This window comes from Cryptomeria japonica, chromosome 11 (genome assembly GCF_030272615.1).
Source record: "Cryptomeria japonica chromosome 11, Sugi_1.0, whole genome shotgun sequence".
NCBI classification, from domain to species: domain Eukaryota; kingdom Viridiplantae; phylum Streptophyta; class Pinopsida; order Cupressales; family Cupressaceae; genus Cryptomeria; species Cryptomeria japonica.
In genome coordinates, this window is record NC_081415.1 from 698139085 (window position 1) to 698211173 (window position 72089).

The 72089-nt window shown below is 37.8% G+C and overlaps 1 protein-coding gene across 4 annotated transcripts; it reads right to left on the reverse strand.

Moving 5' to 3' along the window:
- Positions 1–999: 999 nt before the first annotated feature.
- On the reverse strand, positions 1000–57576 carry LOC131067154 (pentatricopeptide repeat-containing protein At1g05670, mitochondrial). 4 transcript variants are annotated; one of them, XM_058002097.2, is made up of 4 exons: positions 55088–57576; positions 3241–3645; positions 1678–1775; positions 1004–1513 (listed from the first exon to the last, which is right to left on the reverse strand). In XM_058002097.2, exon 1 carries the CDS (start codon positions 57374–57376, stop codon positions 55313–55315), a length of 2064 nt encoding a protein of 687 aa, XP_057858080.2. In that variant the 5' UTR covers positions 57377–57576; the 3' UTR covers positions 1004–1513; positions 1678–1775; positions 3241–3645; positions 55088–55312. The 4 variants fall into 4 exon arrangements, with proteins under 4 accessions (XP_057858079.2, XP_057858080.2, XP_057858081.2 ...); XM_058002096.2 differs by having other exon boundaries at positions 1000–1775; XM_058002098.2 differs by lacking the exons at positions 1004–1513; positions 1678–1775 and adding an exon at positions 2523–3092.
- Positions 57577–72089: the final 14513 nt, after the last annotated feature.

Below are 72089 nucleotides of genomic sequence, written 5' to 3' on the forward strand. Positions count from 1 at the left end.
CACATTTTCATGTCATTTTATATGTGCAATTTATTTTAGCAAGCTAATTTCATTTATTCAAAGAATGTCAAATAACCTCCATAGAAGGTCCTAGTTATAATCTTGTATGGGAAACAATTTGCTTTCCAATTATTAACGTGATTGAATGTTGCAACAATGCAAGATTTATATAGGGAATTTAGAAGAACCACCTAAAAGATGATTGAATGTTGCAACAATGAAAGTTTTAAATAGAGATTTCAGAAGAGCCACCCAACAAATGCCTTGGTAACCATCGATGTGAGATTTACTCACATTTTCATGCCATTTCACGTCTATTCTCTTGATCATATTTCCATGCAATTTTCATGTCTATTTTTATAATTACAAAATCTTTATTTATTTTAGCAAGCTGAATAGATTTGCAAATTTCATTTATTTGAATACAAAACATATATTGTTTTTCACCATTCTAGTACACCTCAAACCTATAGATTCATTTTCAATTGTGCTATTGAGCTAGCAAGTCGACCGCAGCATGGTGTTGTCAAGAGAAGTCTCTAATAGCATGAAACCCCTGTTTCTCCACAAAAAACCGTTGTTCTATAATGATGCATCTCCTTCCACCTGGGTCAACATGAATGCTGTATAATGCACTGGCAATCCCTATAGCCCCTATAAAAACATTATTTTCTTGAATCGTTGTGACATGGAAGGAACGGCCATGATATGCTGGGGAATTGCTGAGTTCAGCCTAGAATGCCCCATCGATACTTCTTTCACAAAGCAGAAACTTTTAAAAAATTTAAAAAGTTCGCAAACAAATGGGGAAATTTTTCAAACAATTATTTTCATGATATTTGACAGTATAATAATTAAATATTCACATTTATAATATTATGTGTATTTTGATGCGTCCCCCGAACTCAATTTTAAATGAATAACATTGAACATTTATTGTCCATTCTTTGACATTTAATGCCAATTTCTCTATGTTAATGGTGATGTTGAAAAAAAAAAGGATCCTAAAATATATTCATAATACATTTATAATATAGAAATCAATTATTCACGTCTACAATTTTGTACTCATGCCAATGTTTCCCTCAGTTTACGTATATTGAAGTCACTGTTGTTCAAGGTTCAAAATTCAATGTCGAATATTACAGTTTTTGGATTACCTTTTTAAGACTACTTGATGTTAAACTATCTGATTAGAAATTTGAAAAGTTATGTAATAGACTTTGGCAATTTAAATCATATATGATTACCCATCTCACACCGCTTCGAAATGCAGGTAAAAATTTGATGACCCAGAAGCCCGTGCCTATCCAGCATACTGGATGCACTTTTTATCAAAATAATTACAGGTTTGTTAAATACAATACACAATGCTTTCAATTTTACATGGTAATTATTTTGGTAAAAAGTTTATCCAGATTGCTGGATCGACATTGCCAGAAATGTGTACCCCCATCCCAAAGACTCGGAAACATAGCAAGTCAGCCTCAGAAGTGAAGGTGGCCCTGCAAAACTGGATCGACAACATTACAAGAATCTCATTGCAATACATGAGAATTTTGTAAGACGTTTTCGCAAAATGCCTATCTCTAAGTGATAGACTCCTAGTTAGCATTCACGTTAAAGATAATTGAAAGGAAGGCAAAATCATGACAAACTATCCATGCATCTGCATACCAGAGAATCTGAAAAAAAAATCCCATTTTGAGCAAAAGCAGCAGCTCATTGATTTCAATGTCAATGTAGCAGGTTACATCGCTTATTTGACAATACACCTGTAAGAAACCATTAGAAGTTACAAATTACGTGAAAAATCTTTATTTGAAAAAATGCAGCAAATCAAGAATCTGAGATCGACCGCAATCATACAATTCACAAGAAAAATTATTTGTCACTTTAAAGATTCAAGGAAGGCACATTCTACAGTGATTTGAATGTTAAAAAATAGGTCATGTATAAACACCCAGTAGCCAACACATACATATAGATCTAAATAGGTCTACGTTAAGAGAAATTAGCATTTGTCATAGGAACCCCAATATTAGATTTCCGAATCAGACGATTCAAGACTCAAAGATGCAACATTCTATACTGATTTGAATGCTCGTAAACCAAACTGGTGAGTTTGGAAGGTCAACATGTATAAAAACCCACATGACAACACATACATATAGATCTAAATAGGTCTACATTAAAAGAAATCAGCATTTGTCATAGAAACCGCAATAAAACATTGATGATACTTAATATTCAATCCTGAAATGCAATTTTACTTATTATGAAACAGAGTTAATGCATCTCAAAGAGTGTTAGATTCTTATCTAGTAGTATGTGAGTGCACACAAATAACTACACAATTTTAAGGCACACTGAAGAAAGTCCAGTGCAAGAACCAGGTTAAATTGGATATAGAGGCTACAACCATTTCAAAAAACTTTTTAAGAATATCTAGTGTTACATTAAGCATAACCAACAAAGCTAATTAGCACCTGTATTTGCACCTGCGTGACTTACATCAAATATTAATAAACGGAGAACTCAATTGCATTTTCTTGTCTTCAAGCAAATCTTGGATATGATATTCAAAGCATCTTTGCTCCATTTAAATCTTACAAATGATGCCAAAGGCATGTACTCTATCCCAAAGTAAGGCTAAGCCTCCTTTTCACTTCAATTTATGTTAATGCTTCTACTAATCACGACAGAAGCCGATGCCCAAGACTCCTCAGTTTGTTGCACCAATATGTCACAAGAAGGGAAATCCATGTTTTGACATTAGCATGTCCATCAAACATTGAATAAGTTATCGGCCTCTAAGCCACAGAACTGACTAGTCTTACACTTCCATTGCTTTTCCTTTATGCGTTAACGACCACTTTCCTATATTTGATATTTCTTCTCTCTTCTGTTAAGCCATCACTTTTTATTGAGAAAGTCATTTTCTATAATCAAACTTTTATGTTAAGGAATATTAACAGAGTCACATTAGCATGGCAAGAATGAAGGTTTCAAAGTTCCATTACAAATGATGGAACAAGTGCTGGAGGAAATAAAAAAGATATGCCTTTATGGTTTAGTGAAAAACAGACCATCTGTCCATAAGCCATGAGACAGAACATCAAAGAATCATGAATTGTGAATTTCGGAATACATTAAAAAAAGTTCCAAAATCGTAAAGAATCTATTCAATATCTTTAAATCAAAGTGACCTGAACATCATATATGGACAGCTACATTTACCTTCGAAATGACCACTGTACAGCTTTTTGCTGAAGCACGTGTCGCTTTATACCTTTAGGTTTGACATCTTGTTACCTTTAGATCCAAAGTGCCAGTTTAAAAAATCTTCCATTCCTTTGATACCCAAAAGTTTGACAGGATTAGCATCCCAGCGTTTCTAGATGACCTTCCATGAGAAAGGCAAATTCCATTCAAGTCAAATCCTTATTAAGAAAATACGATGTAGAGATTTGACCCGTTTTTTACAGATCCACTTGCAATTCTAAAGATGATCATTTTGTTGCCCAGAAAGAGATTTGATTATTTCCACCTTGTGATCGAAAAGTTGATATGAGCAAAAACCATGCCAAATTTCCCATAGTCAATATGAGCACATTGGTGATGTTCATTCCTTCCATGTATGGCCTGCATAAAACAAAGCAATTTAAAAATTGTTATAAACAATTAAAAGGTAAGAAATCTTCAACTGTAAGACTTTATTTTAGAGCTGATCATCATCACGTAAAAGCCATCATACTTAAAGGAAAATCCTGCCAGCACCTAGATATTGAGATAAGGTTGAAAATTATTGGAGTTTGACCTCAAATCAATAAATTTATCCAGCAAAATATCCAGAATATTTTAGATATTTCTATCCTATCCGTTCAAAATGCTTCCAAGTCCAATTATTAAAATAGTACCATTATGAAGGGAATCTACTGCAACAGGTATATACTTCAAAAAACAAAAGATATCTTGAAAATTTTCAAATATGGCAGACATTATATATGATGACCTGAAGATGGAAGGCATCTGGGCAGCAGGAGATGGGGATTGAAATTGAGATGACACGTTATCAAAAACATGGAACGCAGGTGCTTGGAGACAGCAAATTATAAATATATGATCTAACAGGCGCTTAGAGTTAGTGTTATACTATGTTACCGGTTCACCCATTTCTGGGGATGTACCCATACTGAACCAGTCTGGGTACAGGTCTCAGTTCAGGTCGCTCCTGGGTACACCCAGGGTACCCAAGACCATGGGTTCATGCCAGATATGTCTGAATTCTGGGAGCATCTATGACTGAACCAGCCCAGGTACAGTTCCCAGGTCAGGTCCCTTCTGGGTATGCCCAGGATTCATCTCAGATGCATCTCTGGGATAAACCCAAAGTCGCAGGGAGAACTCTGGGCATACCCAGGGCAAATCATTCAAAGAAACTCTTATGAAAAAAAGCATATTTTTAGGACCAAAAAGAAATGGTGTTAATAACTGTAGTTAAGCTCTGACAATTTTCTTCTCGGAGATGTTTTTTTTCTTAAATGCAATTAAGCTCTCTAAGTTTTCTTCTCATAAATGTCCACAAAAGCGTTTTGTCTATGCACAAACTTATTTTTAACATACGAATTCTGTGCATTATGACACATTTTTCCACCACATACTGATTTCAATCTTTCCCAGTTTGCACATTAGGCTCCAAATTCTACTACTCATTCAATGACAATGCCACTTGATATAAGCTGTTCGAGCACATAAAAATTTGACAATATACTTGAATGGCAACCATACTTAGGCCTCTATGCACTAAATACAACAGAAAACAGAACAGACACGACTGTACATACGGTTCTTCTATGGTTATTTATCTTTTCCTTAATACTTTTTATGCGCAGTTAACATATCTATTTCTCATTTTTTAATCCTTTGTAATCTCTGGGCACAGAGCAGTTCTTGTTTCTCAAATGTTCATTTGCCACTGATGGCTCGTTGTAACCTCTGAAGGCTGTATTTCTCTAACAGTATTTCCCTTCAATACACATATATTATTTTATGTTTATAAAATTATATTGTTTATACTAATTTTATGTTTCTTATTTTTAAAAAAAATACATTAAATTTATTGATTGTATATTTATATTTATATTATTTTTATACATATAAAACTTCCATGCCCAGACATAATAAGCCACCTCTTTTTTTCTCTTCTTTCTAGTACCATTTAGATTTGATTGGAAATTTTTCTGCTCAAATAATCAAATTTTCATGCAAAAAATAGAAAATACATACCTATTACTGTTTTTCTCCTCCTTTTCTTCAGCTTTTTTAACACTTGTCAACCAGTTATTAGCAATTACAGGAAAAAAACAATTTAACCTACATTCCATATGTAATATAAGAAAATTCTGTGAGAAATTTCCTGATTTTCAAGGAATGCTTCCACAAGACAGAGACAAGGAAATGTCATAATCTGAAGTAGGTGCGAAGATGTTTCTATATACCTCTCCAAATGGGGATACATTTCCAATAAGAGTGACGAGTATCAAGGGGTAAAAGTATGAGTTTGTGGATTCCATAGGACCGCACATATATACAACTTATCCGTGTAAAACAATCTCATTTTGCAACCTTGCAAATGCATCGCTCATCAGCTATTACATAGAAATACATTAAACTTGCTCAAAGAAAAAAAGTGGCAAAAAAGTGGCAAAATGGATAGCCTTGGACTATTTAAGGTATTTTACCACCCTGGCTGAATCTGAATGTGAACGACTGAATAGATCTACCAGTTTCACCAATGTCCAGGCTATAACAGGAAAAGGCATCTAGATAAACACCACTGCTTTGAGTTGTAATAAATTGTTTCCGATGTGATTTCAAACTTGGTTTTAAGGTGCATGGAAGAATTCCTCTTCAAGATTTTGGTAATTGTGTTTGTTGACCTCCAGATGTATGGGACAAAAAACTACAAGTCTTGTGAAACTCCTCCTAGATTTTCTAGCCAGTATAGTCATCCCTTTTTAGAAGCTCAGATGTCTCCTTTCTTGCTCAATATGTTAGTTGTTCAAAAGTCTCAAGCTACCAGCTAGAGTTTAAAGAAAACCATTTTGATGGGCAGTGATGGGTATCAGCTTGGGAGTATAGGTATGCATGTCCTTAACTTTTCAACCTGTTGAACCATCACACCTTTTAAAAACATAGAGAAAAGGTAAATCACTGATAACTGTTATTCTCCATCTGCATTGTGAATCTTACATAATATGGCATGTTCTTACGGAATCACACTGTCACTCCCCTGTGTCCAATTTAAATTTGTATCATTGAGAAATATTTTCCACCATTTGGTTTTAGCCTTGGGGGAAAAGAATCAATGGCATTCTCAAAATATACCAGAGTTCCCAAACTCGCCGCGAGTCAAGCGAGTTCGCCAAGTTGGTGAATCGAGCCAAGCTCGGCGAGTTTTGCTGACTCGAGACTCGGACTCGGCGAGTTTTGACCATAACTCGCCTGACTCACGAGCCAAGCGAGTTATGGCAAAACTCGCCGAGTCCAAGCTCCAAGACTCGGCCACGACAGGTCAATGTTTTGACTTGTTTGACAAGTTAGTCTCTCCGTCAGGATTCATATATGGAATATAACATTTAAGTATAAGTTATACTTTAAGTCATATTCCATATATATTGTCAGGATGTTTGAGAGTGGTTTCGGACCTCCATGAGTTATAATGCAGAATCTAGTTTTTGGAGGATCCTTCAAATTTCCAGACAGTCAAATTTCAGGCCATTTCAAGATCAGGATGACATTCCAAACTTTTAAGGCGAGTTCACTCTGACCTTGATGTAAGGGACGGGACCTAGGAGGACACTATGCATTCAACCAAGGTTTGATTTAGCAACTTGAAGCGTGACCAGATAGTACACAAAAACCCTAGGAATGATCTACATAACCCCTAATCACTCAAATGACCTAAACTCCTTCACTCCACCTTGAGGAGATCCACCTGATTTGATGACCTTTAAGAAACTCAATCCCTTCAATGCAAAGGCTAAGACACTAAAACGACCAACAACAAAACTAAAAGAGCTAACCGTAGAAAGCAAAAAGTGGGGGTCTTCATTTGCAATGGGGTGATGTGTGAGTACCTCACAACAGTGATGTGTCTTAAAATTTTGAAAAAGGGGGTGAGTTGGGGACATTTCCTACCTGTCCCCACATCCCAAAAAATCCCCCCATGGGGCACAAGGTTATTTTTGGCAAGGGACATGTCTCTGAGGAGCATATTTTCAAACCCTTCTAGCCTCACAATTCCCCCTTCCATCCAACATATATATAGCCTAAAAACTAAGAGGTCCAAGAAAGACCAAGGTCAACTATAGTCCCAAGGTAAAACCTAAGTTCAACAAGCACACTATTTAATGCTACCATACACAAGCACTCCTTACAGTTTCCAAGTGAAGATGTTCATGATGTCTCATGTTGGTGCTCCCAAAATTTCAATTTGGCCAAAGAAAATACTAAACAAAAGCCCCAAACAAGTAGATACTCTACCAACATGCCTTTCATGGCATAACAAGCTAGCACACATTATAATTGGGCTTTATTCAATAATGGGTGCATGAAACAAGTTTTAAATTGTTAAAAATCTCTTAATTTCAAGGGTTTTTTTATTTTGCTGAGTCATTGCCGAGTCGTTGCCGAGTCATGAGTCGAGTCGGCCTTGCCGAGTCCGAGCCGAGTCCAAGTCTGGAAACTTTGAAATATACCGTAAACAAGTCTGCTACTAAGTATGACAGGTGAACCCATAGGAATACCATGTCTATTGATATATTGCATCAACAGCAGGTTGACCTGAGATGAATTTCAACCAATCTCTTGGTGCCCTTCTATGATTCTCCTTGTAATTGCAATAGCTTTGCTGATGGTGATCTTAGTGAATGGGGAGATAATAACAAAACCAACTAGAAATTCTTGATCACAACTTTGAGATGTCTAACATTAGACATGCTATCATATAAGTACTTTAGAATCCTTCACTGTTGGAAATGTAAAAATCATTGCCAGGGTTGATTGATACACCAAGCAGCAACCAACAGAGAAAGTTGGAAAGAGAAACTTAAATAACATAAACCAATATGGCATGTGGAATCTAAGAGAAACATTGAAAACCATTATCCGCAAATCAGCAACAGAATTGGCCCATACATCCATTGGGAACACAATGCATCATACCTTGTTTGCATGACCTCGAATGTGTAATTCAATCTTCCAAAATTATGTCACAATGAGTTGTACCTTCTACAACCAAGAGACTTTGTATGGCATGGGGTGTGTGACATGTTTTAAAGCAAATTTCTAAACCATCTCAATTGATGCCAAGTTGTTTGTGCTGCCTCCATCAATTATCAATTTGCAACACTTACCACCTACCTTGCACTTGGTGTGGAAGATGCTCTTCTTCAAACATGGTTTGTTTTCTTCTTTGGCTAGCTTGAGTAGAACTTTGTGCATCATCAAGTTTTTTTCATGCACTTTATTCTTCACTCTCCTCTTCAAGTTGTGCATCATGCACACTCTTCTTCAAATGACCTTGCTCTCACTTGGCTTCAGACATTCAAATGCCCTATGACATATTTGTCCATATATGAAGCAAGTCCTTTGAAGCCACAACCTCTTTCCCCTCTTCTTCTTTTGTGGCTTGAAGTCTTCACTCCCTTGGAGCTCCATGTAGAACTCCTTTTTGTACTCTTCTTTTCCTTTTGTGTTTATGTTTGTCTTAATTTTCCCTATTTTCTCTTTCTCCTACTACCCTTACCTCTTGCAATATGTTTTTACAAAACTTTTATGCTCTGAGCACAAGCTGATAGGTTTCTTTGACCAAAGGCACTCATAGCAAACATATATCATCCTCCAATGAGATGAACAACCCATCAATATACCCAAAGACTTTTTATGTGTCATCCTCTATGAGATCAACCTGAGTGTTAACTCGATAGAACTCTTTCATATACTCTTTTACGAATGTTTCCTTTTGGTGCAAATTTTTGACCTTGAACAAGTCCATCGTATTGTTTAGCAGCATAATCTTACCCTTAAACATCTTGACTATCTGTTCACAATCATATATCTCCCTTATCTATCTTGATGTGCTCACTTTGCACAAAGTCCCATAACAACACGACATGTCCCTTCATTTTTGTGCTTGCATACTTGACTGGATGGGGTCCTCAATTACTTCAAACTCAATATTTCTCCAACTTTATTATCTAGTTTATCAACTCCTGGATTCAAGTTTCTCGAATAAGTTGCTAGGTCAGACCTCAATTTGCTGTCAGCTATCTTCTGCAGTGATTTCTTCATCAAAATCACTGCCCATGGCTTCATGCACAGCAAAATCTTCCCTCTCATCCTCACTAATGTCTTCCATGATGACCTCTCCTCTTCTCTGTGTAGTCTCCATGAAATCAAGCCTTGCTTGAAGGGCTTTGATCATATTAGTAAGGTTTGCCTAGCATAGGCTTCTAGCTACTTTGCTGTTTTCTGCTCCTCTTCTTCCTTTGTGGGTAATAGCTCTTCTAATCCACTTCCAATGCAACACACAAATGTACTTTGTTATGGAGTTCATTAACTCTCACACAGAGGACTCAGTCCCACCTCTTATACCACTTGATGTAATTGACTAGCAAGTCAAATGAACAATTGATTAATAGTTTCCTAGAGTTACATAACGAAAACGCTAAATAAGGAAGAACAACAAAAAATCTGGAAAACGCCCACTCCAAAATGTATGGAACCCAGCTAATCTATGCTACAAAACTGGAAATATTCAGCCTATTTGCAGACTCTCAAATACAATATATCCCTTCGTTGTAAACGCAATAATGCTTATGACTACAGCTATGACTTTAACAACTCTTTTTAGGAGTCAATTAAATTCTATCCTAACCTTTGTGTTGTGACCTTTTCACACATCGCCCCATTACAGATTGGGACGCCCTTTTTTGCTTTCCGGTTGTGTTAGTTCCTAGGGTTAGGGTGGCAGTTTGGCATCAAATCTTGTGCTCCAAGTGTGAAGTTTGGCCTTTAGGATGTGATCAAGTTACTGTTGTCATTTTATGACACCCTTGGTCCATCAGTGAGAACCGATCGGAGATATGTTCCATGGACCAACGCTACCCAGTTGATCAAGGAAAAAAGCAGTGAAATCATGGTTTGAAGTGTTGTCTTGTTGGAAGTTCCTTGGCCCTCTCTTTCTCTAGCTCGAAACTTTGGAACCCCGAGGTTCCGTGTTTCTTTGCCTTAGCTTCTTTCTTTCCTGCTCCGGAACTTCGGAACTCCAAGTCTCCGAAGTTCCCTTCCTTCCCTTAGCTTTTCTTCTGTCTTCTACCCCGGAACTCCGGAACCCCTAGGTTCCGAAGTTCCTTAGTCTTCAACCCCGGAACTCCGAAACCCCCAGGTTTGGAAGTTCCTTAGTCTTCAACCCTCGGACCCAGGTTCCGAAGTTCCTTAGTCTTCAACCTCGAAACTCCGGAACCCCCAGGTTCCGAAGTTCCTTGTCCAACTACGGAGACCCCGGTCCCCGAAGTTCCCCAACTACGGAGACCCCGGTCTCCAAAGTTCCCCAAGTTCCTAAGTCTTCTACCCCGAAACTCCGGAACCCCCAGGTTCTAAAGTTCCTTAATCTTCAACCCCCGGAACTCCGGAACCCCAGGTTCCGAAGTTCCTTGTCCAACTACGAAGACCCCGGTCCACGGAGTTCCCCAACTACGGAGACCCTAGTCCCTGCAGTTCCCCAACTACGGAGACCCCGGTCTCCAAAGTTCCCCAAGTTCCTTAATCTTCTACCTCGGAACTCCGGAACCCCCAGGTTCCGAAGATCCTTGTCCAACTACGGAGACTCCGGTCCCCGAAGTTCCCCAACTACGGTGACCCCGGTCTCCGAAGTTTTCCAAACTACTTCCGACTTGCAACACTTCCGGATGGCGTGATCGACACTCAAGGCTTTAAATTCTCCGACAATTTGGTGACTTATGCAATTTTTTTGTCGAGCCACGGGGTGCATTTAATGTTTTTGGCAGGATTTCCATCAAGGGAGGTACAAGGCCATGCTTGGTGACTTATGTCATGCCTAACTTTGGAAGGTCAATCAATCTATCCTCCTGAGAATTGCCTTTGGAGGTATGGCTAGGTTGCTTGCATGTACAAGTCAGGTGCATGCACTTCCCTGCACTTCCAGACTGACATGCAGGGGTCATGATCACCATTGTAACCCATTTTTTCTATATAAAGGCTGTTAAGCCTCATTGTAAAGGGTTCTCTCCCTGCTGCCTGGAGTTTTCTTATGCTCTCCTCTTCTCTTGAAGACTTGTAATCTTTGCATTTCTGCAACTGTAAGATTGGCATTTAACCTTATGATTAATTGAAGAACACTATTCTTGCCTTCTTTTAACCTATGTATGTTGTGTATGCTTTCTTACCTTCATCATAGGTGCATGTTGTGGCTCTTTCTCTTCGTATATGTTGTGTTAACTGGTTTTCAGAGTGTGACTTGTGGGAATCCTTCTCCCCTCTTGGCATTCAATGGATTTTAACCTTCATCTATGCATTGGGGTTACTCATATAACTGAAAGTTGTGCATCTTCAGGGTGTTTCAGTTAATTACTTGTGTCATTTAGGTAGGGAGAGGAACTATCTCTTCTTGGTGCATCACCTCCCTTGTTTCAAGCAATTTCTCTCTTCTCTTTTCCTCTGCATGTTGTTAGGGTAGGCTTAGGAATTAGCTTTGAAATGTTGAGTTGGTTCAACACCTGCACCTATATAGAGAAGGAAGTCGGCCTTCTCCGAAGATTCAACCCCCTTTGCGCAAGGTCCCACACTTTGGGGTTGTTTCCATGTTTCACAAGGTTGCTGAGTTGATAGCTCAGCAAGGGTGCAAGCTTTTGTGATAACAATTACCAAGATCCCAGTTGTTAGTGTGATTAGGTCTTAGGGTTTGGGATGGTAAAATGTCAAAATTGCAAAGTTGCCAGGAGTTGTCAACATTGCAAAAAAGATGCTAGATTGCTAGGGTTGATTTCGTCTAAGTGTTAAGAGTCAGTCCCAATGAGTTAGCAGTGCCAGTGCACCTACGCAAGTATTGTACACCCAAGGTCACTAGATTATAGAAGCAAACCATCCGGAGTGATTAGGTTTGTGTAAGGTTAGTGTGTCTAGATGAGATCAAGCAACCCAACAACCATCAAGTTAGAGGAACGAATGGAATTGTCTGAGTGTATCATCTTGACACCTTGTGCAAGCATAGGTGTGTTTTGCGCCCTACATTGTGCAAGGATGCCCTTAATGTGCACTCAAGTTCATCATGCCATTGGCAAAACTCGAATGACACCGAATCTATCACTAAGTGAGGCTAATGCAAATAAAGTGGAACGACGCAATCATGAAGGTTTCATCATTCAAAATTTGACAAAGTATGGACCCAGGCGCATTGTGCATACACATATGCATTTTGCACCCTAGTTGTGCAAGACGGGGTAAAATGCACCTCAGGGTTTGTGCAAAAGAAGGTCAATTTTGTGCCCAAGCCAAGACTTGATCAACATTTGGTTTTGTGCATGCACAAGCTTATTTTGCACCTAATTACTAATTTTGTGCACATAGACACTCAAAATGCACCCTCCTTCTGCAAATGAGAAGGTAAAATGCACCCTAGCAAGCAACACTTTGTGCAAGACTACATGGATTTTGCGCCTTGATTGTGCACATGAAGGTGGAAAATGCACTCAAGTAAGCAAATTGTGCAAATGAACACCAATTTTGTGCTCCCCTTTGCACAATTGATCATAGAAAGTGCGCCCAAGCAAAGTGCGCCAAGGTTTGAAATCATAAGAAAGGCATGTCAAGTCGGCCATAGGAGAAGAAACGCCAAAAGATGGAAATGAAGCAACTTGTTTTACTCGTCAAAGTCAGTCTTGAATTTGAACAGACACTGCCCTTGACATTGGAGGCGCCTAAATAAGAATGGGTTGAGCATTCCATTTGCTCAACCATTCAAAACATCATATCAAACTCGATCATACCTGCAGATCCAGGTAAGGAAGGCGATTCAGTCAAGCATTTGAAAGTAACATTGAAGCAATTTAAGGAAAACATCAAGCAGCATTGAACCAAATTCGAACTTTTAGCGGATTTAAAAAATCGATTTATACCAGACCTGTAGCGATCCAAAATCAGACCATCAACACTGATCAAAACTCCATTGCAGACCTGATTTAGAGGCAAGATTATCATTTGCAGCTAATTTCAAGAAACCCTAGGATTAAATTTTGTTCCAAGTTAGATGTCTGAATTATTTATATCATTTTCATGTCTATCTGGTCTACCATGCACTGCAATTCAATCATTTTAGACTGATTTCCTGGCTGCAATTCAATTTTTTTAAGACAAAATTGGGTTTTTTTACCTTGTTTGGGGCATGTAGAAAGCTGAGAATGCTGTCAGGATTTAAGTTCAAGCTAGGGTTTCTTGTTGCATTTTTCAGATTTCATAACATGAGGGTTAATTAGGGTTTATCTTTTCACATTCGTTGCATCAATCTCATGGGCGTGTTGCATTTCAATTAAAACTTTAAGACATAAGGAGTTTGCAATCTGACTTTTCAACTTTTGCCATCATCCAATCATTAAATACTCCAAGCAATATCAATTTGGTAATTGGGAGTATTCCTGTCTTGCAGGTAGATATCGGGAGCAAAGACCAGAGGTAACAGAAGGCAGGTGCAAATAAGGAACGAGTTTAGAGGAGTACTCTTGGAATCCAAGCTCTCCTCCAAATGGCGAAAGGTTGGTGACACTAACCTTGGTCACATTGACATCAACGACTTTCGAGATCGAGTGTTCGAACAAGGGAAGTATAGTACTTCCAAGATAGCGAGAAAGTTGACAAGGAATGGCATCTCTCATGTTGCTGGCTTTCCTCCTGCAGTTCAATGTAGTGAGCTAATTGTGGAATGTGCCAAGCACTACAAAGACAATTCGTGGTACCTGATGGTAAAATGATAGCTTACCTCACCAAGACAGCAGTGATGCGTTCAATCTACCCAAATATGACTCCATGATTTACAAGAGCAAGTAGGATGCCTTAGCATTGTACGATAGCAAACCTGATAAATGCGCTGAGATTGTCAACAGTGAGTGGATCAAGCAACCTAGACATCACCATACGAGATTACCAAAGAGGCTTCTCAAATCTGATTTCAAGGAGGGATTTGGAAAATTGGTCACCCCAAGCTTCTTCGTATGAGCATTGGATGTGGTATTACATCAAAGAAGTTGCAAAAGGAGTCAAGATCATCAATTGGGCACAGTTAGTAAGTGACAACATGAATGAACAATTGAAAATGTAGAGCAAACGAAGACTTTTAATATGTAGTATATCTCCTCACAAAATATTGTAGATACAAAGGACTAACTTGTAATGCACCGGTTGGACCTAGTGAAGGACAAATGTTGCTATACGATGCCTATTCTCAATTACATTTGCACAGCATTGCTCACTACAAGAGGGTGAATGATGCCTTCACAATGCACATTGTGAAAACATTACAAAGAGGCATTCACATGAGATTGTCTAAGGAAGCTATGAATCTGATCAAGAGGTATGGTTCGTGGTACATCCAATTCCCCAAATTCACTTATCTAAGGATACAAGGATGTTCCTCATATGCATACCATCTTCCAAGGTATCCTACGGATAGGATGGTGCTGCTAGAGTTATCAAGACAATTGTTGGAGTATGATAAGATTCAAAAGAAAAATATGAAGGCAAGAACGAATTTCCCCATCATGGTAGGGAAGTCCATTGAGACATGTTCTACCTTACAAGCAGCACAAGGATCCGAAGAGGAGTTGCAGTATTACAATCTCAAGACAAACCCTACAAGAGATAACTTTGATCCTCACCACAACATCAAGACGGTAAACGAGAAGAAAATTCCATCATCTTATGCACATTGAAGATCATTGGGCCAATGCAATAGATGACTATGAGATAAGGAAGAGAATGTATTCAAGGTTATCACTCGACATGATCAGACTTACAATATTATTGTGTGCCTGATCAGCTAGACGAGGATGGTAGATTTATATTACAACATTTTGAAAAGGAGAAAGGTAGACCTCTTCCCTCATTAGATTGGCCTGTTTTGGAGACTACTCATCCTGAGATAATTGATCAGCCAGTGATAGATGACACTAAGAGATGGGTGATCCATCAAGTTGACAAGCTAAGAAAGAAAAGCATCCCTCTAACTTATGAATTGATGAACAACAAAGAATCATCATCTTCCTAATATGAATATTCCGAGGAATCCGAAGATGAAAGCATAGAAAATGAAATGAATACACAAAAAAAAGGGAATCACGACAACGAGAGATGTTCCCAAGAGTTCACAATCTCAAAGAAAGAATAAAAAAGCAGTGCATGATGAGCCAGTTCAGCAAAAGAAGCACAAATCAGCAACTACCCAATCTACCACCAGCACCTCTTCCGTGAGGGAAGTGGATCTCTTTGTGGATATGAAAGCAGCTTCGAAGGTAAGATATGAATCCCAGGAAGGAGATAGAGTTACTCTAAACTTGCAAGATAGAAGTATAAATGAATCAAATGAACCTATCCAGCAAGAGAATGTGGAAGTGAATTCACCGCCTCACAATGGAGATCCTACACACAATCAGCAAGCAAATACTATCGGAGACATGCTAGGGATAAACATAGACGTTCATGAGAAAGAGTTCCATGAAGAAACGATCTCAGCCTCAAAAGGAAATCAAGAGCAAGATGAATTGGAGGAAGATGATAAGCAATTAAGCCAAGCACTAGAATGACTAAGGGAAAGAATGAAGAAGCCTGTAGCAGTAATTGATGAAGTGAAAGATTTGGATACTGTCTTAGCCTGGGTAGGACAAGCAAAAGAAAAGAAGAAACCTTAGAAATATTCCAAAATCATAAATGAAAATTTTAGTTCCCGAGTGATGCAAGTGGCAACTCCGAGAGTTGACAAACCGAGAGAGGAGATTACAGCTGAAGATTATTATGTAAGAGAAATTGATCTAGGTCCTATCACTAAGAGTCAAGCAGATGATGAGCTACAGGCTTCAGTTTTGAACATTGAAGAGTAGTTGAGGAAGGAAAATGAAAAGAAAAGACAGTTGAGAAAGACAATAAGCAGTTAGTAGATTATATACAACGTTTGATGAAGCCACTCCAGCAAGTAGATGTAACGTTTGTTCCTCCTGAAATACTTTCCAAAGAATCAGATGAGAGCATTGAGGAGACAAGAGTGAAAGCTAAAACTACCAAAGGATGTATTACAGGTGCCTTTGATCAAGCGTGTTTACCATAGAGTTTGTGCAGACATATGATAGAGTCACAACATTCTTTTGCCAAATTCATGACATAATGGAATCATGGGAGGACTCCCAAATTATTCAAGACAAGACTATTCCCCGTTTGCGAGTATTGAAGGAAATTCCTAAGCAAACTTTGGAAGATGGAGAAGTGATGGAGGCAAAGGCAGTTTATGATTTTGGCTGATGGTATTGTGCCTTGATAACTAAGAAGGAAACTCTTGAAAAGGTGAAGGATGATTGTATCAAATTAGAAGAAATGCTTAAGGGGATTCAGGATCAGCTTCTTATGTCAATTAGAGAGGTATATGGGCAGGAGATACTTGATGATAATGGTTTAAATGTTGATAACTTGCAAAATAAAGTGAGAGGTAACTTCTTTCCAGCTACAGGCTTTTCGGCAACTCTCTTCAACAGTGTTTCTTCATTCATGGCTTTCATGGAAAATTTTGAAAGCAGGAGTTGGAATGGCAGAAGATCTTTGCTACATGTGCTAAGGGTTTGCATGTCATTGAGTTCAAGCTTGACATCATGCCAAGTGTATCCATGGAGGAGCTTGAAGTGGTCATGTCCAAGTTCATTGCATTTGCTCTCCAAGAGAGAGACAAAAGGAACATTTTCCTAGAGGAAAGTTTGTTGCAATCCTAGTTGGCATGGAATTTTACTATTTGTTCTCCTTCCTCGCATTTTGTGCCAAGGAAGGAGTTCATTTTCTTTTGGCTGGTTTTTTATGGTGATAATTTTTATTGGCTGGTTTTTTTAAGGTTACAACTAACCCTAATTAGGGTTTAGTTGTCTTAATCTTGGACATTGATTTTAGATCAATCTTGACCCTTTATTTGTATTTGGAGCTCTATGTAAGCTGCCTCTTTTCATTTGTAGATCATAAGAGATTTTGGAGAATTGTTGCTACATTGCTGCCAAATTAATCTAAGACATTGAAGCTTGGTGATTTTATATTCTATCTTGGAGTATTTGCATGGTTATCTATCTTCTCAAGTTAAAATTTAAATTTGCTTAAATACTTTAGATAAATGAAAGATCACTGTGCATAATTTATGGAGAAATTGTATATTCATACTACTGGTATTTGGCTGATTGTTAAGTACTTTGCATAGTCAACTGAACTCTTTATATAAGCTCAACTTCGATTGCTACTCACTCATTGACATGCATTATATTGATAGTGTCCATGTTGTTGGTGGTAATTTGAATATCATTTACTTACCTTAGAAGATCACACTAGCTTTGTGGAGTTGTTCTTTGCATGTCAAAGCAAAGCCTAATTAAGTTTCACCAAAATTGTCCGTTGTCCTTGCATTCCTAGGTTTAGTTTAGCATCCCTTAAACCTTTAATCTTTTTGCATTTTTTTATCAAACAATCATTAGTAGTGTTGCCATATTTTCACTTTGAGGGAAAAATGGTCTTGCATATTCCTTATTTACCACAAAGCTTTTGGGGAATTAAATGTCAAAAGAAAAGGGGTACATAATTGAGGTTTAATTGCCAAAAAAATTAGGAGTTTCAATATTGTTCCATTTATTCTCTTATTATTTTGACTTGGTCGAATGAGCAAAACAAAGCCAAAATTCTTCTGGCTTTTCCTAAAAGCTACATTCAGACCCTACACATGCTGTAAAGAAGGATGAATGACAAGTTCAAGCAGAAATGACGGCCATTCTTGTGTTAACAGCAGTCTTTGACAAGAGGACAGCGTGAATGCCTTCACAAAGCACAAAGGGGCAGTTTGTTTGGAGACTACAGTAGTTTGCATGAGAGAAAAGATCTGATGTTGGGAACTACACATATCATTAGTTAATGGCAGTTGTAATGCAGGAATGCAATCCTTGAGGGGAAAATCTTCTTTTACGTGAGTAAACACCAGTTTTGAAACTCAAAGAAACCCTGAAATCAATGAAGGAAGCTGCACCTTTCATTGAATGCAAGACAAGTGGATTTTCATTGAAGAACAGCTCATTAAAGCATGAGAAAAAGCAGCAGATGACAGAGGGTTTTATGAAGGGCAATAGATTGTCAAGTAAAGATCCACGTAGAGGTATGTTATATTTCTCAACCTACTCTGCATTAATTTTTACTATTGTCATTCAAGCAAGGTCTTTTAGTGAGAAATGACTTTGAACAATGAGAGTTTCTCTTCACTGTGATTAGTGGACTGCAATTTCTCTTCACTGTGATTAGTGGACATGAAAGCATAGATCAATGAAGAGTTCCTTTTTCCTTTCCATGCTTTTGTTATCTTAACCAAGGATGACACACTCGCCGAAAACTTGGTGAGTGACAAAAACTCGCCGAGTTTTTGGACCTAGCGAGTAGTAATGACTTCTACTCGCCAGGGAAACTCGTCGAGTTTTTGGCGAGATTTTGCCAAAAACTCGGTTAGTTTTAACCAAAAACTCGCCCGCATTCCCTTATCAGCCGAAAAAGGCATAAAATGCATTCATTTTTTGTTTTTCAATATGGTTTTGGGCTGAGAAGGGGGAAACTCACTTGGAAGGGCTTGCAAGGTGATTTGGAGTGATTATTGAGTGATTCCAAGTGGATTTGAAGGGGATTTGAAGGGAAAATCAGATTCCAAGTAAGTTTTTTTATTTTTCTCTATGCTTTTTTAAAACAATTTGTTTATTTTTTGTTGCATTTAGATTGATTACAAATGATTCCTAGGTAGTCTAAATCATTTCTAAGTTATTTACACAAGATTTAACACAAGTTTTGTTGAGTTTTCACAATTTTTTTGAAGAATCTAGTTTTCAAAAAAAATTCAAACCCTACTTTTAAAAAAAAAAAACTTCGAATGATGTCTAAATTTATTTAAACTAATGTAGATAGTTTACTTAGTGCTAAATTGTTTAACTAAAATGTTAAAAAAAAAATTCACTTTGTATGTGTACGTTAAGTAAACATTAATCATGGCAAGGGAGCAATGGCCACTAGATCCATGCCCATCTGGATATATAGGCACCCGTCCTAGAGGTGCTAGAGATGGGGCATGGAGGTATGCCTATGAGGGACCCGATCCTGGGTCAATTATATGCATAAAGTGTGAGAGAATACTTCATGGAGGCATCAACCGCCTCAAATACCACCTTGCAGGAATAGATAGGCATGATGCTAGAGCATGCCCTGGGACCAGTGAAGAAATAAAAAGACAAATGAATGCCCTACTTGCAGCTGGGGAAGAGAAGAAATTGCAAAGGGAGAGGGCAAAGCTAGCTATGAGATCAGCCATAGCTGAATCTCAAGGTGTTTCTATTGACCTTGAAGAGGAAGAAGAAGCACTTAAGGGCATAGTGGGCTCTCGGTGTGGCCCACGTATCCGCAAACCCACCATCACCTCGCCCATTGCTTCTGCTTCCTCTAGTAGAGTACCTGGCACTGTTCCACTTCCATCACAACGATCAGGGTCGATAGGTGATTATTTTGTGCCCAGGAACACACCTAGAGCACAACCATCATTAGAGGCCATTGAATGGAATAAGGAGGTACATGAGAAAACTGACATTGCAGTTGCTGATTTTTGGTACTTCAACAACATTGCATTCAATGTGGCGAAGAATGCTTATTGGCTGAATTTGGTGACTGCTATGACAGTTTTAGGAAAGGGGTACAAGGCCCCTTCTCGCAGGGATTTGAGTGGGAGGTTAGTAAATTACTACATAGTCCACTTGATTTCATTTTTAATTATTTTTTAGATTTCTTGTTTATTAAATCAAAATTGTGTACTAAGACCTGATTTCACTTTGCACTTACAGGTTGCTCACAAATGCAGTTGCTAGGGCAAGAGAAGTGATGGAGGATCAAAAAATTGAATGGGCAAATTATGGCTGCATCATTCTTTCTGATGGGTGGACAGATGGCAAGAACCACACCATCATCAATTTTTTGGTCGCTTGCAAAGACAATGTAGTGTTCTTGAAATCTGTCGATGCCTCCAGCAAGGTGAAAAATGCAGAAACATTGGCTGGAATGTTGGAGCATGTCATCATGGAGGTGGGGGTAGAGAATGTGGTGCAAATCATCACAAATAATGCAACAGCATATGTGTCAGCAGGTAGAATCCTTTTGAATTATCACCTTTAGGCATTAGCAAATTTTTCATTTGTTGTGGGCTTTGTTTTACTTGGTTGCATATTTCTTAAGAATAAATTCTTCTTTTGTAGGAAGAATCCTCCAAGAGAGGCACCCCACTCTTTTTTGGACACCTTGTGCAGCACATGTCGTTGACCTTCTTTTGGGGGACATAGGAAAACTTGAGTGGGTGACTCCAGTTGTGAAAGATGCAAGGAGGATCACCAAATATATTTACAATCACCCTTGGGTCCTAAATTTGATGAGACAACACACCCAAGGGAAAGATTTGGTGAGAGCTGGTGTCACAAGGTTTGCAACGATTTTCTTGACATTGCAAAGCATTCTTGCTGCATTGACTTCTTTGAAACAAATGTTTGTGAGTGGAGAATGGCTTAACTCACCTTATTCAAAGAAGCCTGAAGGAGAGGTTGTCGCATGCATAGTCTTCAACAGCCAATTTGCACAAAGGGCTGCAGAGATTGTGAAGGTTGTTACTTACTTCAAAACTTTAATTTTTAAATTTTAGTTATTCTTGATTCAAGTCTCTCATTACTAATTTGTAACTTCATTATTTAAATTTTGATCTTTTTGTACTTTGTATTTTTCAATTGTAGGTGTCAGTGCCCTTGGTTCGAGTTCTTCGCTTGGTGGATGGGGATAAAACCTCGATGGGATATCTTTATGAGGCCATGGATAGGGCCAAGGAGTCTATCAAAAATTACTACAAGGGGGATAGGCTCAAATTTGATCCCATTTGGGAAATTGTTGATAGGAGGTGGAACAATCAGCTCCACCAACCCATTCATGCAGCAGGGTACTTCCTCAACCCTCGTTTTAGGTTCGGGGGTTCTTACTCAGATTCGAATGGAGAAGTCATGGAGGGCCTCAGTACATGCATTGAGAGGATGGTACCTGATGTTGAGGAGAGAGACCTCATTGTGAGTGAGCTCCAAAATTATGAGGGAGGAAGGGGTAAGCTATTCTCTTCAGAGCTGGCTAGGAGAGGAAGAACCACTCAAACCCCAGGTATAACATTTGCCATTTGGATTTTGGGATCTAAAGACTAAAATGATTGATAAATTATGTTTTCTCTTTTCTCTTTGCTTTCTAACTTTTCCATTTTATTTATTTTGCAGATGGAAACACCCCACATCTCAAAAAATTTGCCCTCAGAGTCTTATGTCAGCCTTGCAGTCATATAATTGTGAGCGCAATTGGAGCTTGTTTGAAGCAATCCACATGAAGAAGAGGAGCAAGTTAGCACAGAAACGGCTCAATGACCTTGTCTACGTGCAATATAATATTCGATTGCGCGTAAAAAAGGTAGAGGAACTAGAAGGTGGTCCAATTGACTTGGATGATATAGATCCTTACAGTGATTGGACATCACAGGAGCAGCCTCCATTGTTTTTTGACACTGGCATCACTGATTTGGAGAGGTAGGCTATGGAGGAGGGGGGTGGATTTGGTTTCAAGCTGGATGACGTTGAGGAGGATGAGGATGAGGATGAGGATGAGGATTCATTGCCAGTGCCAGAGGCAGGTGGAGACATAGCTTCATCCAGGATGGAGGATGAGTCTCAATCAACCATATCGAGCGAGGAGGCACAAACACACCCAGTCCCACAACAGACTTATACGACTAGACAGTCTAGACCCTCTAGTTCTACCTCTCCCCACGTTTTTGCTAGAGCTGGGAAGAGGAAGTTGTAATTGTAATTTGTAATGATGTATTTACTTTTGTTTTTACAAAAACTATTTAGTAATTTACTATTTTGCTTCCAGGCTTCCAGGCTTCCAGCCATCAGCATTCCTCATGAGGATGTGATTTTGTAGACACTTTGCATTTAAATATATCTAGAATCAGCTTGTTTCTTTTGTGTTATCATTTATTGACTCATTGGATGCATCTTCTCATTAAATTTTGCAAAAAAATGCATTTTTTACTAAGTTTAAGCGTGTTTTTAAGTTGCCGAGTTTTTCGCCGAGTTTTTCCGAGTTTTCGCTGAGTTTTTTTCCCAGAGGCTTGGCGAGTCTAGCCGAGTCGCGAGTAGTTCAACTATGATCTTAACAATATAACGTTAAGGACAGGAATCATTCATCAAGAGGCATATAGTCATTGTTTAGGAGGAGTTTCTTTTTACTCTTTGATGAGTTATTTATGCTGTTTGTGAGACATCTTTCCACTAAATACAAGAGACCATTCACTATTATAAGAGTTTAGACTGCTTCATGAGATGTGTGTAAAGGCTAATGAACAGTTATCTTGTGATGAAGAGCAGCATCCTCTTAAAAAGACATTCATGGACTACCTTTAAGGTGAAAAAACAGTGACATTTCACTGAGTATTAGCAAGGTTAAGGTGTGTTCCTAAAAAACAGTCATGTGATAGGACTATGTTGCATTTAAAAGACAGTAAAAGCATTGATGGAAAGTGTTTCCTTGCATCATAAGTAGAGACAGTGATCTATAAAATGCAAGCAGTCATCTCATTCTATGGTTAGCAGCAGTCATCTTTAGCAAGAACAAAAACCAAATCAAAGACAGCCAAATCAGAGGTTTGTAGACATGAAAAAGCTCTTTGACAGTGCAAAAGCAATCCATGTACAGTCAAGATGTTGCAGACCTGAAACAGAGACATAGCAGTTAACAGAGATGGCAGCTTTGCAAACAATGAAGGCATTAAGGACAGTCCTAAGCAATATGATGCAGTGTATTTCAAATCATTCAGTCACAGTGCAGCAATTAGGACAGAAAATACAGTCCAAAGGAAGAAACAGTTCAGTGAAAAGTAAATACAATCAAAAGCATACAATAGCTACAGTGAGCTTATTGAAGAGATAAATTATTTCCATGTTGAGGGACACTAATATTTCGAAAGATTAAACAGTGTTTTCATATGGTAGAAGACAGAGTTTTAAGCTCAAAATAGTGATTCCTAAAGAATATAAACAGTGGTTTGTGTCCCTGAAGAGTACAGTCAAAGCCTCGAAGAGGGATAATAGTATAAATATTAAAGATGGAGCTTGATGAACTAAAGAATAAGCAAAAATGCAAGCCTCTCATGCCAGATTTAAGTACAAATATGAAGCCATGAGAACACATAAAAGAACAGTCCAAGAAGCAAATGCAAGGTAGACAAAAGCTTTATGTTTGCAGTCATAACAGTGAGGGCACGTCTCAGTCAGAGAATAAGGCACATTCATTTGGAGAACATTGTAAGATGTTTAAGATCACAAATAGCAAAGCATATCATGAAAGCAAAGGCTAGAATCACTGTCAAGTGTCCAGACTCAGATAAGGGAATGAAAGAACATGGATTTCTTTTAGATTGAAGAGCAGCATGGCTATCAAAGAGTTGCAAGAGCAGAAAAATGCAGTCTCAACCCAATGATACAGTCACCCAATACCAGACAGTGCTAGCAGTCCAAGTCAAGAATTGCAGCTTGGAGAACAAGTGCAGTAGCAACATCCAAAGAGTAGTTTTGACAGCAGATCCTCAAAGTGAGGACGGTGATTTTACTAATAGAAGACAGTTCACAATGCATAAAGGTAGTCAACAAGGAGATGACAGTCATATCAAAAAGATAAACACAGTCATTTTAGGATCCAAAAGGCAATGGTTTTCATTTGTACCTGGAGACAGAGATATATGGCAGTGAATCACAGAGATAATAGATAAGCAAGCTCATGCATAAGCTCAAGACAACTCAAGAAGACCTCAAGATCACATAGTTAGTTGAGTTGCAGTTGGAGGCCTGAAAGTTAGGAGTTTTGGAGGTGCTTCCAGCAGTTTACCATCCAGTTAAGATCCCATATGGGTCATACATCAGTCAAGCAGAGTTTTGGGCCCACAACCAACAAGATAGCTTCAGTTCCAACCCCTAATTTATAGGCTTTTTGGAGATGCACGACCCCAAGAAGATATTTCATGCGAACTGGAGCGTCTTTCAAGATAAAAGCAAACAGTTGGAGCACATTCCAAGGGACCTCCTCCAGTTCTTGCTCATTTTCACCTTCAGTTCATTTTCAGTTGAGAGAACTTTTCTATAATACAAAATTTGTATTTCTTTCCTCCTTAGTTCTCTCTTTTTGCTTGCATTCTCAGCAAGAAGCGTTGTAACTCAGCATACTATTAAGTTTTTAGAAGCATTTTCAGAATTGTAATAGCAAAATGACTCCTTTCAGATTCAACAAAGCTATGGTTCCTTCAAGGTTTTCTTGTTTTCTTGTTATCAATGAATGATTTGATTTAATTATTGTAATTTTCCTTCAAATCCTTTAATTTGTCTCATTCGTGTAATGCTGAAGCAAACAATTTCACAAGCAATACAAGTTGTATGCTATGTTTTCGTTTGTTCAATCAAGTGACGGTTGTGAAACTTAGTTTCCTTCAGATAAACATTGAAAAACAAAACCTCCATATGAAACATTTATGTATTCTGTAATTCTAATCAGGTTGTGAACAAATTCATGTTTTGTTGGGTCAGTTTGTGAGTCATATTCAGTAGTTTCAGACCTAAGTATTGGTGCATCACCTCCTATTAGAGTTAGAATTCCATTTTCAGCAATCTCTCTTCCCTTTTCCCAGTCAAGTTAGTATTTTTAGGAGGTTTTTAGAAGGGGACCGGCCCATAATCTGGAGATTGATCTTCATGATAGACATCCCACAGGCTTGAAGATCATTCCATGTTGCACAGGATTGCTGAGCTCTTGAGTTTAGCATAGGGTGCAAATCCTTGTGACAAGAAGTACTAATAAGTAAAGCATGTCATTGAATATCATTCAAAGCTAGACTCATAAGGTGTGCTTTTGCCTTGAATGATTTATCTCCGAAAGAAATATTACATAAGTCCCCTTGGATTACCAACAATCACATCAACCATTGAGTTACCAACACATCAAGACATGACAATAGAAACCTTGGACTCGTCTCGATTGATCACATAATTTAGCATATGAGGAGATATTGATTAAGAGAGGATAGAGTACCTTTGGTATTTTATTCTATGTATGAAGTGCATAAAAACACATCAGCAGAATTGGCACTAGAGAGAGGAACGCATAGGAGAATTATCAATCCAAGGATGTTAACAGCTACAATCTCTCTCCATGAGTAAAAATGGTTTTGCCGCATGAGAACATATTTCCAATACTACAACCAAGTTTGGGGTGGCAAAACTAACAAGAAGATATCATTTCGCAGTTGAACACTCGCGTGGAACAATAGAAGTGCAGACGAGTATATGAAAGTACAATCTATTTTGGAGGAAGATGAAGAGATAGCCCAGTGACCTCAAGTGGTTTTCGAAAGAGTAATTGAACCATTCCTGCAATTGGTCATCCAAAGGAATCCACAACCTCCCACACGTCCTCAATAGATTCAAGCTAAGTCACCAGGTTCGAATTCGAATTCGAAGTTCGACAGCTTTGAAATTCGATGAAGTTCGATGCGGAAAAAATTCGAAATGTATAAAATTCGAATTAAATTCGCCATATGTAATTTTTAAATTTTTTTTTAATAAATATATGTAATATATCTATAAATTTGCGTAAATAGTTTAACATTGATAAATAGATTTGAAATCATTACAAAAAGATGACACATTTATAAAATATAAACCGTAGGAAACATATGCTTTCACTATCGCAAAGATGTTCTTTTGTCAAAAAGGTACAATAACAGTCAAAAACTTTAGAACTTTAAAATAACTCTAAGTCATCAAGAGCACTTGGCTGGGATGCCAAATCATCATCATCTGTATCACTACTCAGTTCATCATCTGCAAAGTCAGGCTCATCTGCATCTGGCATTGCCATGCCTTCAAGAGTTTGTTGTAAAGAAGTGTTCTTTGCTGATTTGTTCATCAGCAATTTCAAATTGCTGCGAACATAGACAAGATCTCCCAACTTTCCAGTCAACAATTTGTTCCTCTTTTTGGAATGGATGTGGTCAAAGCAACTCCAGTTCCTCTCACAAGCTGATGAACTTGCTCCCTGACTCAAAATTCGAATAGCAAACTCTTGCAGTTCAGGAGTTGATGATCCATAAGAGATCCACCATCTATATCCAGACATACGTGGCGAGTCATATTTGGCTTCTGCCCCTCCAAACATCCCTTCTCCTCTCTTGTATTGCCAACTTTGATCTCTGATTAGTGCTGCAATTTTTGGATTTGGTACATACCTGCTAATGGCTTGGTAAAGCCCTGCCATGATTTCATTATCACCCCTTCTATCAATAGAAAACAACTTAGGCTCCAAAAAGCAAGCTGCTGCATGTAAAGGTGTGTGCATCATTTTCCATCTGCAATCAACTGCCTCCCATATCTGCATATATTCTGCTTCTTCATTGTTTAGTGCTTTTTGAATAGATTCCTTACACCGGTCCATGCTTTCATAAAGCATGTAAGGCAAGGAGTGTCACCATCAACCATACGAAGCACGTCAACAATTGGTTCACATACAAGCAAGACTTTTGCTGCACTTTCCCAGAAATTGCTGTTTAGGATGATTTGCTCTATGTTCTTCCCCTTGGGGCCTTTAGAAAGCACTGAACTTTCCCACTGATTGGAACATATAATAGACCTCAAAGCTGCTTTTTCTTCAACCACTCTTTTCAAAGTGATATAATATGAAGCAAATCTTGTTTCACAAGGCCTCAACAATTCCTTTGATGCATGCTGCCTATAAATACTCAATGTGAGACGATGATTCCGTATGAAATTTGCAATTGCTCTCCCTCTATGAATAGCTTCATTTATCCATGGGAATTTAGCCAAGTCATGAAGCAACAAATCGAGACAATGCACTGCACATGGGCTCCAATATATCTGTGGGTACTTCTCTACAATCAGCCTCCCAGCTCCCACACAATTTGCTGCACTATCAGTTACCACTTGAACCACATTTTCCATCCCTACTTCAAGAATGGCTTCCTCTAATATTTGAAAAATATACTCTGAAGTTTTTTTGTGGTTCATGGTGTCAATGACTTTCAAAAACACAACACCTTCAGGACAAGACACCAAAACATTAATCAATGGCCTTTGACACATATCTGACCATCCATCACTCAATATAGTGCAACCTGTTTCCTTCCAAGTGGCTTTGACATCAGCTAATTTTTCAGTCACTCTATCTTTTGACCTCTGCAAAAGAGTTGTCCTGATAGCCTCTGAACCTGGGGGTGTGTACCCTTTGCCAAACTCTGCAATTTTCTGAACTGCATTGCGGAAATGAGGATTTCTCGCAACATTGAATGGAATAGCACTTGTGTAAAACAAATCAGCAACTGCATCATCCACCTGTTGTTTCTCTACTGGTTTCCAAAAGTTGTTCAGTGTTCCACTCTGTTTTGGTACACTCGCCGCTTCGGATTGCACAGAAGAGGAAGACATGGCAGATGTGAATCTAGATATATCTCCTTCAATTCTCTGTTTCTTTTGTGCCTTCTTCATTTTGCCTACCGTTGAAGCAGCCAACTCTTTCTCTAGAATAGCTTTAAGTTCTGGAGTCGCACCTGTGCATGCTTGAACACCTCCACCTGGACCCCCTTTATTAGCAAGGAAGTGGTCCCTAAGCCTTGTTAAAGTTCCAATGATATTTGCCTGACATATGTTACATTTGATGTGAGTTCCATTTCGGGTCACATGCTTCCATGCCTCAGAAGTTGATTTGGGAGGAGCCATTAAATGAAAATCTGCATGTTTGGAAAGAAAAATTAAAAAACACACTATTTTTATTTCAACCTTTTAAAAATATATAATATTAAACAATATAATAAAAAACCATTAATATAAAATTATAAATTATATAATAATAATATTAAACAATATTATAAATTTATAAACATAAAAAAAATTGACACCATATTAATATCATATAAAAAAATGAAGCAGAGATATATAATAATAAATTAATAATATCATATTAATATCATATTGACACTATATTAAACAATATTATAAACATAAAAAAAATTGACACCATATTAATATTAAATTATTAATTATTAAACATAAAAAATATTAAACCTAAAAAAAATTAATAAAATATAAAAATATATAATATTATATTATAAAATATAAATATAAATCATAAAATATATAATATTATTATTATATAATATTACATTTTTAAACATTAACTATTTAACATTATAAACAAAAAAAAATAATAATAAAATTAAAAAAAATACCTGTGCGGCTGTGCAGGTCGCGGACGTGTGCGGTTGTGCAGGTCGCAGAGTGCAGGCGGCGTCGGCACTGGTGGCGGCGTCGCAGAGTGCAAGCGGCGTCGGCACTGGTGGTGGCGTCGCAGACGGGTGGCGGCCGACTGGTGGCGGCCGAGCACTGGTGGTGGCGTCGCAGAGCGGGCGGTCGGGCAGAGCGGGCGGCGTTAGCAGCTCGCGTGGGTGTGGTTGCAACGTCTGCGGCCGCCTACTTATAAAATCCGCCAAAACAAACCCTAAAACGCAAACCCGAAAAGTTAAAAAAACACTTTAACAAACCCTAAAATCGAATTTAATCGAATTTAATCGATTTTTTTAATGGTTTTTCAAGTTCGCCGAATTTCGAACTTCAAGGTTCAAATTCGGTCGAACCTGGTGACTTAGGATTCAAGGAAGCAATGCTAGATCACAACAATTCTTTTTTGCTAGAGAAGCATCAAAGAATACTAAGGTCTAAACCAAGATCAAAAGAGCTAGCTGAGTTAAAATTAGTCTCCAAACCAAGACGTGGGAAGAAAGGAAATTCTTCAAGTGAGCGAAAACTAATTGGAGAAGATATCACAAGCTCGTTCCAAACTTCACCGCTTCAACATCAAGTTCAAGCAAATATCCAAGCAAGCACTCAAGCAGTTGTGTAATCAAGTTCTCAACCAAGCTCTCAGCCAAGCACTCAAGCAGTTCCCACAATGGCTGCTCCAAATGGTGCTACATGGTTGGTTACCCACCCATCCCCACTCGAATTTACAAATTATCATGAAATGCCGAAAAATCCAAAGAACTTTTGCTCCAAATTTGATGTGAATGATACCAATCAGACAGCTGAAGACCACATCAAGATTTTTGAAGACATCCTACACAATAGACAAATTGAGTATGGAGATGTAGCTTGCAGACACTTCCCATATTCTTTAGGAGATGAAGCATATTATTGGTTCATTCACTTACCCACAAGATCCATAAGAACATGGGAGGCAACATAAGACGCATTCACCGGAACAAATTGGTATTCCAATCACCCCTTCCAAGTTGTACAAACAATTCGTTGAAGTTAAAGACAGAAGCATGAACCAATCAACTCATTTAACAATCGGTTCCATAAGGCCTACACAAGGTTACATAGTCCTTACCTTGTCGCTAATGCAAGAGAGATATATTATTCAGCCTTAGATCATATCACCGCTATGTTTGTGAGGTCTCATCCTCCTCCAGCAAATTTGAACGCAACATATGCCAAAGCTATTGAAGTAAGCAAACGACTAGGACAAAATATTACTGGACTACTAGTTCAAATGGGACCACCAGCAACAAACAATCAAATTCATGGTATCACTCAAGAGTTGAATCAACAAACTCTAGTTATGGATGCGATTCCCCAATCTATGTATCTGATGGCACCACCATCTAACCAAGTAGTACTTCATCCACGAGTAGCACTTTCTCAAGCACTGCCATCACAACCAATTTACCTCCAAAACACAACACAATCATCAAACTCAGGAAGAGGAAATGAAGGAATTGATTGAGCAAGTCAAGAAGCTGTCAACCGAGGTGACATATTTGAGGAATCAAAATAATCAATTGCAAAGCATGCAAAGGAACTACCAAGGGTTCCAAGGAAACAATAACCAAGGTTTTTGAGGTAACAACCAAGGTTTCTAAAGGAGAGCATGGTACACTACGCCTAACTATGGAGGTGTGCCTTCACCGTTGGATAATCCACCACGTCAAGACAACTGATACACAAAAAAGGTGTTCCTAGCCAAGGCAGCCTTGTCAAGTTGGTGTAGGCTGCATAACACGAATCAGCATTACGAACTTCAATGCCCAGAATTCAAGATAGTTGCTGACATATTTCAAAAGAAGATGCTTAGCACGGAGACCCAAGAGAACCCCTCCTACAACTGGATATAGATTGGACCCCACAGCGAGATATGATCAAGCCTTGATCGTCGAAGATTTCAAATTTCCTCATCTAGCACAAGGACAAAATGGGAGACTTCCTCTAGCATCCGCTAATGGACCAATGGTACCACCAAGCTCCCAATTCCCACCTACTTCCACAAATGGACTTGTTGAAGATTCACATAATGTTTTTTCACCACTCGACAACAACATCCTAGTTGAAAGAACAAGAGAAGTGCAGGCATTTCAACAGTCATCAAGAAATCCAAGACCTAGAGTTTATCAGAGGAATTACTGAACTCAAGATCCATTAACTACATCGATTCCTCCAAACAACTTCTCCACCAAAACCAAATGCTATCAACACACCAAAATATGCAGAAGATTCATTGGAGTATAAACAAAGAATTGTCCCTACTCCTCCCAAGGACGAGTTGAAAAAGCTAAGCTTATATGTGCTAGAAGAATTCAAGAAGGTCAAGATAAGCTTATCTTTGTTTGAATTGATGAAGATGCCTGAAATTAGCGAAACCTTGATAAACAACTTGGGTGACACTACCAAAGAAAAGACAACCACCCAAACCGCATCCAACATTCTAAAAGGCACTACAAATGCTCCTCAAGCTAATACGAATGTAGTTCAAAGTATGCCACTTGCTTCCCAAGATACACCTAATGATGTTCAACAGTCACCAAACGCGGTATATATGGTTCAATGCTCATCCAGTGCATCAAACAATGAAGATTCAATAAAAGACTCAAGTCCACCAAAGAAAGAGGACACATTGAAAGGAAAGACCTTGCTTAAAAAGGATAATGCAAGGGAAGCTCAAAATTCACCAATTGCAAGCAAAATCCCTACAATGAATGAATTTGCTACAAAGAGTGAAACTATTGTCAAGAATGAGGATGTGGCTAAGAATGATAAAATCACAAAGAGTGAAAGCACCGTCAAAAGTGACAGCTCGAAAGATAATGAAACTACTAAGAAGAAAGAAGAGAATCCACATGTTCAAAGAGATAACCCAGTGGTTTTCTATCAAGGAAGACGTGAACCAGCTCCGTTCCTACTCTTAAGTTAGAATTTTCGAGAAGCTCTTACACAATTGTCTAATGGACTCAAGTGCCTCAAGCAATGTGATGCCACTAGCAATTTGTAGAAAATTGGGCTTAACTCCTACACAAACCACAAAGAAGGTGAACCAATTAGACAAAACAGAAGTCCCAGTAGTTGGAGAACTCAACAACATTCATGTGCAATTGGCTGCCAATCCTAGGATTCAACACTTCATTGATATATCAGTTGTAGACATTCCTGATGGATATGACATGCTTCTAAGCAAGGACTAGTCATGAAGATTGAATGGATACTTATCAAGCGATTTCTCCCACATGTGGCTTCCATGGAGAGATGTCCCTAATCAAATTAAGATAGAGAACACACCAAGGCTCAAAATCATGATAACTGAATATGGGGAGGATAATGAAATTCTATTTTTGGAAACAAATCTTGGCACTTATAGACCTAAGGTTGAAGAGATCATGATGTTACAGAGTTCAATAGGAGAAGATGATCCACAAAAGATCATAGATTCCAATGAGATTGTTACTAAAAGTAATCATGATTCATCCCTAGATGTAGATAATGATATGTTTGGAAATTTCAAAAGGTTTGTCTTCAAAAGTGTTAAACAAGGAATTGAGCTAGGCAACCTTGCTTGTATTCAAGATTTACTACTACCAGACTAGTGTAGGATACACAATGCTTTCTATTCAGAATTCTCATATGCAATGGGTAAGATTGCTCTAGACCAGAATCACAAAATAATTCCTGAAGCCTTGACACCTAAAGATATTAAGATCCCAAGAAACGGTGCTCATCATCCTGAGGAAACCTTACTAAAATCAGGTGAAGAGAATAAGGATGAAGTCAAGCAACAAATTGTCAAAGCTTCACAAAAGGAAGAAACAAATAATGATGAGGGAAGCCAAGTATGGACTCTAAGACTCGACGGGTCCAAATCAAAGAAAGGAACAGAAGTTGGCTTTGAATTAATCAGTCCTTTTGAAGTTAAAGACTAATACCATCCCTAAAGGAATGTTGGAGCTCGAGAGGATTTTTTATCCGACAAATTGCGAGCAACCACACATCAAAACACAAAAGGAAGTACCTATGAGATAATCAATTTGGGTAATAATGAAGAGATCAAGAACGTGTTCACAGAAAAGGCATGTACACCAAATGAGAAACAGAGCATAATCAAGAACATGAGAGAGTTTCCTGATATGATTGCATGGAGTTATGAAGACCTGAAGACATATGACACATCCATCATCACACGTATGATTCCTCTAAATCCAAATAGCAAGCCCTTCAAGCAGCGCCAAAGGCCAGTAAAACCATTGCTAGAACCTCTCATATATCAAGAAGTGAAGAAATTATGATAAGCTTCTAGATTCAACTGCGTGTATTTTTGCATCAATGTTTCGGATCAAACTCCATGATCCCTCATCGGGATGAGAGAGAGTTGTTGAAAGAAATGTTGATGCAAAAATACACGCAATTGAATCCAGGAAGCTTATCATAATATTCATCATGAACTGTAAAAATTTAATATCTTTGAGTGCAGAAATTGCTTTCGGTCAATTATCTTTCCAATAAGACACTCCACGTGGGTCGCCAATTTGGTCCCAATTAGAAAGAATGGTGAGATAAGAATTTGTGTAGACTTCTGAAACCTCAACAAAGCATCTAAAAAGGATAACTACCCACTACCATTGCTAGATGAAGTATTGCAAATAGTGAATGGATCACAGATGATGTCTTTCTTGGACAAATATTCAGGATACAACCAAGTGATGGTAGACCATGAAGACAGATTGAAGACAGCTTTCACGACGAAGTGGGGGAACATTCACATATAGGAAAATGCCCTTCGGGTTAATCAACATCAAAGTTACTTTCCAGAGAGCAATGGACATTGCCTTTCGAGATTTGATAGGGAAATGCATTATCATCTACATGGACGACATCATAGCATTTTCTAGGAAGAGAAAAGATCATGTGGAAGATTTGAGGAAAGTTTTTCAGAGATGTAGAAAATATGGAATATCTCTCAATCCAAAGAAATGCATGTGCGGGGTTATCGAAGGAAAATTATTAGGACATGTAATTTCAGTTTAAGGAATCTCCATATATCTAGACGTAATAAAGGCCATATCAATGATCAACCTGTCGGCTAGTTAAAAAGAAATGAAGTCATTTTTTGATAAAGTCAACTTTGTAAGAAAGTTCATCACTGGGTTTGTTGAGATAGAGAGGCCATTAAATGAAATGCTTGAGGATGCTAAGATGGAATGGACAACACCAACTAAGAAGGCATTTGAAAAGGTTAAAGTAGCAATGTTCTAATAAGTCTAGATTATACAAGGCCCTTTTATTTGTATTCCTTCACCTTAACACACATGCGCCACTATTCTCACTTAGAGAACTAAAGAAAAAGATGAGCACCCTATAGCAGTCATGAGTACACCGCTTAAAGACACTGAGTTGAGATACCCAAATGTGGAAAAGCAAGCATACACCCTGGTAAAGGCCATCGATAAATTTAGGCACTACATTCTAAGAACCAAAGTCTACGCTATAGTGCCAAATGCAGCAATTAAAACCCTCCTAATGTAGAATAAGTTGGGAGAAAGGAGAGGAAAGTGGGTCGCCACTATCTAAGATTATGACATCGAGATACAACCAATGAAACTTGTTCGGGGACAAGCATTAATGCAAACTCTAGCAATAGATGGACCTGGACTAGTCCAACAAGTCTACGAACTCCAGGATGTCACTCCATACGAATGGTACAAGGAAATCATGTGTTACTCAATCAAAGGTGTCCCGCTCACATGAATCCCACATAAAAGAGAGCATTGAGGCTGAAGGGTCAACGTTATATGCTCCAAGGCTCAATCTTATATCAAAGAAATCATGAGGGTATTTACCTAAGATGTGTTGGAAAAGAAGAAGCAAAGTAGATCATAAAACATTTCCATAACAAGTCCGGGACCGATCATGGAGCTAGTCCAGCTACAGCACATCAACTTTTATTATTGGCCCACTCTGTTTAGAGACACACACGAACATGTGAAAACATGTCACACATGTCAGGTAGCTTCTTTTTGAGAGAATAACTCAGCAATGTCACTGCAGCCTGTAATTGAGGCCAAACCTTTTGCTAAGTGGGGTATGGACTTTATTGATATGATCAACCCCCCTTCCTCGACACAACACAGGTACATTCTAACTGCAACTGATTACTATACTCGATGTAAAGAAGCTTGGGCCTTAAAGCTATGCACTATAGATGTTGTGATTAAATTATTAGAGGAGAACATCATAACCAGGTTTGGATGTCCTTACGCTTTGGTATGTGATAACAGTCATGCATTCACATCTTTGAAATTCTCTAATTTGGCCTTTGAATATGGAATAACCCCGAAATTCTCGTCAAACTATTATCCACGGGATAACAGCCTACCTGAACCAACAAATAAGAACTTACTTAGTATGATCAAGAAACTACTAGAGAGAAATCCAAAAGATTGGCATACACAACTCAGATTTGCCCTTTGGGCAGATAGAACCCAAGCCAGAAGTTCACTAGGAACCTATCCCTACTATCAAGTATTTGGACAAGACCATGTCTTCCCTGTGCAATGAAGAATCCCAGCCTTACGGTTCATGCAAAACTACATGGAAGGTAACAATAGAATGCAGACATGACTGACACAATTGATGAACTTGGAAGAAAAGAAAGACATGGCCCTAGATAACTTTGCCAAGCATCAAGGAGTGGTGAAAAGATGGATTGACAAACAAGCTAGGGTGAAGGCCTTTAGGATTTCCGACCTTGTGTTATATTAGGACAAATCCCATGAGAAGAGAGGTGAGCATGATAAGTTCAACAAACTTTGAAGGGGTCCCTACCAGATTTTTGAGAAATTGGGAAAGAATACATTTAAGCTGAAGACCTTAACCAGAGAGGATGTTCCATGGGCAATTCCTCAAGCATTACTTCCAATCCTAGATTTACTCCCGGAGCTCACCTCTATGCATAATTAGAATAGGTTTCTTTCCAGTTCCTATCTTACTATAGATCCACTTTCGTAGTTTAGATTTGCTTCTGGTTTCCTAGTTTAGATGTTGGTTTGCCTTAGTTTAGTTTGCTTTCAATGTGCTTTAGCTTTCGTTGGTTTGCTTTAGTTTTAGTTTTGAGGGATCTTTGTTTGTGAGAAGGGTAAATGTTGTCAAGACACACTCTGGTGCTTAGCTAGTTATGTTTAGTCCATTTCCTAAATGAACACTTATGAAGTTCATTAGAATCCGAGATCACTCTTTTCTGATGTATCATTTGTTTGGAATTTGTACTTGACTTGAAAGAAAATCGCATATTGTATCTAGATACTAAAATCATCTAATTATTATATTTTACACAATTTAATTACTCCGAGTCGTCATGATTTCTTAGGTGAAGTCATGGCTAGTAAAAAATCTAAAATCCTGCTTCAGCACCACTATAATTCTCAAACCCATGTGAGCTTCAAAATTTTGCATCCGAGGAGATTTTGATCACATAATTTAGCATCCGAGGAGATTTTGATCAAGAGAGGATAGAGTACCTTTGGTATTTTATTCTATGTATGAAGTGCATAAAAACATATCAACACTTTGATCTTTCCACGTGTGGGAATTGAAAGGTCTCACTTGTGCCACATATTTCTATCCAAAGCTCCAAGATCCTGTGATGCTTGAGTTTCCTTTGCATGTTTGTTGGCACTCCAATTGTTTCTAGAATGCCCCTAGAAATTTGCACAATCTAACATATCAGGAAGTTGTTTGTTGTTATCCACCTATTCGCCTTCAAATAAATTCTTCACATATCCACATTCCAATTCATAGACTAGATTCTGCATGATTTCACCAAAGCTCAAACAAGAACATGCCACACCCAAGTTACACACTCTACATTTGCAGTTTTGCAAGGGTTCATACTCTATTTTCCCAATACAAGATTCTACTTCAACTTGAGCTCCAAGTATCATAACTATATTGTTGAGAATGGGTGTCTCAAACTTACTGGTTGAAATCTTGATCAGATGGCGTTTAGTTTCTGCAGTGAGCAGTTCGGTGTGGAAAACTTTTGTGTTGTCAACCCGCTCCAAAGGCAATTGAATACTCTTCGTGTTTTATACATAGCTGGAGATTCAGCGAGTTCGATAAGACTTGAATAAGTATTGGCGACGTCGAGAGTGGAAGGGATTTCGATATAACATGCGAGTTCAATAAGACACTTTCAGCTGTTAGCCGAAGTCATAGTTCTTCACCGACAAAGAGCATTTCAATATAACTTTGTTCGGTCTTGGCGAAGAGTTGTTTCCAGTGTCGCTAAAGGGCTCGACAAGACGTCTTAAGGAGATTGTCGATGGCATATCTTACTCCGACAAGCTAGGCGTCGGTGAGACTTTCCAGTGGTCTTGGCAATGTGAGTTGTGGTCTTCAATGAGACATTTGTGTTCGTTGAGACTTGTTAAGGAGGTTGTTGAAGTCATCATGTACTCCGATAAGATCAAGTCGATAAGACATGATGATTGTCTAGGCGATAAAGTTGTTTTCGGTATAACATTGCATTTCGATAAAGCAGTTCTAGGAGAATGTCGAAGTGAGATATCTTGTTGATAGGTCATGAGATGCAGTGGGGACCACAGCTGACTCATGTTGTCTTGCTGAGTTGGAAGTCGATGGTTGGTCTGAGTTAGATCCTATGCCAATGATCTTTGGGATTCAGTAGGGACCACGTGTGACTGGTTTTTTCCTGCTGAAATGGATGTCGATAATTGGTCCGGGCTAAAGTCTGTGGAGCGCGGTTGGAATTCGGTGTAGATTACACACCGTGTTTTCGAAAACTGAAGAAGTCCGACATTTGAACCATGAGGAAACTAAAACGAATTGTTTTTCACTACAGAGATATAAACGTCTGAAGAAACGGTTGCAAGTTGGGTCGAGAGATTGGTCGACGGGTTGGAAGTGAATCAATCAATTGCAGAAGTTGGTCTGTGGCTGGTGGATGGTTTTGTTGGATGTTGCATGCCGAATTGCAAAACATTGTTCCTGTTGCCTGTGATGAGTGTGGGTCGAGTTCTGTTTGTAGGTTGAATATTGTCAAAACAGAGACTGTGGATATACACCTGAAAGAATAATATGTAACTTGTATGTAATTGACATTATATTGTAATACAAGTGATTCTTCGTTAGTGGTGGGTTTTTCACCTGTAAGGGTTTTCCCATGTAAATTTCGTGTATTCTTTGTGCTTGTGTGTATCTTTTGTTTACTCTGTCATTCTGGAAATGTGCATCTTAGTGACTGCAATCTGAAATTGAAAGTAATCTCTGCACCTCTCCTCTTTGAATTTAACACTATGGAAGGCGCTTCCGCATCGTGCTTTCCTTGCATATATCAACCACCAATCTTCACATTACTGCAATAGATACTTTGTGCTTCCGAACATTCAAAACTGCAAACCTAAAAACCAAACGCACACCTCAAAAACACAATAGAAAGAAAATTCCTTTTGGATGATACAAGATTGATTGAGCCCTAGAATGCTCCTACATTACTCTCCATACAAAAAGAACATTAAAGGGGAAGGGGTCGTGAAGGTCATCTTTGTAATATGTTTTCCAAGAGCATGGAGGAGATCCTCAAGGTAACTTCAAAATTAATGTTTTATAACTTACAAAGAAATCAGCTCCATCATTAGTTTTTTTTCAAACTTCCATTTTTTTTAAATTCTTACACATTTAATTGATATTTCCTTTGTATACTTTTTTGTTTTAAGTGACAAAAGCTTTGGTTGCGGCTTTACATTTGGTGTGTAGAGAAAAACCCAATTTCCCATTGGTTATCTACATGAGGTCACTGAAAAGTCCAAGGAGGCCATCCAACATTTCTATGCATCCAACAAAAGAAAACTTGAACCTATTTGGAACAAAATTGCTCAGAGGTGGAACAAGCAACTTTACCAACTCCTCCATGTTGCAGCCTATTACTTGAAATCAAAGTTTTTCTTATCTGATCCCTTTAGGACTTATGAGGAACTTATGGATAGCCTCAATAGATGTATAAAAGGATGATGCACGATGAAGCCCTTAGAGACATAATTATGGACAACTGTAGATTTACAAGGCTACAAAAGGCAAGTTGTCTTCTTCAACTCTATGGATTTGAAGCAAAATTGCTCAGCAGCTAGGTAAAGAGAATATTTACTGAATTTAATAAGCATAATTGTAGTTTACTAAGTTACATACAAAGTTATAAATGTTGTCCTTGCAAATTTGTAGTGGGAGATTATAGTGCAAAAACAACAAATCTTCAAACTCTTCCCTTTTGCACTTTAACTTCGTGCACTTATGAGTGTAGCGCAATTGGAGCAAATTTATGGTCAGTACAAAGAAGCCCAACAGGTCAATCCAAAAGCTCTTGAATGACCTTTTTGTAGAATACAACCTTCATCTTCATATCAAAAAGATGTAGGAAAAGGAGACTCACAAAGTGATTGACTTGGATGACTCCAATCCATTTTTGAATTGGTTTCCCAAGGATGTGAAGCCCATTTTCTTGTGGATGAAATCATTGATTTTGAAAGGAGGCAACAAAATGGGTAGAACATGTAGAGTGTCAGTGCAAGAAGAGGTGGAAGTGTCACAAGGGATTTCGATGGATGATTGTCATGAGGTCATGAGGGACTTCGATGCGATCATAATGGGGGCCTATTTTGGAGGTAAATGGATGAAAATAATATTATTTTATTTATTTCAAAGAAAGGGTCATTTGGATTTGGATATCTATTTATATGCAAGCAATTTCTCATTCCAAGCATCTCTTTTCATCTTATCATCAAAAATTTTCTGGACATGTGTTCAACAAATAATTTTCAGTAAACAAAAAGCCATTAGAAATTGGTGTTCAATGGATGAAAACCCATTGGCTACAAGTATCCAAGAACAAAACCCCTTTCGTACATGAAGGTGGTTGCATTCAGAAGTCGCATCAAAGCTTTAAGAAGTTGTAGATTCAGTTATATCTTTTGTCTGTGTGTGTGTTGCAAGTGTGGATTTCAGTCTTGTTGTAGGTGTTTGTTATCCTTTGTTGTGTTTGGATGATAAATCAGAGCCTAAGACATCATCCATTGGTTGTAGCTTTCATATGAGTATTTCGAAGTAGTTTGGGAGTGTTACTAGGTTGTTTTGCTAGTAGTAGTTGTTGTGTTTATGTGCAGAAGTAGTTGAAGATTTCCTTTCCAATTTTGTTATAGGTGAGCTTGTTATTGAGTGAGTATATGCTGTCGTTTCCAACATCGTTAACCAACCCTATCTGCCATAGCATCTTTTTGTGAATTTTGGGTAAAATCAGGCAATGTAATGTTTAGATTTGCAATGTAAAAATCACCCGATTTTGTGTAGAAGTGCAGTATTATTTTCATTTATCATTTGGTTGTTGCTATGGATGTTTTGGCTGTTATGACACTCCATGTTCATGTAAAAAACAAATTTATATTGCAGGAATTTTTTGGATCATTTGATGCTACTACAATGATGACCAGATTGCTAGTTTTTGCTATTTTGTATAGAGAATTAGAGTAATTATTGTTATATTTAAATGGTCATTTATGTTAGTTTAGTATCTTTTTATTTCTGCTCTTTAGTTCACAACTGTTTCTTATACAAACATTGTTATGTAATTTATTTATTTAAGGAGTCTTTCGTCTCCTTGTTTTATACAATCAATTTACCACTTCATGGTATCAGAGCCAGATAATTTTTTGGCAAATTTTTTTCTCAATAAAATTCATGGGCAATTCTAAAAAAATTGTAAGAAATTTTTTTACAAGTTTTTTAATTCAATTCTTTTACGAGACAAAAGTCGAAGGTTCATTTTTTCTGCATAGTGCATCTAAGGCTTTGAATTTATTGTGTATTCTTCTACCCACAAGATTTCGCATAGGTTTTTTTGTGATCACGTTTGGCATTTTCCTCAGCATTTTCGTGGGAAATTCTGAGGGTTTTTAAAGTCCAAATCGCGAACTGATTGCGGATCTGCTAAGGCGATTTTGTTTTGTGAAAACTCTACTTGTAATCGTGGAAGGTTTTGTTGCAAGTCGCAGATATCTGCTCAAAGGTGAAACGTCGTCTGTCTGATGTTCTCCCCCACGACTTCTAGCTTTTTATTTCCGCATACGACAGAGTTTTTCACAGGTTTTTGTTTGTGTTTTGTTCGCGTGACGGGCTGTGAGGAAGTTAAATAGTTTGTGGTCTCTATGAATTGTGGCTGCAAATTTCAATGCATTTTTCTCTGATTATGACGACCCTAATTATTTCCGCACTTCTCTCCTTTCGTGTGATGGTCTGCTACACACATTTTTCATTACCATCACGCCTAGGGTTTCAAATTTTTTCTGTTAGTCCTATGCTCAACCTAGGGTTTCCAACCAAATCTTTTTGACGATTTTAAAAAATAAAAAAAAAATTGTGGGTTCTCTATATTCTATGATGGGTTTCTGGTCTCTGCATTTTCTGAGCAATGTGCTTTGACAATTTTTTTCTGCTGGGGTTTTTGTCACCTTCTGCAATGTTTTTGACTGATTTTTTCTGAAATGAAATTAGGAATCTTTGAAGATCACCTTGGAACTATGCCACACGAATTTTGACTGTTTTTTAACCCTGTCAAATCAAATTTTTCATAGTTCGTTGCTGCCATTGATTTTTGACCTCAGTTTTTGTGCCTTGGAAATTGAGAGGGATGGCATCATTAAACAACATCATGCTGGAAAGCAATCAGCGCTTCAATGGAAAAAATTACAACACATGGAAACAGCGCATGCTTACAATTTTTGAATACCGATGTATTGACCAAATTCTTTTGGGTAAAATTGCTCGTCCTTTGGTGGCAAGAAAAGACCATGACAAGTTCGATGAGTGCAATTGAGAAGCGGTTATGCTCAATAAGTTGTCAGTCACCGATGACATGCTTCCTCAAGTGTCGTCTGGCAAAATAGCTGTAGAGATTTGGACACATCTGAAGGATCTCCATGAAACGTCAAACAAGAGCAAAGCATTCTTTATGAAGAATATGTAATTTTCAATCATGATGGACGATAAGGTGTCCCTACAAGAGCATCTTACAAAGATCAAGGATATTTGCAACCAATTGGAGGCTAACGGTCGCAGGATGGAAGAAGAGGATATGGTGGTTATCACAATGAAAAGCTTACCACGATCCTATGAACACTTCATTGAAACGCTCAACATTACATCCATGAATGTTGACCTAAAGTTTGCTGACCTATGCAACAAGCTTCTGCAAAAAGATAGATGGAAACAACAGTTTGGGAGTAGCAGCAAATCATCCATTGCAGAACAAGCATTTACTGCCAAAGCCAAAGATAAAGGCAAGTCCTTTCAGCCAAAAGGACAAGACAAACCTGAGGACAGCTCCAAGAAGGTTATCACATGCCATTATTGTGGCAGGCTTGGCCATATGAAGAAAAAATGCAGAGAACGGTTGGCTGATGAGAAATCCAACCAAGGAGGGTCTCAAGAAAAAGACCATGTTGCAGAGCATACTAAGTAGGAGTCTTCCTTTTATGCATCTGTGGCCAAAAGACCAGCAGACCATGTCAAATCATTTTCCTAGTACATTGATTCTAGAACTTCTCGACAATGCACACACATAAGAGATTGGTTCACAGAGTACAAGGCTTGCTCCGATTATATGATCTTTGGAGGAGGTGAAGAGTATACAGTTGTCGGCAAGAGCAACATTTAGAATAAATCTAGTGAGAGGAATCTCATATTTCTCAACATATACTATATTTCGGGCATGGAGCTCAATCTGCTTTCTATTTGTCATCTTGAGTGCACACAAGTGACACATTGTTGATAAGGAGTCCAAGAAGACAATTGTCGTTGGCCTCGAAGATCATGGATTGTACAGGCTAGTTGATACTGGAAAGCCTCAAGAGATTGCAATGGCTGCGAAGAGTTCTTCCATCAACACTCTTTGGCATTAGCAGTATGGGCTTCTCAACCTATCATATCTCTCTCAATTGGCTCAAGATAATCTGGTAGATGGCTTACCTAAGATTCAGCAGCAAACACATGGTGTGTGCAGTGCTTGCCAAGTAGGGTAGTCGCATTGAACTCCATTCTCAAATGGACAAGCTTGGAGAGCATACAAGGCAATGAACCATGGAGACGCATCCCCCCCCTAAACCCCCGCACTTTTGAGATGGGGACATCTCCAAGACAAGTACGTCTCCTAGACAGGGTGATGGGGACGAGGCGTCCCCCACCGTCCTATTGACGTGCATTTTGTGACCACACCAACACAAAATAAAGTTTCCCAACGGCTACCTTATCCTCTCTTGATCAAAATCAAATGTATGCTAAGATTGCAAGAAGATCATACATTGACTCCAAGGTTCCAACTTCGTACTAGCGACTTTATGTGGATATAAGCTCATTTGGCTTGATGTTTGTAGGTAATCCAGGGGGACTTACGTTTGGATCATTCTTTCACTTCTTTGTTGTGGTTGGAACTTCATCATCGGATATAGCAATTCTGTGATGCTTCTACCTCGAATGAACTGAACTGGAATGGACTGAAATTAAAGGGGAAAGGGTTAGAAGGATCTAAATCTACTCTTAAGGACAATGATATCAATGGATAGTGCTCTGATGGACGAATTCCATATAAACCAAGTTCTGCTTCGCCAAGGTTAACTACAACTCCACAATAACTGGTGCAATCTTCCAAGGATGTTAGAGGATTTTCCCATCGAGAAAGTGCATTTTAATACCCAAAACGAAGCAATCCAAACGACTATCCACAATCGAGCACAAATTTGGTGGCTCAAGCTAACTTTACACTACAACTTATAATAAACAAGATGCAAAAAGTATGAACCATGGAAATTCATCAAACACCATTACATTTTCCACTGAAATCAAAGCACTACTCTACTTCTACTCTAAGTGAGAAAGGTGAAACCATACAAGTTTTGAAAAATAACTTAAGTGAACACCATCAGAGAACAATGCATCATTGTTATTATCTCAATAACTTATCACAACAATTTCATACAAATCTCCCTACTTTACAAATGAAGGGGTCACCCCCTTATATAGGCATCCAGCCTAGATTACATGCAAACCCTAATTAGGGTTTGACCCAAAAGATTTCACACACATGATGCAACAAGGTGGGAATAAAAATTAATAACCCATCATGCCCATTATCAGTTAATTACATTCTTGCCAAAAATGGCATCCATTGTGCATTGAATGCACCACTTTTTTCAAAATCGCCCAATGTGCATTGAATGAACCATCACTTCCAAAATCGGTTACATGCAAAAGATGTTCCACCACTGCATTAAATACGACGGCTACCATGCAATGAATTAGCCGCCACCTTGGTCAAACATTCCAGCAACGAATGCGCCACCATGCGTTCAATAGATTCTCGCCATGCAAATGGACCCCGTCATCATAGGAACCATTATAATTTTTTGAGTTATGCTTAATTAATACAGAATATTCTCTTTGCATGTCGCCAACTCATCCTTTACAAGAATATTTCCATTTCGGGCCCACAAAAGACATTTTGGAAGATTTTCCTTCCTTGAAGAATTTTAACAATCTTTTCCACTTCTAGAGGATTCATGTGTCGAGAATTCAAGGAGAAAAAATCTTTGTAGAGAGATTTTGTCCTCAAGGAAAATTTTGTGCACACTTCGTCCTGAAGGAAGGTTTTCCTGACCACTGACCATTTTTTCGCGCTTAAGGAATTTTGTCTTGTTCTGAGCTCTAGAGAGAGAAAATCTTTTTACTTAGCCAATTTTCCTTGTGCCTTGAAATTTTTCACCTTTGGTGCATTTCTTCCTTGAGGAAGGAATTTTTTGAATTCTTGAAGTTTTCTTCCTGAACTTTGATTTTCACGTCTTGCTTCCAACCTTGGGCACATTTTAGAATTGGAGAAGAAATTTTAGAAATTTGTTCCTTGAGGAAGGAAATCTATGCCTTTTGAATTTATCATGTCTTTGTTGAGACATGGACCAACTAGGACTAGAACCTAGGACCTTCCATACGCTACTGGAGTGCTCTACCACTGAGCTATTGGCCCCTCTTGGACCAATCCATCGTCGGTCCGGGTGTGGCTTATTTCCAACACCAACACCCCCCCTTAAGTGACACCTCTCATGTGCTTGGGGCTCCTAGCCTAGACCTGGCTCTGATACCATGTTGAGACATGGACCAGCTAGGACTCAAACCTAGGACCTTCCATACGCTACTGGAACGCTCTACCACTGAGCTACTAGCCCCTCTTGGACCAGTCCATCATCGGTCTGGGTGTGACTTCTTTTCAACACCAATAGTCTTGAGGGAAATTTTTGATCAATTTTTCACTTTTCCTATTTATTAGGAATTTTTTCCATTTTTAGCTCCGGAATACAGGAGAGAAGATTCTCTCACTTGGCCAATTTTTCATCTTGTCTTGAAATTTCTTCAACTTTTGGCGAATTTCCATGCCTAAGAGAGGCATTTTGAATTTTTTGCTTGACTGGGATTTCCATGCCCCTCTTCCAACTTCTTCCTTGGGTGTGAAATTGACCTTGTGGAGGAAAATCTGGTTTGGAAGAAATTCCTTCCTTACACCATTTTGGCGCCCTGATGCATGACTTGGGCGAAATTTTGATGGCATGGAGGATTTTTTGTTTGGAAGGAAAAATCCTTCCTTATCTTCATCTGGAGCTCTACAACTGAACTTGGGCGCTAGAAACACACTGAGGAGAATTTTTTATTCTTTCATGAATTCCTCCTATGCCTAAGTTTGGCGCTATCTATCCATCCTTGGGTGCTAAAATCACCCCATGTAGGAATTCCTTGCCTTGGAAATATTCCTTCACACCCATCATCTAGTGCTTTGTCTTGAGTTTGGGCATTGGAAGCATATGCAACACGAATTTGGCTTGTGATTTTGGCGCTCCCATACCTTGCTTGGGCGCTATTTCATAGTGGTGTAGGAAAATGTGTTGTGGAGGAAAATTCCTTGGGCGCTATTTCATAGTGGTGTAGGAAAATTCCTCCACAACCCCAATTTGGCACACTATCTCATGCATGAGCGCCATTTAGAACATGTGAAGGATTTTGGTCTTGGAAGGAGAAATCCTACAAGACCCCATTATGGCGCCCCCCCCCCCCCGCCCTGATTTGGAATATGTTCTTGCCAGGATAAAGGATTTTCTTGACTTTCTTCCCTGACTTAGCCATTTTTTATCATTTTCCAAATTTGGGATGCCATCTTGGACTGAAGTGGATTTTCTCTGCTAGACTTAGAAGATTTTCAATGCTTTCCACTTCAAGGAAGAATTCCACAATTAGTCATTTTTCGATCAACGGCTTGCTTTTCAACTTTCCGGATTTAGGCAAATATTCAGGAATGTTTAGTCTTAAATGGCAAGATCTTTGCTTGTGAAGAACTTGCCAAAAATAGACTTACTAAAAATAGTAAGTACTTCAAAACATCAAAATTAGCGCAAATCAAGACATGAGGACACACTAAAAATAGTAAGTTTGATTTTTGGCAAAATAAATACAATCTGGGAGGCAATTAAATTCCCTAAAAAATAGGAACTTTCTAAAAATAGCAAGTTGCTCAGAATTTGCTCAAATTTCATTGGTAGCTTCCTTGAAGGGTCCTAATTTCATTGCAATGTTCAGTTTTTCCAAAAACCTAAGGAAAAGTCTTCAAACCTAAGTCTAAAGGGCAAAACCCTAAAATAGACCAAACGAGTTCCAGACTTTGCCAAATTTACTTAAACGACTTGCAGACCAAGGAGATCAATGAAATTAATGCGAAAAGACCCAAAGAAACATAACCAAAAGACCAAGAGGACCCAAAAAGTAAGGGGTCCCCATTTGCAATGGGGTGATGTGTGAAAACGTCACAACACATCTAACCGCCGCCATCGGGATGTCTGAAGACAACGAGGACGTCTAGATGTCTGAGGGACTCTTGGGGCCTCTTGGCAGTCTCCCATAGCCCCAACTTAAAAATTATAACCCTAAGCATCCTTGTCTTCAAGCTAGTCTCATTCTCTTCATCAGATATATACATGAAATAATCACCTTGTGTTCCCATGTTCCATTGGAACACAAGGTGATTATTATGTTATGCATTGTCACTTTTAGTTATATTACTTTCAAATAGAGGATCCCAACATGCCAAAAAGATGGAAAGTCAAATTATCACTCATTTTTTTAAGATTTATTTGTGAACAAGCTACTTCCAGATGTGTTCACAAGAAATACTTTGGGAAGATATTTTAGAAGCTTCATGAGATGCATCGAATTTTTGGACATGACATTCAATGCTCTAGCTATTTTCAAATTCATGGTGAAACAGATGGATCAAAAGAGGATCCAATTTTTTATAGTTTGGTTACTCACTACCATGCTAACCTTGTCAAGAACACTATTTAGATTATGCAGCCATTAGAGGAGGTTTGTTAAGGAATATTCATATGATTGTGCAAATTCTCTAATTGTATCTTTCATAATTTGTGACAAGAGCTTGCCTTATGCCAACACAAATACAATTAAACTCCTCGTGGCTCCAAGGGAAATATCAATACCAAGTTTTTCTCCACTTGCAATTATTGGCACCCATCAATGTACCAATACCTATCATGTTATATGAGGCATCCCATGCAAAAAAGGATAAGGATACCAAATTTGACACATTCAACAATAGGTTCGTGAAATCTTGCAAAAAATAAGTTAAGTACAATCAACAACATCTATCTCGTTGGTACTAGGTGAGAGGCAAGGTATGGTTGATGTAAGATTTGGATATGGAGATAGACACCTAAGATCTAGAAGCCTAATGGAAAGCACAATGAAATGAGAAGATCAAAATGACAAGAATAAATTGTTTGTCTAGAGCTCTTTGTTGCACATTTTTTTCTTGTAGTTGAACTGCATTCATCCCATTACTAAGCCTACACCTTAATGAACTACATTTATCAAGGTATTGCCTATTTCCAAACAAAACTCTCCTCCTTGTTGCTCATCAACATCTCCTTGAAACCCTAGCCTGTTGCATCTAGTTGATTTCAAAACCCACAAGATGAAGTATAAATACCAAGGGTACAAGCACACTTCACTTCTTCATAATTAACTAGCAGAGGTGGGGGGCAATCAACTTGGGAACATTAATTTTAAAGATTTAAATCCTAGATCACCTATGTGAAAGGCAATTTTCTCATGTGACCTAGCTCATGTTGGGGATTTTCCAGCCACAACCCAATGTAAAGATTTGGTGCTTGCCTATGTAAAGCACTATAAAATTGAAACCAAAGAGGTAAGACCTGTTGTTGAAAGGATGATTGCCAAGTTAGATTGTCCAAATCTTAGCATTATTCTAAGGTTGCGTCCAAGAAATGAATTTGTTAATATGAGTGTTGAGATAGATAATCATTATTTTCAAGAAAAGAGACACTTTCCTATCCAACATTGCTAAGCATTGGTTAAAAGTGCCCAAGAAAGGGAAGCCCCAAATCTCAAAGAATTTGCAAAGAGTACATTTTGTGGAGATCTCTACATAATCACCTTATTGAATCAATGAATAGGGTTGTAGGAATTAAAGATACTGGTACTTTTGAGTACTAGATGTGTCAATTCATTATTGTAAATGGATTCACCACCCAAAGCATTGATTGGATAAAGACTCTCACTTAAGTATGTCATGATAGCTTCTGATATTGTCCAAGCTTTTGAACTTCTCTTTTGTAGAAAATTATAAAACTTGGTCTAGCATTCAGGAATTCCACGGTAATAATGGAGACATGAATGCTCATATGAACCAAACAACTTGAAGCAAATGATAAGTTTCTTGATTCAGCAAATGGACCTGCTACTTCTTGTGACATTTTCACACATCGCCCCATTGCAAATGGGGACACCCACTTTTTCGCTTTCTAGGTTAGTTGTCTTAGTTTAACTTTTGGTAGTGGTAGAGTCTTGGCTATTAGCCTTTGCGTCAAAGAGGTGTAGTTTCTCAAGGGCTAGTATGAGACGATTCCTTCGATTGATCATCATCTTTGGATAGCAAGGAGGTGTCAAATTGTGTCAATTTGAGCAAGATAGGCAAGGAGGTGTCAAATTGTGTTAGGTCTCTTGGATGGAAATTTCACTAAGTATAGAAGATTCTCCTTTGCCATCCAAGAGGTCTGATTGCACTTTCATTGAGAGGCAAGTCGCATGGGCAAAAATTTGGCTTTAGTACAAGAAAATTTCCTTTGCCTCCTCAAAACCCCGAACTGACTTCCTTTGCCTCCTTAAAAGTCCGAATTGAAATCCTTTGCCTCCTCAAAACCCCAAACTGACCTCCATTGCTACCTGGAAGGCCCAAAAAACTTCTATTGGCACTTGGGAAGACCAAAATAGTCTTGGCTTTCATGAATCATGACTTAATGCCTTTGCTAAGTAACGACTTTGATCTTTTAATCAGCAACCTGGCCTAAAGGACATTTCCCTAAGAGATTTGATGTTGATACATGGAGTTTGTTTTGAGGTGAATTCATGAGCTTGGGTTTAGGGAGAAAAAACCTTGAGCATTTCTTGTGCTTCATCACAAATACAAGCTCACCTTTGCTCATTAACATAGAAGATTGGCATGAAGATTGGAAACAAGGACTAAATTAATGGATATTTGATGGAGACAAATTGGAAGACAGCGATTCAAATCACTTCCATTGCCCTCCTAAAACCCCGATCCATCATGCATTGACTTCCTTTGCCATGCAGAAAGTCCAAACTTTTCTTGATGCACTTCCTTTGCCATACAAAAAGTCTGATCTTTTCTTCAATCACTTCCATTGCCTTTGAGAAAGTCCGAACTTTCCTCATTTCACTTCCTTGCCCATTGAAAAGTCCGAACATTTCTTGGATGGACTTACATTGCCTATCAATGAGTCTGAACCTTCCTTTGCACATCAGAAAGTCCGAACTTTTCTTCTAGTTGATCAACAATTACCAGCGCTAATGTTTGAATTTGGGAAAGTGTTTCAAAAACCACTAAGTCGGCCCTTAGCAAATAATATTTTTTTGTGCAACACATAATCAAGTCAGCCTAAGGAGGTTGTAGTGAAAAGTGGTGACCCTTAGATCTAAAATGCCTATATAAGAAGGGGTTCAGATTTCATTTCAAACATAATTCACCATTCAAAGCAATTTTGAATTCTGATCTGCACTTCCAGACAGCAAATTTCATTAAGGCAGCAATTTTACATTTAAATTTGATCATTACATTTGGTCAAAATTACATTCGAGGAAGGTGATTTTGGAAAACAATTTGGAAAGAAGACATATTTTTTACTTTAAAAGGAGAATTCTGTGAAATTTTACATAGCATTAGACCAGAAATAACTTGAAAATCAGATGCAAGTCTAATCCACAAATCAGACTTAAGATAGTCATTTCAAAGATTAAAGTTTTCTTTGTTCTTGTAGGTCTAACACAACATGAAGAAGTCAAAACCCCAAAGTATAAAGGAAGGATCATTCAATCATACCAAGGCAGATCAGCATTGTGAAGAGTTCCATCACATTCAAGGGTTCATCAAATATCAAAGATCAACATCAAAAGTTAAGATGGAGGCGAACAACATCAGCAAAGCAAGGGCAAATCAGCATCAAGGCAAGATAAACAAGCAAGGGTACAAGGTTGACTTGATCGTGATAGTGCCATCGTTATCACACCAAGCTTTGAGACGTTGAGTATCAAGAGATATTGCTAGAGGCATCAACAGTCGCTTGTGATGAGTCTACCAAGCAAATTGAGGTGGCGTCCTAGTCATCATTCCACCAATCAAAGGAGTCCTACATCAGCATGTTTGGATACAATGCACCTGACTCATCATATGGAGGCACAAACTTTGAGCTACCTACCCCCATTTTCTATCGGTTCACATTCAATATCGAACCCAAATGTAAATTTATCAATGCCCAAAGGGAGTTGTTTTAACAAACACTATTTAGGGTTTCCATTATGTAATCTCGGCCATTGATTGTGAATCAATCTGAGCCATTCATTGTAAAGGGCTATCTATAAAAGGCTCAAATCTTCTCATTAGTAAAGGTTAATAGGAATGGCAGGTTAATAGTTTACAATTGGTTAATAGTTCAACAATAGTGAATAGTTGATAGATATTAAATAGCAAGCAGTTAGAATAGAGTAGGAGAAGGAGAAATTGTTGCTAAGGCTTGTAAATGGATATACTCTTTTCATTAAAGATATGATGAAATGTGTTATTTCAACAAGCTACATGATTTCTACTTCTCATTTGCTTTCATGTTGATTAGATGAATGAAAGGAATTGTGAATGATTAATGATGAAATTCATATATCCATGTCACTAGCGATTTGCTGATTGTAAGTTTGCCTTGTGTGGTCAACTGGAAATCTCAATGAACTTAACTTCAATTGCTATTCACACTTTGATATGCATTGCCTTGATGGTGTCTTTTGTTGATTGTAACTAGGGTTATAGGGGTTCGGATTGCCTTAAGGCAACATCCGAACCCCCTTTAGGACCGGGTCCTATCCTAGGGTAACGTGACCCTATTCAATGCCACACTATGCTAAATACACACCATTTAACATTGGCGCCAAAAACAAGGAGGCCGACTTACATTTCAAAGAACAAAAGATGCATATAAATAAATGTCAATTTGCAAGTCAATCATCATCAAGTTCAATGACATAAAAGGCGATTTAGCTCTGCTGTGCGAATTCTTAAGAAGGGTGAGAACTTAAGGAAGAGTGCGAATTTATTCAGCTTGGTGCAAAATTGTCCAAGAGGACATAGTGGATCTTGATAGAAGTCTTTGAAGCATACAAGGGACAGATCTGATATGTGAAGATCAGATTCAAGCTAAGTATCGTACTTATATTTAGAGGAGAATATATAATCTGACCTGTGGGTCTTTCATGCTGGGTTTTTCCTCCTTGGAGGTTTTCCCAGGGTATGCTTGTTTGTCTGCTGTTCTATTTCTGATTTATGTTGGCTCATTAAATACTGCAAATCTGATTACAATCTAGGGCATAATTAATCTATGTTGGTTTACTAAATACTGCAAATCTGATTACAACCTAGGGCATGATCAAATATATAAATCTGATTAACATACCTAGGGTTTAAAATAACATCTTTGTTGTTGATAGTGATTTGAACATCACATGCCTACCTTAGGAGATCGCACTAGCTTTGTGGAGTTGTTCGTTGATGGCAAAGCAAAGCTTGGTTGAATTTCCCCTAATTGTTCATTGTCTCTTGCATTCTTAAGAGAAGCATAGTCTTCTTGAAACCTATCCCTTTTGCCCTTTTTATTCTCCAAGCAAGTAGTTAGAATCTAAGTTCCAGCAATTCAAGCATTCAAGTATTCAATGTAAGTCCCCTTGGATTACCAGCAATGACATCAACCAATCGAGCTATCCACACATCACGACCTGACTATAGAAACCTTGGAGTCGTCTTGGTTGATCACATCATTTAGCATCCAAGAAGATTTTGATCAAGAGAAGATAGAATACTTTTGGTATTTTATTATGTGTTTGATTGTGCCTAAAAAACACATAAACACTACTTACAGTGATGGTCGAAGCAATTAGTGAGAATGATGACCAAAACTCTCAAGAAAGTCAGTGCAATCAGGCATCACATCCAAATCTTGGAGCAGCCGAACTCAACCAGCCCAGATAATTATCATGTCTTAGTTGTTTTCAATGTTTTTGTTTCTGTTCCAATGCCCTTCTTCTATTCACCATTGATTATATATAGCTATTTCTACAAGGTTAGTATCGTGCCTGAATAACTGCATATAAGCTCTGGTTATAGGCTCATGTGCCAGTGCTATGGGTTTGCATGTTAATATCTGTTGCTTTATAGGCTGAGGCATTTTACAGATGTAATAAATATGGGGACAATTGTTATGCTTCAGAATATTGTTCTCCATTATTTTGGAGGATATGACCCAATATTTATACAAAGCTTTTATTTTCCCTTTGAAAAAAATAAATAATGCCAGCATGCATTCTTATCAGCAATCAGGGCTCTCATGGATCTTCCGAGAACACAACCTCATTAAAGTAGGAAACAATACATTATAATTTTCAAACACTTTCCAATCATCTGAATAGAGCCAAAGCATGAGAGAGAGAGAGGGAGAGAGAGTAGATAAACCCCAAATCACATAACATAATCTGGTTCAAGTAAATCTAATACATCAAAATTATCAAATACTTGTCAATCAGCTTAATATAGCCGAGGTATGAGTAAGTGTGTGAGTGAGAGAGAGAGACAGATGAGCCCTATGTTACAGAGACAAGAACATCCATTCCAACAATATTTTGTTACAGATAATCTTGCATTTTTTAGACATACATACAAAAGATTAACCAGAACACATGTCACCAAGTAAACACTATGGAATATTACAAGAAAACCTGTGGTGCCAAACCTTGATATAGCTGATCATAAATTGGGCAAAATGTAAAACCATGATAAAGAATTAGCAAACCCATCTTCGATATTCAAAACTCAAAGAAACGAAGTCAATGCTTGTTGGACTCATAAAACTATAAAAATATTTTTTAAAGGTTTTGGGAATGATAACTTTACTATCTTCACCCAGGCATAGTATCTATGCAAAAAATTGAGAAACGCTCTTATAAATTGATAATTATGCTTAAAATATAAGCCTCTCATGATCATCTTATATAACAAGAGCGGCAACTCTTTTAAATACCTCTAGGAAATCACCAAAGGCCACCCACGATTGTGCAACAAAGCTGCAATACAACAAAATTTTCACTGGATGTTACCTGTTAGGTAATACTGAGAAATTTCAAGTGTTCAGTAAGGATGGGCATCTCTTCCAAGATAACTTCTGGTTTGTTAATTTATATTGTACAAACATTCTGATATTAGGAAATGGAGTGGAGAGACATTGCTGCAACAGCTATTAGTATTTCCCAAAGAGTTCCAAAGCTTAACACGTCTAAACAACACAGAGAATCACTCTGAAGTGCTCACCAATAAAATTTTGAACTGCCATTTTCACAAACATTTACTTTGTAATATTGCAAAATCTTATCTTAGTTACTAGCCATCCCCTATACTAGCTAATTAAGCCATCAGCTCTTTAAATTTCAGTTAAAGACAAGAAAATGAAGATAATAATAGTATAACAAAACTTACGTATGCTAATATTGAAAAAAAAAATCAATCCTATAATATAGATTTCAAAATACAACCCAGAAATACCTTCAGTCATCCCAACTTTATGTGACTCATTGCTTTTGTCAAATTCTAATTACAGGATGACATGAGGGCACCACTACTTGCTATGATAACAGATCAAATTGTTAACTAAATTTTTCCGAAAAAGTCATCTTCAAAACATTCACTTTCAACCAATCTTAAAAAAAACGATAGGGATGAGATTCTTCTAGCAATAAGGATACAAATTACAATAAGAAGTAGAACTATTCTTCAACTACATTAATGTAGATAAATAACTAATCAACCATGATGTGTGTTTCATTCGTGTCTTTTATATTTCTAGTTCCTCCAGTATATCTTTACAAACTTGAAGCCCAATGCATTCGTAGCAGTATAGCCTATGTTTGCCTGAAGGCAGAAGCTGATACAAAACAGAGCCAAAAGTAAAAAATTTATGCAAACTGAAGGTAGAAAAAGGATTTAGTCACCAAGAAACTCCAGCATACCCAACTCCTTTGGTGACTATGCTTATATATAATATAGCCATACCCTCATTTACTTACATACCCAATTAGGCTTCTCCATCCCCATACCAAGACCCCAACATCTATGACAGACTAAGAAAATGATTAACAATCTCTTTACACATCCAATTTGGGACTAGGAAATTCTTGTATGGTGATATTGGAAGCACACAATCAAAACTAAATCACCACATGGGCCTAAGATTCTAATTTAAAGAAATATAAATTGTATGGTAACATGGTTAGCTAGAATTTGAAATTGATCCCTCAAAGAATACCTTAATTCAGAAATAATAGGCATCAAATTACAACTCTGTATAAATATATGGAAATTTAGATGATATCAGGAGATAATTTTAGGCTAAAAGAATACGGATTTCTTCTGTCACCTTGTGTATAAACGTAATTCTAAGATAGGGAGGGGATTCTTGCATTATATCAAATCTCAACAAGCTATTTAATTTCAGAAACCATTTCATATCAATTGTCAATATGCCTAGTAGTAAAATAATGCATCCTAAATAAAAGCGTAACATACTAACCTTCACCAATTTTTAGTTGTTTATATAGCATCATGTGAAGCAAACAGCGGGGCCTTCAACTTGCCATGAAAAAGAGACAAAGCGTTGTTTAGAAAGCCTCCAGTTGTGTAAGAATCAACTTAGGGAAAGAACTCCAGAATATTAATTTTGGCCGGAGAGATGAAGCATAATGAGATGTCAAAGTGCTAGAGATTAAAAAGCCACCTCAAGGCCACTGATTCTGCTCTAACTGCTTGTTGATATTTCCTTTATGCCATCCTCATTGACTGTATCCTTTGCAAGAGTTCCATTAGGTAAACCACTTCTTTCCCAGGACTTGCCATCATTACAGAATCCTTTTACCAATGCACTGTGAGTATAATTGTTCGGTTGGATACATTTTTCATTCATAACCTTGTATAGCATTTTAGCCTTCTTCAAATTACCTCTCTTACAATTTGCAGCAATAAGTGAAATGTATGTGTATTTATTTGGAGTTACTCCTTTCTCCTGCATCTCATTAAAAATACTATATGCCTGTTTGATGTCTCCCTCCTTGCAGAGACCATGTATTAAAGCATTATAAGTAACAACATTAGGTGCTATTCCGTTTTCAATCATTTCGTAGAAAAGCTTAAAAGCTACCTTCATTTTACCTTCTTTGCCCTGGCCATGAATAAGAGTGCTGTAAGTGACACATGATGGATCCAAACCTCTCTCTTGCATTTCCCTAAAGAGCTCCCTGGCTCTTTGAAGATTGCCTGTTTTACGGTGGGCATCAATGAGTTCAGTAAAAGTCACTTTATCAGGAACCAGGCCACTACTCTCCATCTCACTTAAGAGCATATACGCACCCTTAACATCCCCTGATTTGCAAAGGCCGTCAATTAGAACATTATAAGTAACCACAGTCGGCACAAGGCCTCTCGCTACCATTTCATCGCGAAGCTTAAAAGCTTCTTTCATATTCCCTGTCTTACACATTCCATCCATAAAAGCAGTATAAGTGAAACAATCTGGAATCAAACCTCTGTCAACCATTTCTCTAAAAAGCTGCTCTGCAACTATAACATTGTGTCTCCTACAATATCCACTTATCAGACTAGTATACGTAAACTGATCAGGACACAAGCCAATATCAATCATTTCAAGCTTTAGCTTATCAGCCTCTTCCATATCTCCCTTCCCACAAAACCCATCAATCAGCGTGTTGTACGTTATAGCTGTTGGCGCAAGCCTCTGACTACCCATCTCATCACGCAACTTCAACGCCTCTGTCATATTCCCTTCCTTGCTGTATCCATAAATTATCACATTGTAAGAAAAAACATCCGGAACCAGATCTCTCTTCAATTTTTCATCAAACAGTTTTCTAGCTTCCAGAATATTGCCCATCCTGCACAACCCATAAATAAGTATATTGTAAGTTGTAACAGTGGGAAAAACGCGCCTTCCTTGCATATCATCCACTAAAGACAGAGCTTCACTTAAATTCCCACTTTTACAAAAAGCATCCAGCATAGTATTATAGGTCATAACACTTAGCTCAATGCCAGACTTGAGCATCTTGTCGTAAATTTCCCAGGCCCGCTCTACCTGCTCGGAATCACGCAGTGCATTAAGAACCCTATAGCAGCTCCTCTCACTGGGCATAATCCCAGCACTGATCATTCTATTTATAACCCTAACACTCTCCTCAATCAAACCTTGCTTCGTAAAAATCCAAATCAACAAACCAAGCAGTTCAGAAGTAGACTCCTCATTAATCAGGGACTCCAAAACATCATGGCAGCTTTGAGTCCTATCTATAATAATCCCCTCCGTATCGCAATGCATAGAACGATCGAGCTCCACTTTGTACAAGATTTTTAAGAGGTTTACGTAAACCGAGGGCGTGGGTAGTTTGGACCCGGACTCTTTCAGTTTCCACCAAAATAAGCGCACTGCAAGCCTGGGATCTTCTGAGATTCTAACCAATACTCTTAACGCTAAGGAAGGATTCAATGAAACAATATGGATCAATATGGTTTCTTGGGCTAAACCCGGGGGTTTTTCTTTTAGGGTTTTCCATATGTCGTCTACAACCTGTTGTTCTTCATTGCTATCTTCGTCCCCAATGTGTGAGATTTTTTCTTCATCCCCGGCCTTCTTTCTGATTTGAAACTGTGAAGAGAGGGTCTTGAATGTACATACCATGCAGTATTTGGGCCTGAATGTTGTGCTGAATTTGGTGGCGGCTGCTGAAAAAAGCCAACGATTCAGCATTACAGATTTGCAGAAAAAAAATCTCCTCTTGCGTTTCTTCACCATTGTTGAATATCGAAGTTCATCCCTCTTGAAGTTCGATCCTTATAACTCTGTTTTTCTGTATGGCAGATCTTCGTTCTGAGATGGTAGAAGACCAAATAAACAGCATTCACGTCATCGCATTACAAATCGTCTTGTCTAAAAATTTAATCATAATTACATACCTATGTCATCCCCGCATTAAAGTTTTGGGAATAGTTATGTTTGAACTATAAAAGATGAATCGTCTCCAAACTAAGTGGTCAGAGAATGGCCAATTGTCCATGCAAATTAACACACCCATCAAATAAATATCTAGGGTTAATTATTATTAAATATTAAATAGTTAGAGTAATGTATTGAAATGATTAAAATGAGAATTTGATCCATAAAAAATTTAGTGGTATTTGATTTATGAATATATAAAGAAATTAGGAGTAGTGAGATAAATGATTAGAATTTAGAAATTAAATTGTTGGTTGTTTTAGGTCATTTTTTGTGCCTAGGAAAGTGATATGCATAATTATGGATCTAATCCAAGCTCATATATAGAAATGTTGGTAGGTAAATATGATCTGTATTGAAAATTCATATATATTTTTAATTTATTTATGTATATGATATGTTCTTATTTAATTAGTGGTATTTAGGAACATTTTAGGAGAGTTTGTTAGGGAAGGATTAATTATTCTTTAGTAATAATGCTAAGGTATCTATTTAACAACTTTTAAAAATTATAAAGTTAAATTTTGTCTATTTTGTAATTCTTACCTTATGTTTTTGCGTGTCAATTTTGTAGGAATTAGCAATGACTCCTCAATATCCCCAAGATCAGCTACTAGACCAAAATATCTTTCACAAGAGAAAAAATGGAAAGAATAGGTTGCTTCAACAATGCAAGATTGATTGGTTGAATGTGAAATATACAATTAGAATCCTTGCTTATAAAGGCAAGGTTGAGGGATATGATTGGACAAGATTGTGACATGTGTCTTAATCCTATATAATGAGACAACTGCCTCAATCAATTATTAAATGACCTAAGTAACTATAATTAAATGTAAGTCATAAGGATAAGATGTGACGAGATCCTATTTAGACAAATAATACTTCTAGAAGAACACCTAAGACTTAAGTAAACTTTGAGTCATGTGAATAAGTCCCCTACTAGGAACTAGCTAGGTACAAGACTTTACTAGGAACAAAACCTTATTCACACCAACACCTCCCTTAAGTGCAATTTAGGGAGTGTGATGCAAGATTATTATAGGTCCCAACTACAAAACCATGTTAGGTACCCATGTAGAATGTCACTCTCTCACAACCAAAGAAGGGAGAAAACCCAGTGGGACAAAACTCCTCTCTAAAAGAGAAAAGATACAAAAGAGGATGATGTATGGAGGACTCAATGATATCCATGGGTACTACATCCATCGTGATTATACAATCAATGGTCCCCATAAGAAGGAAAGAGAGAGACTATAGATTTCCCCTACAATGTATAATATTTTGTCAAAATGATGAGTGTTTGAAGACAAAACATAGTCCAATGCCTACAAACAACATGTATCCCCCTAGGAAGAAGATAAACCAAGTGCAAATGCAAGAATGCTTCCCATTGTGAATAGGAATTGGTAGGAAGTAGAATCTAAATGTATGATGATGTCTCCAAAAACTGCTCATGTGTTGCCAAGTCCTTAGATGATGATGATGTCGTAATCTAATCAAGTGTATGTTTAATCACAATAGAAGGTGACAAATAAGGAACAAATGGAAACTAATTTTGGACTAGCTCCAAAGATAAATATAAAGTGACAAAATTTGTGTCATGACTATCATCAAATAAGAGAGATAAACCCTAAAATTGGTCATTCAAATCTAAAATTTGAGACTCCACCATCAATGATGCAATGTCTGATAAATGGGAATACTTGGATACTTGTTGTAATTAGTCATTAAAATTTCTCAATGAGTCACCAACAAAATATGGATTATCCTACTTAACGGGAATGGTGAGTCTCAATCAAAGAAGGTATAACATCTCTGTGGGTGGAGAAAAAACAACTTAAGATTTTGAAGTGGTATTATATGATGGATCAGATGCACTCTCAAGCAAGAGTTGACTTTCATAATGTTAGACACGAGGACATGATTCATGCCCATGTTGATTACACTCACAATATTTGTAGCGACAACCCCTATACATGATTAACTCCTCAAATAATCTCTAAAATATTACTAAAATAAAAGCCCTCGACATAAATAGAAATCCTCAATATGATGTGCGTTAAAAATGAATTGATTTGCTCAAAGAAGCACCTCCCCAACTATAAAAATGTCCAAGTAATCCACTAAGATGCAAAATAATATACCTAGAATGGAATTTAATAAAAATGCATGGATGGTTGAAAGAGCTCCTTTATACATTTTCAATGCTACAAGAATCACAAAAAATATCTAAATCATGACAAAAAGTTATGAGCTCGTTAGCTAAAGATAATATCTAACTTCAAACATTAATTACTACCATCAAGCAACAAAATTATAGAAAATAACCTACACCATTGGAAAGTAGACAAAACCATCTTTTTAGCAATATCTTATTTTCAAATAATCAACTATGTGGCCAAAAAGTTATGTGTGTTTGAAAATAAAGCCCCCTTTTAGGCACTTGGGGGTCAACTGCTTAGCTCATGGGGCTTAGCAATGGTCACCCATGTGACTATGAGGCATGCAAGAGCAAAAAAGAAAGTATCATCTCCTGGTTGGTGGACGGTGGCAATGGCATGAAGAAGCAATTAGCTTGAGTCACATTGCTAGCGCAATTGGATACTCCTCAATCAATACGAGTCTTTGATATGAATGCATGATTGTGGCACTTAGCACTCAACCAAACTAAAAATACATGCGACAAAAAAAATTGAAAAATTAGATTAAAAATTAAATGATCTGAAAGCCTAACAAACCATATTAAATGTTGACGAATTACCATATGTAGGCAATTGTACAACTAACGCGAGAGATGACATAGAAAAACACCACCAATCAAAGAATATGCAAAATCAATAGGAGAACATTCTATAGGGACAAAAAAAAAATTCTACCAATTATAGCGCATCTATATAGTAGAGACTATATAGTCAAGTATAAATTTGTATGGCCAAGAAAATGGATAAAAAAAACTCTAATGCCTTATGCCACAATGTCAAAATTTGATGATTTGACAGTCAATTTGTAGGTTTCTGGGCATTTCAAAAATAATGGAAGGGTCAAATTTGGCCCAAACTACTCCAAAAATCCAACTATCTCCTATATTTGCCAACTTTAACCCTACTTGAAAACCTTGCAATTTTGACAAAATAAACTAAAATTTGACAAAGTGAAAGGCAAAGGGTATGCAAGGTTTCATGGACACTATGGAGTGGCTAATAATTGGTTACAAGAAAGCTGTGGATGACAACAAAAAACTCAGCCACAAAATTCATATTCTGGAAACCATCAACTCTGGGGAAGGGAAGACTATGGCTGATTACATTGAGGAACTGAAAAATACCATTGCAAAAGCTGAAAACATAAGAGATTCCTTCAACCCCAGATTTGAGAAAATAGAGAAAGACCTGCTGGAAAGGAAAAATCTTGCTGACGCTAATGATCAAACTATTTCGGGCACTGTCTGTAAAGTCAGCAAAATTGAGGATTGCCTCAAGAGTATTGCAAAACAGAGTTTAAGCATCCCAAAGATTTCTACTAGCAACACTAATACTCTCATCAGCAAATTGGACGAGGAGAAGGAGACCCTGGATATTGACCCTGACACTAAAGGCACAGGAGATGCTCAAGGACCCAGAACCAGAACTAGAGGCAAAAAGAAAGAAAATAAACCTAACAAGGACTTGGAAGATCTTAAAGTTGTTGGGGCCACCTATGACCAGTTGGTGAAAAAGGCGGAGGACCTTCTAAAGACTATAGTTGTGTAGTGCTTTCCTAGTTTCTTTGTTGTTTTTATCTTTAGTTGCCCTTTTGGTTTGCTGGTTTTTTTGCCAATCGTTTTGTAAGTGGTTTATAAGCTCTGGACTTTTAATTGTCTTATCTTAATCTCCTATGTAAAAGGTTTCGGGTCCTAAAAACCTATTTTTCTTAATTAATCAAGACAAAGTGAAAGGCAAACCTAACTTTTTTGGACATCCTAGATTCAACCATAAGATCCTTGAAACCCTAATATGTACTAAGCAAATTGTTCATGTATGATGATGTCCCTTAGACCTAGGAAGGAATCTACAACATTGGAGCTCTAATACTATGTAGGTGTTAATTGTGACTCCTTAACACCCTCAAGATGAACTACTTGACCAGAATATCTTCCACAAGAAAGAAAATGATAAGCATTGCCTCAATAATGCAAGATTGGTTGATTGAATATTAAAAATATAATGAGAGGCCTTTCTTATAAAGACAAGATTGAGGGATAGGATTAGACAAGATTGTGACAGGTTTATTAAGTCTATTTTTAGTAAAAACCCTAGTTTTTGTTCTAAATCACCATTTCCATGTAAAACAGTAAATGGAATAGGATGTGTACCTTATTAAGACCCTTCAGTAGGTTAGGAAACCATTGAAATATATATAATTAATAATAAAAATATTCTAAGAAAGATAATTTAGCATAAATTATCTATACTCAGGGTTGGGAACATTAAATTAACCATAGTTTTTGTCCAATTCCTAATCGAAACTGAACCATAAGAAAGTGGAAGTAAGGAGAAAAAATAAGGTGTCCAAGAGACACTCTACCCTAGGCCCAAGAGAAAAGTGACAACCAGAGCCCCCTTGGCCTCATGGCACCATCGGATAATTATCATGAGGTGGTCTATCTAGTTAGGTATCATATCACTTTTCTCCTTCATCACTTCCATTCGTATCCTTCTCTTGTGGCTAGAATTATCTTGATAATAAACCATGATAGCGTTTGGAAAGATGAAATAAGGTGTCCTAGACATCCTTCCCCTCTAAGTCTGGCAATAGTGGTGCACTCTATCTACACCCCCTTGGCCTCATGGGATCATCGATCAACTACGATGAGGTGGTGTACCTAGAGGAGGACCTCATCATCGTTCTCCCTCCTTGTATTCCCTTATATTACTATCATGGTAGTTCGCTCAATATTTATAATTGTTCATCATTTACTGTTCTTTACTTATATATAATATGAATTACATACAACATTCATGATTATGTGATTATAAATAAATTCGTATTGTATTGTTTATTACCAAGAATGATACGTCCAATATAATTGACCACAAGGTATTGTATAATTTCAATGGACGTTCGATCTGCAATTATATTCTATTATGTTATAAAGTCATGAATAGGGAAGATCATACCAAATTTTCATTAACTGATAATATGGTTGTAAATGTTGGCTAGTCCTTTATATTTCCAATCTCTCACTGTTTGCCTAATGTAGCAGTCTATTATATATATATATATATATATATATATATATATATATATATATATATATATATATATATATATATATATATATATATATATATATATGTCTTGTTGGTTTTCTTTTGATTAAGAAAAAATAGGTTTTGAGGGGACCTGAAACCCCTTACATCAAAGAGTTAAAGATAAAGCAATAGAGTATCATAAAATAACCTAGGTCTAAGAAACAAAACTAGTTGCAATCCAAAAGCAATACAACCCAGCAGCCACAAAAAGACCAACAAAAGGCTAGAGAGATGCTGGCAAAAATAGCAAACACAGACCACCTACTTAAAAATGTCTAAAACCTGGGAGGCCTCCTTCTCAAGCAACAACATAGCCTTGGCAGCTTCATTAAGGTCCAACAGGTCATGTGGAAGAGACTCTTCCACCAGTTTAGTGCTCTGTCTTGTTCTCCTAGTAATGCGATGAGTCATCTTCGAGCTCGAGGCCCTGGCTTCATTTTCCAGATCCACAACATTCTTCTCATTATGAATTTCTCTAGCCTGGAAACCAGAGCATTCATATTGACCATAGAAACTTTCATCATAGCAGCACTATTCTCCATAATTTTCTTCATACCTTCCTCAATTTGCATCATCTTTTGGCTGATCTCATTGTTCTTCTGATCATTTATGCTCTTTTAAAGTTCAACTATCTCACCATTCTTTTTTAAAATCTCTAACATCATACTATTTTCCCCCACAATCCAAGTAGCATACCCTTTTGTATCTTGAGCCACCCTCTTATTATTCGCCATTTGCCTATCTTTGTGCTTCTTAAGTTCACCCTCTTAAATTTTGGCATTTGTGGCTCTTAGTTTTAAGTTCAGAGTCTTAATTTCATGGAAAGTCCATATGTTGAAATAGTAAAGATCAACCGAGGAGCTCCTAGCAGTGCCCAATATGTCAATCATGGTTTTCGACTTGTCATGTAAATCCTCCGAATCTAAATCCATCAGCTCAAAATCCTGGTCTTCATACTCATGCAGAGATAACTTACCCTCCTCCTCAGGATCATACATATGATCCATGGAATTAGCCCCCAACCTAGGAGGTGAATTGACATTCTCCCCATCCTTAGAGTCGGACTCCCAAGGGTCATCACTTGGTTCATACTCCTTATTATCACCAGAGTCATTTTGAATTTGCTTAGCCCTGACCTTACATTACTCATAAATTAGGAGGATAAGACCTTGATGGGCAAGAGGGCTAGCTTTAGGATTTTTAATGAAATCTGCCACATTATCATTCAGAGAACAAGGGAGATAATAAGGGACAAAAATCTTAATGCCATGGCGAAAATGGTTTAAAAGGACAAAATGATAGCTGTAAATTTTTGTAAACCTACCATCGATAGTAACATATTCCATAATTTCCCTAAGCATTTTCCTCCAAAAAAATTTAATTTGAAGAGGGGTAAAGTAATATTTGTTTAACTTTACCAGATTATTCCTCTCCACATCAAATTTAGGGAAGATCTTCACGACACTGTCAGACAACTTTCGATCCCTAAAGAACTTCACGCCTTCCATGGACATACCCGTCACCTCTGCAATTAACTCCTCGTCCAATTTGATATTTTGGCCGAACAGGGTGACTTTCTTCTTAGTCCATCCCTCAACAAAGGCTTTGGAGGCATAATCCTTCTTACCATGCAACGTCTCCATGAAACCAGCCACTCCTCCCTTCTGCAGCCTCCTCCAGATTTTCTTTTCCTTCTTCCAAGCCTGGCAACTCAGGGGTTCAATATTGTTGATATTGCCTCCCATGGTGATGACCAACCCAAAGATATCAATCACAATCACAAACTGAAAATATTGACAGTGAAAACAGGGAAAATGAACGTTAAGAGACTCAATAGATAAAACAACCCAGAAAGCGTGCAAAAAGAGCCAGATCATTTCACCTGGAAGCTTCCCCCTATCGAAATAATAATTTCCATCCGTGCTCTCGTTAAGTGTGATCATTATTAGATAAGGAAGAACTGATACCATTAATTTGATCAAACAATAAATGCTCCTTCACCTCAAAAGGTAATGATCCTTCATTTTGCCACGAAAAAGAGGCAATAGAGCTAACTCCAAAGTTAGCAAAGAAGTCCACACACTTGTTGGCTTCTCTTAAAATATGAGTTATAATACATTCCTCAAAGTCATCAATAATCTTAATGGAATTAAGAATGATATTCTTAATATTCCAAGAGGGATTGTCTAGTCTTTTGAGACATCTAATAATATTTAATGAGTCCCCTTCAATCCAAACTTTATTAATTTTTAATTGTCTAGCAACTTTGAGGATTTCCAAAACTCCCATGGCCTTCACTATGTAATTGGACTAAGTCCCCAAAGAAGAAGCAATAGCAACCACACAAATCCCATTAGAATCTCTTATAACACCCCCACATCCTGCCCTACCGGGGTTTCCCTTAGCAGCACCATCAAAGTTAATTTTCATCCATCCTTCCGGAGGGTAGTACTAGACAATACCATCCCTGCTCTTTTTATCTTTGTAGTTATTGATGTCAACTTGAAGTCCCAATTTCCTAGAAACAATCTCATCCTCCTCCTTGAAATAGGATGAAGAGATAGGCCTTACATCACTGATAGACAGGTTCAAGTTCTCTCTAGCAGCTCTGCAAATTTTCTCAAAAATAATCTCAAAAGAACAAGTCACATTTTTGAATATACGATTGTTTCTTTCTTTCCACACCTGCCAAGACACAAAAGGCAATAACAAAGACCAAAGAGTTTTCAAAATGAGGTTAGAAGAGGGGCACTTCCATTGAGTAAAAAAATATTCCACATTCTCAGGAAAGACCTAATCAATACTCCAAAGATTGAGGATTTTGCTCCAGATATCAGAAGTAAAAGGACAATGGAGAGCAAGATGTGAAATAGATTCATTAGCATTAAGGCACAAAAAACACCTATTCATAAGTTGAAAACCTCTCCTCGTGAGGTTATCAAGAGTAAGGATTTTATTTTGAAGAAGTAGCCAGAAAAGATGTTGATTTTTGGAATAAGAATCTTAGACCAGGCTTTGGCCCACACAGGAGGATGTGGAATTGGAGGACTCATAAGCTTGATGGCAGAGGCAACCGAGAATGAACCATCTGAAGTCTTCTCCCAGGTAAAAAGATCATCATGATCCCAATCCACATAAAAGGATAGCAAAGCTTGCTGGAGAGGAGAGAAGACATCATCAATATCCTCCAACCTAACCCAAGAAGATTGTTGCCAATAATGAATAACCAGAAAGCCAAATCTTTCTTTACAAATCTGCATAAAAGGCACCAAATTATCATCACAACATAGGGGTCTATCAAACAGCCAAACATCTTCCCAAAACCTGATATTGTTAGCTTTGCCAAGAACCCACCCAACACCGGTAGCAAGAACTTGTTTGGCCTTGAGGATGCTATTCCAAATAGCCAGACCCTTAGGTATGTGGTTGGATTGAAGGAAGGATGCAATATTCAGAACATCCTGAAGATACTTACTGAACCAAACCAAGTTCCAGTCCTTTCTATCACCAAAAGACCTCCAAATTTGTTTAGCTAATAGAGCATTATTAAAGTCTTTCATGGTCCTTAAGACAAGGTCCCCATAACACTTAGGGCTACAAACCCTTTCCCAAGCAACCAAGGGAAGTATTTTTTCTCTTCTACCCTAGTCCTTAAAAAGCTTTTCTGAATTTTGTCTATAGCATCAAAAAAATTAGAGGGGATCTTAAAAAGACTTAGAGCATAGACAGAAAGATTTTGAAGAGAAGCCTTCAGAAGTTGAAACTTCCCCGCTTGACTCAATAAAGCCCCTTTCCACCCAACTAATTTCTTAAAAAACCTGTCCACAATAGAACTCCAAAAGGAATCAGGAGGAGAGACCCCTAAAGGTATCCCCAAATAGATTGAGGGGAAGGAATCAATAGAACATCTTATGATATCTCCAATCTTTCTCTGCCTGCAAAGGGGAGTGTTAATGAAAAAATAGAAGTCTTGTTCCGATTGATTAGTTGGCCAGAGGCCCTAGAATAAGTCTGAAGAACACTTTTAAAGGATCTAGCTTCAAGAACAGAGGCAGCACCAAGGAGGATAGTATCATCCACAAATTGCTAATGGGAACAAACCATATTGGAAGATGAGTGATAGGAAGATTGGTAGGAAAGTGCTCAAAAGACCAATTTTGGTCAAGAAATTACAGTAGGAAACAAAAGTATTGTTTGAGTCTACTCCTTATGTTGGCCAATATCAAGTTTAGTTGCAATAGTCAAGTCTCTCTACAAGTTTTCACTAACAACCTACCTTTTTGGTAATAGCTCACACCCATGCCCAAACTTTCTCCAACTGCTCACTCCACCCAACTACACACTCTTCAATCCCTCCTCTTTTGGCATTCAACTCACTATTTTAGAGTGAATTAGGGGTCTTCAACATGGACATGTAGGGGCAGCAAGGTTTTGTTCAAGTTTGACACCCAACTTAGTTTGAGGCTCATAGCGATTAGCTTAATCAATACACCAACCAAAGATCAAAAACCTCCAACTGAGGCTAAGCATTGTTCAAGGTCCTATTGTCATTTGATTCACTATTTTAGGATGATCACATAAAATTCCATGAGTCCCCAAGTCCTCCTTGCAATCGAGTTCTAAAAAGCGTGTGTTATGCAGTCAAAGGCTACTAGCCCGTGGAGGGGTAATTGTCACCTTTTTACTCACCCTGCCCAACGATGGGCTTCTCCTTCAATAAACTTGTTTTGGAAGGTGGTTTAGAGGTATGTGTTGATGGATTTTCATGGTTTGGGCCACGGTTAGAGCAACAAGAGGATTGTCCACCATTTTAGGCATATTTGGGGGGTTTGGTAGGGTTTAGACCAAAAACATTTGAAAGTCTCTCCAACTCCACTCTTCAAGCCTCCAAAATGGCTTAGGACTTATGCCACACCAAAATAGAACCTTCCTCTGTTACTGCCCTGCAAATATAAAGCCAAACACTTGGCAAACAAGTGAGAAAATAGTAAAATTGCCACTGTCACTGTCAATTTGTTGCCCTTTTACCAGTCAACAACTGTTACACTTTTTGACCTGCATAATGAAGAGTTTGAATTGGAAATATACCTCAATGAGGTCTGCAAAACACTAGAGATTATTACTATTACATTTCCTTCTCAGTTACAATACACAAAAACAGTGAACTCTCTGTTTTGTTTACAAAATGAGAATGATTAAATGGAACAAGCTACTCTAACACATCAAGATGATGCTTCACACCCTTGGCCACATGTCTAGACCTCTACCCCATTCATTTGTTCACTCCAAATTGCTTTTGGGTACAAATCTTGAGTTTTTGATCATGCTACTAGTCGAGTAATCACTACTTGCCTAGTATTCACTCAAGTCCTTCTTCCAACCATACTTTTGGCATAAAATAGAGAATATTTATAGTATATACATGAATAGAAACTTGACTAAATCCATTATGTGGGATCCCAGACCTGGATCAGTCAAGTGGTGGCATTTTGGAACTTCAAACCCCTGACAGGGCAGTGAGCACACAAAAGTAAAATAATTTTGTACAAACAACTTGCCAAAGGAAACCAATACCACAATCACTTGGAGAGAATTTTAAAACTATTATACACACTTTCCCAAAGGTACAGTATGGACTATGAAGCTACAGTACAGACTATTACACCAAAAGAGGAAAAACCAGTGAATAAAGCCAAAATGTCATGATTTTTATTATGAAACTCTTGCTCATACAATCACCAACCTTTCTCAAAGAAAAGGGAGACATTTTTATATAATTTCTAATTAGTTACCAAGCCCTGTACAGACATGAGGCTTCCATAACTACATTTTGCAAGAAATATCCAAAAAATGACAATTTTGACAACTTTTCAAGCCAAATGACAACATTTCTTGCTCCAAGAGGCATTTTTGACAATCTAACCTTATCAACTTGTCTAAACAACTTTGATATGCCTAAAAATACTTATCAAACATGTTTCAATGCTTTGGAAAGCATTAGAAGACCTTTTTGGCAATTTTGCACATTTTTGCCAAAAATTGTCAACTTAAAGCTTGAAAGGCAAAACTTGATCTCTTGAGCCCAAAATGAGATCAAAACCACTAAAAAAGACACATAACAACCTAAAAAAACATTATAAACTTGAAATAAGATATTACAAACATGAAAACACAAATTACTCAAAAAGGAGAGTTTTGCTCAACTAGGTGCTCCTGCACCATACTCCCCCCAAAACAAAGAAGTCATGTGACTCCTTGAGGTAGCAAAGAAGAAGGTATTCTAGCTTTCTAAAAGTCAGCTTTAGGTATCCATGTGGCCTCTGAGATAGGCTTGTCCTTCCATTTGATTAAATTATCCATGTAGGTGTGATTCCTTGTCTTTTTGAGTATCCTGGAGTCTAGAACTTGTTCTTCTTGGGGAAAAGAAAGAGAAGGGAGAGATAGATCAGAAAGGGATTGTGCAACATATGAAACTCTTTGAATCTCCTTAGGTGGCTTCCCTTTGAAAGCAATCAGATCTGCAACATTAAAAATGGGAGACAAAGAAACATTAGTAGGCAAATCAACTTTGTAAGCATTAGACCCATACTTAGCCAAGATTTTGCAAGGGCCTATTCTCCTGATCTGAAGTTTGCTTGGAACTCCCTTTTGTAGCCTTGCCTTGTTCAAATGAACCATCACATAATCACCTATGGAAAACTGAACATCTCTCTTTGTAGCATCCACTCTTGCCTTGACTTTTTGGGAGGTATCTTGGAGAGCCTTTCTCACTTGCTCATGAACCTCCTTCATGGATTGTGCCATGTCATTTGTTGTTCCACTCTTATGCTGCAAATTAGTGATATCACGCAACTCCATTATACCCCTTGGATGCATACCATAAACAACTTCAAAAGGGCTTTTCCCTGTAGACCGGTTAACACTGTCATTGTAGGCATATTCTGCTTGATGAATGAGCTGATCCCAACTCTGCCCATATTCCTTTGTCAAGCACCTAAGCATGTTTCCAAGAGACCTGTTCACAACTTCAGTTTGGCCATCAGTTTGTGGATGACAAGTTGAACCGAAAGAGAGATTAGTACCCAATCTCTTACACAATGTTTTCCAGAAATGACCAAGAAACTTAACATCCCTATCTGAAACAATGCTAGTAGGCAAACCATGAATTCTAACAACTTCTTTGAAAAACAAGTAAGCAATATGACTTGCATCATGTGTTGTCTTACAAGGAATAAAATGAGCCATTTTGCTAAATCTATCAACTACTACAAATATGCTATCAAATCCTGCTTGAGTTCTAGGTAATCCTACCACAAAATCCATACTAATGCAATCCCAAGGCCTATGTGGAATGGGAAGAGGCTGATATAAACCAGCATTAGAGGAATTACCTTTTGCTTTCTAACATACCAAGCACTGCTCAACATACCTCCTGATGTCTCTTTGCATCTTAGGCCAATAATAGAACCTTTGAACCAACTCTAAGGTCTTGTTGAGACCGAAATGTCCACTTAAGCACCCATTGTGCTTCTCTTGATTGAGGTTCTCCCTCATAGAACCTTTTGGAACACTTAACTGTCCACCCCTGAATAACAAACCGTCCTGCAAAGTGAAATCAACATATGCACCATGGAAATTATTCTCAAAATCTTGACAAACTTTATAAGCTTCAGCAAAATCATCATCAATAGGATACATGTCTTTGAAACTATCAATACCAATGCTCTGAACTTGAATGTCATGAATAGTTAACGACCTTCTACTCAAAGCATCTGCTACTTTATTCAAATGACCCTTCTTATGCTTAAGAGTAAAAGTGTAAGCTTGCAAGTATTCTACCCATTTAACATGCCTATGATTCAATTTATCCTGTGAGTTCAAGAAACTTAGTGCCTGATTGTCTATGTATACAACAAACTCTTTAGGAAGAACATAATGTCTCCATTTCCTAAGTGCTTGTACTAATGCATAGAGTTCTAAATCATAGGAAGAGTACTTTTTTCTTTGCATCATTCAACTTCTCGCTAAAGAATGCAACTGGTCTATTTTCCTGACTTAAAACAGCTCCTGCAACAATATTACTAGCATCACATTCAATAGTAAAAAGCTTATCAAAACTAGGTAAAATGAGCACCGGTTGAGTAGCTACTTTAGTTTTCAATAATTCAAACCCCTTATTGGCTGCACTTGTCCACTGAAATTTTACCTTTACACCCCCTTTGATGGTGTCTAACATTGGAGCACAAATCTCACTGAATCCTCTGATGAATTTTCTATAAAATTGTGCCAAACCATGGAAGCTTCTGACATCACTCATTGTCTTAGGAGTTGGCCAACTGTTTATTACTACAACTTTAGATTGATCCATTTTCAGATTGCCTCCTGATACAACAAAACCAAGATAGACCAATTCTTGCTTCAAGAAATCACACGTTTCAAGATTAATGGTTAGTTGTTCATCAGATAATTGTCTAAAACCAATAGCTAAATGCTTGAAATGCTCTTCCTTAGTCTCACTGAAAATAAGAATATCATCTAAATACACAACAACAAACTTGCCAATGAAATCATGTAAAACTTCATTCATGAGTCTCGTGAATGTACTGGGAGCATTAGAGAGTCCAAATGACATGACGAGCCACTCATAAAGACCCTCATTCATTTTGAAAGTTGTCTTCCACTCATGACCCTCTTTGATTCTTATTTGATGGTAACCACTCTTCAAGTCAATCTTATTGAAATACTGTGCACCCCCCAAAAAATTCATCAAATCTTCTATCTTGGGTATGGGAAATCTGTATCTGATGGTGATCTCGTTTATGGCTCTGGAATCTGTGCAAAGTCTCCATGTTCTACCCTTCTTAGGTGCCAACATTGTAGGTACTGCACAAGGACTAATGCTCTTCCTAATCAGCCCTTGGTCTATGAGTTCTTGTATTTGTCTTGCTACCTCTTCATTTTGTTCAGGGGTCATCTTGTAGGCTGCCTTATTGGGTAAAGAGGCTCCAGGTATAAAATCAATTTGATGGCTAATGGCTCTAGGAGGTGGTAAAGTTGCAAGTGTCCCATCACTGATTATTTCTTTGAAGTTATCAAGGATTTGTTGCACCTCACATGGTATCTCAACTTTCTTTTCTACCTTTTCTTCCTTGGGTTTCACAGTGAGTGCAAATCCCACTCCTTCACCTTCTTCTAGTGTTTTTATGAATTCTTTCTCA

Excerpts from the sequence above, each read along its gene's own strand:
- LOC131067154 (XM_058002096.2), bottom strand. The coding sequence starts at position 57,376 with ATGGTGAAGAAACGCAAGAGGAGATTTTTTTTCTGCAAATCTGTAATG.